The sequence below is a fragment of the Lagenorhynchus albirostris genome, chromosome 10, assembly GCF_949774975.1.
Source record: "Lagenorhynchus albirostris chromosome 10, mLagAlb1.1, whole genome shotgun sequence".
NCBI classification, from domain to species: domain Eukaryota; kingdom Metazoa; phylum Chordata; class Mammalia; order Artiodactyla; family Delphinidae; genus Lagenorhynchus; species Lagenorhynchus albirostris.
This window is the reverse complement of record NC_083104.1, coordinates 4,664,792-4,725,466: the sequence shown is the minus strand read 5'-3', so window position 1 is coordinate 4,725,466 and position 60,675 is coordinate 4,664,792. Positions and strand designations below refer to the sequence as shown.

General features: G+C 58.3%; 2 protein-coding genes across 4 annotated transcripts; one reads left to right on the top strand and one right to left on the bottom strand.

Moving 5' to 3' along the window:
* The first annotated feature begins 683 nt into the window (after positions 1 to 683).
* Positions 684 to 4,688, top strand: LOC132527668 (histone H1.8). Its single transcript, XM_060163590.1, has 4 exons — positions 684 to 965; positions 2,658 to 3,000; positions 4,049 to 4,113; positions 4,437 to 4,688. Exons 1-4 carry the CDS (start codon positions 684 to 686, stop codon positions 4,686 to 4,688), a joined length of 942 nt encoding a protein of 313 aa, XP_060019573.1.
* Positions 4,689 to 8,318: 3,630 nt separating this feature from the next.
* On the bottom strand, positions 8,319 to 60,163 carry PLXND1 (plexin D1). Of its 3 annotated transcripts, none has more exons than XM_060161093.1 (37): positions 58,844 to 60,163; positions 42,588 to 42,764; positions 39,537 to 39,668; positions 39,143 to 39,243; positions 38,925 to 39,054; positions 37,438 to 37,615; positions 37,172 to 37,280; positions 36,629 to 36,731; positions 31,971 to 32,075; positions 29,561 to 29,650; positions 29,254 to 29,347; positions 29,023 to 29,109; positions 28,152 to 28,306; positions 27,207 to 27,358; positions 26,249 to 26,348; positions 26,019 to 26,158; positions 25,077 to 25,244; positions 24,906 to 24,996; positions 24,468 to 24,731; positions 24,233 to 24,382; positions 23,254 to 23,368; positions 18,400 to 18,507; positions 18,208 to 18,320; positions 17,210 to 17,314; positions 16,541 to 16,671; positions 15,937 to 16,135; positions 15,129 to 15,275; positions 14,830 to 14,986; positions 14,301 to 14,404; positions 14,155 to 14,218; positions 13,427 to 13,461; positions 13,090 to 13,194; positions 12,392 to 12,555; positions 11,150 to 11,297; positions 9,923 to 10,063; positions 9,708 to 9,782; positions 8,319 to 9,453 (listed from the first exon to the last, which is right to left on the bottom strand). In XM_060161093.1, the coding sequence occupies exons 1-37, from the start codon at positions 60,161 to 60,163 to the stop codon at positions 9,337 to 9,339; spliced, it is 5,874 nt and encodes a 1,957-aa protein (XP_060017076.1). In that variant the 3' UTR covers positions 8,319 to 9,336. The 3 variants fall into 3 exon arrangements, with proteins under 3 accessions (XP_060017076.1, XP_060017078.1, XP_060017077.1); XM_060161095.1 differs by having other exon boundaries at positions 8,319 to 9,520; positions 58,844 to 59,768; XM_060161094.1 differs by lacking the exon at positions 29,023 to 29,109.
* Between the last annotated feature and the right edge of the window lie 512 nt (positions 60,164 to 60,675).

Sequence of the window (60,675 nt, the reverse complement as noted above, 5' to 3'; positions counted from 1 at the left end):
AGTCCCAGTTCAGTATTTATCTTTAAAAGATAAGAACCTCTTAAAATAATTGCAATACCATCAGCACACTGGAAACAGTATCATCCTGAATATCATGAAATATCCCAGTGTTCACATTTGTCTAGTTGCCTTTTTTTTTTTTCCAGTTGGATTGTCCAAATCCTATTCTGAGTCTGAGCAAGGCCCCCATATTGCATTTGGTTAAAGGGGTTCTTAGGATCTTTCCTCTCTGGGGCCCTTCCCACATTGTCTTTTCCTCCTTGCTTGTTTGTAGGAGAAACCGGGCCGTGTGTTCTGGAGCGTTCCTCACAGTCTGGGTTTTACTGATTTCATGCCCGTGGCCCTTGCATTTCCTGTAAACTGGTAGTTAGAGCTAGACAACTGACCTGGTGTAGGTTTGTTTGTTAAAGAACGCTTTAATGCTTTTATTGAGCCTTCGTGGAGGGCTGCTGCGTGCCCAGCCCCACGGCGGGCACCAGGAGACCCCGGGTGGCCAAGCAGTGCCCCCACGTCTGCTCCCAGGCCAGGGGGCAGTGGCCCTGACCTGGGGTGGGGGTGAGGGGTGTGTACTTGATCCCCCGGCCGCTTGCTCACACACAGTGGGGCCTGGCCAGCGCTTAGTGGGTGTTTCACTAGGCATGTTTGTCCTCAGCGGGGTCTGAGGGAGGTCTGGGCCCCGGGTGATGTCCTGCTGTCTGTCCGTAGGCCTGATCCGGAGCGGCGTCCGAGAGCCCCGCCGCCACCCTCCGGTGCTGCGCATGGTGCTGGAGGCGCTGCAGGCGGGGGAGCAGCGCCGGGGTACCTCGGTGGCGGCCATCAAGGTTTACATCCTGCAGAAGTACCCGACAGTGAACGTCCTCCGGTTCAAGTACCTGCTGAAGCAGGCCTTGGCCACAGGCATGCACCGCGGCCTCCTTGTCAGGCCCGTCAACTCCAAGGCCCGGGGAGCCACTGGCAGCTTCAAAGTCAGGCACTGGGAATGGGGTGGGGGGTGGCGAGAGGCCCCAGGGTGCAGGTGGCCTTGCCCGAGGGCTTGAACCCCAATTCCAGCTCTTTCTTCCCAGCCTCTGGGTGCTGGTTCCCTGCCCTGTTCCCTCTCTCCTTCTTTCTCTCTCGTTCTTCCTCTGTCTTTGCCGAGACCCCCCCGTCTCCCCGGGAAAGCTGAGCACCCACACGGCCCCAGTCACCCTGCTGCTTCCGCCTCCATCCCTGTCGGGTGTGTTGAGTGACCAGAGACCGTCTCAGCTGTTCCACTTCTGGGTCCTTGGCGCCTGTGACCCCTTCCTGGAATTCCTTACCACGGGCGGCACAGACCCAACCTTGGCCTCTACGGGGTTACAGAAATGGGGTTTGTTCCCCGTGCTGTCTGGCTCCAGACCCGTGGTCTCCAGACCAGGGCTGACACCTCCCTGAGCCCCTACATCCTCCTCTTTCAAAGGGGAGGGTCACCCAGAGCTAAGGGCAAATTTGGCCACAGAATTAAGCCCCAGCATCATGACTGCCAGCTGCCACCAGGGAAATCTCAGCGACACAGACATGGGGTCTGTCTTGTCACTGCTGTGCCCCAGCAAGTAGCAGTTCCTCTGACAGGCTCCATGGAACACGGTGGAACGTTCTCAACCTCCACGTTCCAATCCCTGTGGGAATAGGGTGGCTGAGCACAGGGGATCCCCCCTCCTGGAACTCTGGGTGTGTGGGTCAGAGATTGGACACCAGCCATGGCAAGGCCAGGGGCACAGGGTGGGGTGAAGGGAAGCAAGAGAGGGCACTGGGAGTGCGTGTGACTGGGAGACGGTCAGGAAAGTGGGCCAACGAGCTGGGAGGCAGGGAAGGGGGTCTTGGGTACCACGGAGTCAGGAATGTGTGTGTGCAGAGAGTGGGAGTTGATTCTGGTCTTGGTGGGTAACGGGGAGCCGTGAGGGTCCAGGGATGCTGGGAGCAGCGTCATCAGCTGGGCTCTAGAGGGGCAGGGACCACCTGTTTGCCAGGGACGCTTGCATCCTCCTGCCACTTGTACCCTCCCTGTTGGCCCCATTGTAAAGATGAGGAGACCGAGGCCAGAGGGGGAGGAGAAGACTTGGGTGAGTCGCCCTTGGGCTGGGGTTGAGGCCCCAGGAAGCCACGAACTCTCAGCCATCTGACTTCCATGTCCGTGTCCAACTACACAGAAGCGAAGCGGCAGGGAGACTTGGGGACACAGTGGTGTGAGGCGGGGAGGTGGGGAGTCCGAGCCACAGTCTGTGGATGGTGTTGGGGGGTCAAGGGAGATTATAGGTTAGCATCTCAGAGATACCGCTAGGGCTCAGTGTGCACGATGTGCTCCCAGAAGCCTGGCTCTGAGGCTTCCGGGCGCGGGGGTGGGAGGCGCGTGCCCGCCACCTGTGCAGGGAGGGTAGGAGAAGCTTGGGCGAGTTTTGGAGACTCGGGTTCCTTAGCTCCTAATGGCAGCACCGTTCCTCACAGTGCATGAACGGGTGGAATGCATTACTGGCAGCCGGCATTTAGGAGGTGGTTTTGCGTGCTCTCCGCAAGCCCTTGGCCGCCTTCCTCTCCCCCTCCTTTGGGATGGGGTCTTCTCTGAGCCTCATGTAGGGTATAGGGGCGTAAGACATCCAGAACCTCTGCTCTCAATCCCACCCCGTTCTCTCCTCCTCCAGTTAGTTCCCAAAGACAAAAGGAAAATCCAGCCCAGGAAGACGTCCACCATGACGGCCCCCAGGAGGCCTGGTCAAGCTGAGGGAAAGGACTCCAAGAAACCAACTGAGTCAAAGAAGAACCCACCCAACCCAGGCGATGTGAAAAAAGGATCCAGGAAGCCGGGAGAGGGGAGGACAGCTCCCCCCAAACCAGGTGCAGCCAAGAAGGCCCCCAAGAAAGGCCAGCAGACCAAGGACCAAGAGGCAAGACTGGGTGAGGCCAAGAAGTCCTCCCAACAGCCAGACAAGGCCACACAGGCCCCTCCCATTGCCAGTGGGCCCAGCGGGAAGTCAGAGGTCAAAGGTGGAAGGAGCAGCCGAGGTATGGATGTGAATGGGGTGAGAGGAGGGCATGGGAGGGGGTTTCTGGCAGCCACGGGACATGAGCTGGAATGGAGGGGCCAGCTCTGGGAGGAGGGGTTTCTAGCCAGTGTGCCCTGAGCACTTGGCTTGACTCAGAGAGACAGAGAATGCATGGTAGCTGGTGGGGGTGGGTATGGGGGAGAAGAGCGCAGAGAGAGGAGGAGGGGTCATCTCTGAGAAGGATCAGGGGAGGCTTCCTGGAGGAGGTGTCCCAGGCAGAACAGCTTGTGCAGAGGCCTGGAAGCATGAAGAAGGTGGAAGAAGTACAAATAGTTGTGTCTGTGTGCACTGGGGGAGGGGGAGGGGAGGTTGTGAAGGGCAGCAGGAGGCTGGACTTTATCTGGAGGACGATGAGGAGCCACAGAAAGACTCTGAACAGGGGAGAGCTAGGGCCCAAGGTGTTCTTAAAAATGTATCCTGGGGCTTCCCTGGTGGTGCAGTGGTTGAGAGTCCGCCTGCCGATGCAGGGGACACGGGTTCGTGCCCCGGTCCGGGAAGATCCCACATGCCGCGGAGCGGCTGGGCCCGTGAGCCACGGCCGCTGAGCCTGCGCGTCCGGAGCCTGTGCTCCGCAACGGGGGAGGCCACAGCAGTGAGAGGCCCACGTATTGCAAAAAAATAATAATAATAAAAGAAAAATGTATCCTGGCTGCCATGTGGAAGATGGGTTAGAGGCTAGAGGCAGATACACCTGTCGGGGGCATTTGGTGTGGGCAGGCGTGGAGCTGTGAACGGAGTGAGGAGTGGTCATCCACTGTCCAGTTAATCCTCCAACTGTCCGTGGGAGAGAGGCTGCTACCTTCAGTTGGCAGACTAGGGCACCCAGACTCAGAGAGGCTAAACTACTTGCTCCAGGTCACACAGCCTGCAAGTGTCAGAGTGAGGACTGGGCCCTGGGCAGGACGAGGGCTGTGGGACACCTGAACCTTCCTGCCCAGCAGCAGCTCCTCCTGAAAGGGGTGTTTCTCACATGCCATCCCCTCTTCCAGCAGATACCAAGGCCCACAGGAAAACAAAGCCTGGGAGTCAGAGTTCCAAACCCACGGTCACCAAGGTAGGTGCCTGGGTGACTTCCTGCTCCGGGTCTCCAGCGACCAGAGCTTGGGCATCCCCACCCGGCCCCAGAGGGGTCAGCCGAGGAAGGGGGCAACTTATTTTCCTACGAAGTACAGAGCACTTTCCTCCCCTCCCCGGCCCTTCAGCGCCGTGAGGATCACCATCCCCATTTTATAGATAAGAGGCTGAGACTTAGAGAGGTGAGGTCACTTGTCGAAAGTGACCCAGCGCTGGGATTTCACCCCTAAGTTCGTGGGCTCTGAGCTGTGCACCCAGCCCTGCCCAGCTCTGTCCCCTTGCTCCTGGTTTGCTTTCTTATAGGGCGAGGATGCTGCTGCTTCCCCAGCCAAAAAGAAGATGGGCAGCAAGGTCCCTAAAAAGGCTGCTGCGCAGGGGGCCGGGGAGGGGCCTAAAGCCAAGGCCCCTGTTCCTCCCAAGGGCAGTGGGTCCAAGATGGAGCCTGTACCACTGGCCAGGAAGGCAGAGGCCCCTAAAGGCCCGAGAAAGCCTGGCATTCCCACCAAGTCCTCTGCGTCTAAAGCGGCCAGTAAGAAGGCAGAAGCCGAGAACTAGAGGCGGGGTGGAGACAGACTGAGATTCTACTTTTTTATTCCCCTAAAAACTATCACTCTATTTCACTGTAACCTATTTATCAATAAAGACTTTTCCCCCCACAAATTGGTGTGGAAGGAGGCTGAGGTCTAAGGATTTGGCCATCCAGGGCTAGGACCCAGATAGAAGCTTCTGCCCTGGGGAGATGCAGACCGCTGCAGGGATCCAAAGTCACCTAGGCACCCGTGGAGGCACTGGAAAGGTGTTTAATGCAGCCTGAGATCTGGGACTGCTTCCTGGAGGGGGCAGCTTTTGGTTTTAAAGGATGAGTAGGAATTGCCAGATAGATGAGGGGAAGGGCCTTGCAGGCAGAGGGCCCAGAATGTGGGGTGGAGCTGGGAGGATGGGGATTTGTGGTTTTGAGAGGAGAACAGGTAGGGGAGGGGTGGCATGAGCCCCGGGCCATGGAGATGGGGCAGGAAGGTGTGGAAGGGTGGACCAAGGAGGGCAGACATCGTCTTGGGGGCATTGGGGAGCCAGGGTGGGTTATAGGCAGGGAAGAGGCTGACGTGGTGTGTGTTGAGAAGGATCCCTGTGGCTGCGGAGAGGAGGGGTTAGAGGAGCTGAGAGGAGGTGTGGACTGTCCGACTAGTCACTGAGTAGGACTGTGGGCCCCTCGGGAATCCTCAGAAGGAAGAGAAAGCGCAAAGGCCGTGGGGTGGGAATGCTCTTGACAGGCATGTGTGGCGAAAGCCCAGATGGAGACAGAGGTGAGGTCTGGGGTGTTTTAAAAACGTATGTGACACTGTTCCCATGGAGAGCTGGAGGCTGTGCCCCTGCCCCTTGAACCTGGGCTCGTTGATTGCTTGACCAATAGACTACAGTGGAATTCACGTTAGGACAGTTGCTGGGCTCAGGCCTTAAGAGACTGGCAGCTTCTACTTCCTGTGTGGGGGTTGTTTCTTGTTGTTTTTTCGCTTTTTAATAGTTGCTCTTAGAACTCAGCCACCATGCTGTGTGGAAACCCAAACAGCCGGTGGAGAAGAATTGAGGCACCCCAGTTGTCAGCCCCAGCTGGGCTCCCTGACAGCCAGCACCAGTTTGCCAGCCATGGGAGTGCACCATCTTGGAAATGGATCGCCTATCCCAGTTGAGTGGCCCCCCTGACACCACGTAGAACAGGGACGGGCCTTCCCTGCCGAGCCCTGCCCCAGGCAGACACATAAGCACCACAAATGTATTGGGGTGGTTTGTTACGCAGCAGTAGATACCATAACAAGGGCTGCAGGGTAGACTAGGGCAAGATCCTGAAGGGCCTTGTAAGCCAGGGTAGGAATTTTGGGTTCTGTTTAATTGTGATGAACAGCCATTAGAGGCCAGTGAGCAGCGGAGTGCCTGCAGGGGGGACACGGGAAGCAGCAGGGGGCTAAGGAGGCGACCCCTGCAATGGTCCAGCTGAGGGGTGGGCCGCCATGGAGGGAGGGGTTAGAAGTAGTGGATTCTGGGTAGAGGTTTAAGCAGGGTGGATGGGATATGCTGAGGGAGTGGATGTAGAAAGGGGTCCACAGTTTGGGATCCACACAAGTGCTTGTGTGGCGATCACCTCCTGGGGCGAGAACAGCTCGTTCAGGGGGCTGCCAAGAGGTGGTCCAGATGAGGGGTGACTGCTGAGCCAGGGAGTGCGCAGAGACGGAAGGGGTGGATTTGAAGGGAGTCAGAGGTAAGCTAGATGGCACTTGGGAAGGGGAAGATGGGACACAAAGGGAAACTGAGGCAGCCCAGCATGGAGCATCAGACTGTCCCCTTTCTGCCGCTGCTCCCTCAGCCCTGCTCTCGCGTCCCCGAATCCCACGTAAGGCTTTGTCTCACTGCCGATGGCTTCCTGGCTTCCCTGGGGCATCTGTAACGTGGCTGCCAGCAGAGCCCCGAGGGGCACAGTGAGCAGACGGTAGTGAGCTGGGTTGGCGCTTCCCCCTTAGGGGTTCTGGTTGGGGGAGGCACCCTGGGCAGCTTCTGGGGGGGGCAGTTGGGCATCACCGGGCATCCCACCCCCACGAGCTGGCAGCAGGCCAGTAGCCCTGACCTGGCAGAGGCCGGACAGCACCCAGCACCCACGAGACTTGGGAGGGCCTCCTCCCCTGCTTGAGGACAGACATTACGCCAAAGTTTCCACCTCCTGTGACCCTCAGACGGAGCTAAGGGACACCTGTAGCTGCAAGGCAAGTCTTCAGGGCCCCAGACAAGGACTGGGGGTGGTTCACAGTGGTTGGCCACCTTCTGTGCCGAGAAATGACCCTAGAAACTAGAGATGTCCTCCCTGTGCAAATGCGTTTTTAAGCTTCAAGAAGGAATTTCATGTTAATCAGGCATTAAAACAGGCCGTGGAATAGTTAATGGCATAGGAAGATGTTGCATGGGGGACGAGGCAGCTGCGAAATGGTGAGTACATCCTGATCTCGATTATCACTCCTCAGCCTCCGACCCAGGCAGGCACACGATTTGGAGTTTGGAATGGCATGCTCTCAGATTTTAACCATGGGTGGGTTAGGGTAGCTTTTATTTTCTTCAGGCTTTTCGTACTTCCTGACAGTTCTGCAGAAAACATGTATTCATTCTAGCATCACACCCCCCCAAAAAATTCTTATCAAATTGTGTAAATAACTTAGACTAGAAAGTCTGCTGCTTAATAAAAAGGCATCAGTGATCAGAATAGAGAATTTGAAAAGATAAAGAATCTCCGCCCAGAAGGCACTACAGGAAGAGGCTATTTTTAAAGCTAAAAATTGTTTACTTTTCTCATTTTTCTGTTCTCAATTCTAGAACTGGTATTTTTGGGATTTTGTTTAAATTGTACGAATTTTTCTGTCCTGGCTCTTACTCCTGATTAATGTGTGTGTGGGGGGGGATTATTTTTCCTTCATAAAAAGAAAAAACTAACTTAAGCCGCTTCTGATTTGGAGGTGGTCCTTTAGTGACCTTTCCTGGGGGTCAGTGAACCTCAGCCCCAGCTCAGGCCTAGAGCCAGCTGGGTGGGCTGGGGGTCTCTGTGGTATTTGCTGATCCCAAGTCATGTGCTGAGGTGAGAAATAGTGCAGGGTTATACCAGCCTGGGAGAAACTGTCTCTTGTTTCCTCATCTGAATAATGGAGTTAATGGTATATATTTATGACAAATTCAGGGCGAGTGTGTAAACGGCAGTTCTCTTTCCAGGGTGGTCACCTTGGAGCTCCCCACACGCTTTGGGGGCCGCTGTGGGAACTCCAGCCTGGAGGAAGCATGGAACAGAGGAATGAGGGGCCCACGCAAGCTGGTTTTTGGCTTCCCTGTGCCGTGACATGGGAAATTCCTCGACTGTGCTGAGAGTCAGTTTCTACATCTGTAAAATGGGGATGATATTCTGTTCCTCACGGCTTATTACATAGGTAAGTAGGTTAGGAGCAGGGCCTACCCAGGGGTAGATGGCACACAGCAGCTGTGACATATTCCTGGCGGTCAGTGGATGCCCGCGTTTCCCCACTGAACCTTCTTGGAAGCGGAGTTGGTATCTGCCCACCCCTCACGAGGGGAGCCGGGCAGGGTCCTAAGCCAGGCCCCCCTCCCTCCTTTCTGCTACAAGTACAGCCATCTCAGGATAAAGGCTGGAGCCCACGGCAGGTTTTCCCATCAGGCTTTTATTATAAAGAAGGTTCCAGAGCATCCCAGCCTCCCCCTCCAGCCCAGCCCCAAGGTCTGCGACCTGTCCCAGCACTGGCTGGGTCGGCCCCGGCCAGCCGCTTCTGGCAGAACAGAAAGGACGGTGTTCTCAGGGCGCGGGGGGTCTCTGCCAGGTCTGCCTGTCCCCTGGAACAGTCATTTCCAGTGTTGCGCTGGGAGCCCCTCGGGACCCCTCCCCGGGTCCTCTGCACTAGTGGCAGCTATTCACAGTTGGCGCGCGATAAGTTTTTTAATATATAAAAGCTTTTTTTAAAAAAAACAACAACAAAAAGTGGTGCTCTCTTTAGAAACACTTCCAGCAAGATCAAGTAGCCCAGCTACAGCCTCGGTGCAACTCAGCCCCCTCCCCTCCCTCGAGACCAGGATCGCCCAGCACCTGTCCCCTCGGCCCCTGCCCGCCCGGCTCCCAGGGCAGCACAGAGCCTCCCGCGGGCGGTGGATGCTGCCCACTCAGCCAGCGGCCGCTCAAGAACAGAAACCTGACACTGCTGGATGGCGTGTGGCCAGGGTCCTCTGCAGGTGAGTAGAGAAGGGGACAACATTTTGGTGGTTGAAGAAGTGGAAACCAGCTGAGGGCTGGTTCAAGGGGCCTCCCCTCCACCGGGTAGGATGAGGTAGTGTTCCCGGCTGCGACCTCAGGGCCGGGTGGCCTGTTCGCCCATCGGTGGGTTCGTTAGCACTGGGCCGTGCAGGGCAGAGCAAGTGGGGTGCCGTCCAGGCTGTGCTGGGTGGACGGTGGGAGCCTTACCGGGGAACGGCTGCAGCATTTGAGCCCCCAGCCCAGAGCCGGGTCTGGGGGCAGGTGGGAGGGGATGGTGCCCAAGGGGCCAGGGCTGGGGGCTCCGCTGGCTGGCTCAGAGAGGCCCCTCGTGCTGCGTTGTTTCCCAGCCGGAGTCCGAGGCACTGGGGACAAAGCGAACTCGAGGGAGGGCGCCCGTCCTGCCATCCCCCAGGCTCAGGCCTCGCTGTAGCACTCGTAGATGTTGTCCTCCATCAGGGCCACCACCTGCTCAAACTTGTGCTGCAGCTGCGTCCTCCGGGCTGTGGGGTTTGCCTCCAGGGCGCTCATGATCTGAGGGGGAAGCGGAGGGAGCTGGGCCAAAGCCCGGGCCCAGGACCCCCGGGTCCCACTGCACATCCTGGGGGAGAACACACCGCCTGGATTTCCACTGCTGGTGGCCACCCCAAAGCGGAAACGTCCTGGGGATATGAATGCCTGAGAGGGACCCTCACCCTGGGTTTGTTTCCCTGAGCAGGTGGCAGTGAGCAAGGCTGACATGGGGGCATCGGAGCTCCGAGGGGGGCCTCGCACTGGGGGCTACTCACCTGTGGGCGATACCTCTTGGCGTATTTATAAATCTCTGCCATGGCCACGTTGGTGTTGAACTCATTCTGGTATTTCTGTGAGGAAAGACAAGGCGGAAGTCGGAGGGAGGTTGACTCCATGGTCAAAACCAGGCCCAGCCCAGCCAAGACTCGCTGCTTAAACACAGCTCCTCGCTGACGGTCAAGTCCCGCCCGGCAAGGTCCCCGCGGCACACCCGTGACTCCTCCGCCAGGTGCGCGTTCATTTCCTGCTCGCTGAGCGGAGTCATGTCATGGATCTGTTTGTAGTAGCGCTGCACGATTTTCCGGTACTCGGGAATCTCCTTGGCGTAGAGGAGCTTGTTGGTTGGTGAGTCCTGGGCAGAGAGGAGTGAGGGATTCAGACACAGACTCGTTTTCTCCTGGATGAGCCCTCGTCTCTCCTGCCACACAAACGAGCCCATCACTGAACGTCCCCGCCCTGCGGGCTTTGGACCAGGGACCCCCCACCCCGCCCCTCTCCGCCCTTGTACTTGGAACCCCTGCCCTATTTTCTACGGAAGTGTCAGGGTGATGACCTCAAGGGGGGACCGACTTCTGGGGGGAAGGTGCATGGGCTTGTGCCAGCTCTCTGACACGCAGGCTGTTTTGTTTGTATCCTTGCTTAGGGATATGGGCCTTGGTGGCTAAGATTTCTGGAAGCCTGACTGCTGTCTCAGTGGAATATTTCCCACCACATGTTTCCTACGCCTGAAAGCAAAACGTGCCAAGTATGTTCCCAGTTCTCTGTCATGGGCGTCCTGCTTTCCGAGATAGTGTGTGAGAGGTGACGGCATTTTCTGCCTCTCGTGGCCTCTCTCTGAAAGTCATGGGCTAAACACAGGGCCGGGGCACCGGCCCTCCTGCAGGGGCAGGTCTAACTCTACCATTTCATTAACGCTCACAGCCTCCCTGCCCGGCCCAGGCCCTTCCCTCGGCCTGGAATGCCGCTCTCTCTCCTCCGGGCCTGCTAAAGCCAGCTGGGTCCTCTCCCTGCAGACGGATGCCTCAGGGGTCTCCCTCCTGCATGTATTCAAAGGTCTTGGTCACTTGTGCCCCCCTCTGCCCACCCCTTCACTCAGTGCCCACTGGATGGCTCTTGACCGTCAGGGCTGCCGTCCGGAGCCCACGGGTCTCCGAGGGTGTGCCAGACCACACAGGCTTCCCACGTCCACTCTGGCTTCTCCCGGCCTGGCTCCACGGCCTCGGCGTTGGGAACTGGTGCGGGGCACACCTGAGGCAGCTGCAGCCAGTCTGCAGCCACGTAGTTTGACTGTGGGTGGCGGTTTCTGGGAGTCCCCCCCCCCGGCTTCTGATGACCGCGTTCATTCCCACGTTCCCCCAGATCTGAGCTCTTTTGTTTCCCCTCCCAGGAAGATCTCCGTCCCCATCAGCACCAGACGGCCTGCCCAGGAGCAGCTGACCTTGCCCAGCTGCAGGTCCGAGATGGAACAGGCGTCGATGAAGGCCTGCGCGATGACTGAGAGGCAGGCATCGATGTGGTCCGTCTTCTCGATGTCAAAGACAAACTGTGGGTTTTTTAGGATGTTCACCCAGAACCGGAGAGGAAGGCTGTGGGACAGAGAGTGACAGGGGCAGCGGCGTGAGCCCCCCCCGGGGGTGGGCAGCAGAGGCAGTGGTTGCCGAGGGGGCTTGGGACAGGCTGGCTTTGCCCCTCGAGGCCAGCGGAGACTAGTCACAGGACGGAACCTCTGGAAACCTCGGTTTGCTCCCCCACAAATGCGGCTGATGGCCATCCCCGGCCGGCTGGGGCAGCAGAGGGGCTGGGAGCCGGGTTTCCTGTGTGGAGGGGGCCACGGGCGGCGGCAGGAGCTGCAAGGCCTGACTTCACCCTTGCTGCCCGCCCCACCCCTGCAGAGTCGCCCGCTCTCACGCAGCAGCCTGGAGCCAGCGAGACAGTCCTGGTTCCCATTAGAACCCCCGCCCTGCCCCCGCCTCGCAGCCCATGGCTCCTCCTCCAGCCCCTGCATGGCTGCGGGAAGTCCATCATTAACTGGGTCACCAGGCAAAGTGAGGGAGGGAAGAGGCCTGGATCCTTAGCCTCAGGGGGCCAGAGGGTTGGTAACACCCTCCTCCCCAGTGACTGGGCAGCCTGGGACATACAGACCCCCCACCCCACCCCAACCAGAGCTCTGAGCAGCCCCTGCAGCTACACAGAAACTTCTAGGTCTGCGGCATGTTTTTCTGAGCGTTAGGCTAAGGTTTTCAACAACTTCTTGTTGGGGTTTGTGACCATGAAAAGGTAAACCGTGCCTCAAAGGAGGGATGTGATCGGGGGCAGGAACATCTCCACGAGCCTCAGTGTGCTCATCTGTAAAACGGAGCTGACGGTGCCCACCGCAGAGGGGTGGAGGAGAGTGATGGTAAGGGCAAAACTTAGACAATGCTCACTTTTAGTTAATTCTTACAATTAAAGTGGGTTACTTTTACTGCCCTGGTTTTATAGCTAGGAGAAACTAAAGCACAGAGAGGTTAAGTCACTTACCCAAGGTCACACAGCTTGGAATGGCATAAGGGATTGAACCCAGGCCGGTGGGCTGAGAGACCAGGCTCTGAACCCCCGCACCACTGCTGCCCCCAATGATAGAGTGAATCACACAGCCCTCCCCCCCTGGCCTCCCACCCACACCACACTGGCCCACCACCTGTTGGTCTTCCAGATGTGTAGGGTGTCAGGGTCTGAGATCCCCCTCTTCTCTGCTTGCTCTTCCAGGAAGTCAAAGAAGTACTTGACAGCCAGTGGGGGCTTGTCTTCACGGATACTCAGAATGGCCTTGAACAGGTCATCCAGAAACTTCTGCAGCGTGCCCTGCATGGAAGGAGGTGGCCGTCGTCAGCCCAGGACCACACAGAGGGGGGTAAGCAGGCACCTCTGGCAGTTCAGGGGAGCCCGTGGTGCTGGGACTGAGCAGTGCTGGGTGAATGGGGAAGCTACGTGGCATCAGGCTGGTCATCTAACCTCTCTGGGCCTCGGTCTTCCTGTCTGTGAAACGGGTTAGTGCAACCTACCCCACAAGGGTGTTGGAAGGACTGAGACATAGAGCAGGGAATTGCTGGGCTGGAGTGTGAGCTCTCAGGCGCCCACTCTGCTGCCCCAGCAGTGTGGCCTTGGGGGCATCACTGGGCCTCTGCTGCCCTCCATGTCACACGGGCTGATAGAGAAGTTGTCATCGGGCACCCTTCATGCTGGGAGCAAACCCCTCCTCAGCTGGGACCCAAAGCCCTCAGCCTCTCGCCCCAGAGCCTGGCTGGCCCCACAGGGGAAGCACTGTCCCCCTCACTCCAAGTGTGTGCTCACAGCTGACCCACTGGAGTGAGGACACAGAGATGAGGGTGGGCCCACCTTGGTGGACAGCAGGCGGGTCAGGTAGATCTCTGGTAGCACCTTCTTGCGGTGGCTCTGCCGGTGGGACTTCTTGGGCTCTGCCAGCTCATCCGTGGGCAGCACCTGGGAGGCCAGGGCAGTGGTCAGTGCTGGCGCCAGGCACCATCCCCGGCCGCCCGTGGGCACTGGGCTCTCTTTGTGGTGCACGCGAGCTACCCTGGGTCCCGTTCCCGCTCCCCACTCCAGCCTTTCCCAGGGCCTGCAAGCACTGCCCCCAGAGGCCCAGGGTGGCAGGAAGCCAAGCCGACACCCAGTGGAGGGCGGGCACGCCCAGGGCCGGAGGCAGGGCACTCACCAAATGGAAATACTTCTCTGTGTCCAAGTCTTTCACTGCGAGAGGGAAAACACACACAATAAACGAGAGAGGAGTGGGGAGAGAGAGAAACAGAAATGGAGACCAAAAGATGGAGAAAGAAACTGAGCTCCATGGACAGAGCGAAACGGACATGTGGAGAGAACAAGGCACAGAGAGAGAAATGCAAAGTAAGAGAGCTGAGGGCGAGATCCAGAGACACACGCAGAGAATGAGGTAGAGAGAGAAAGACAGAGGCGTTGACAGACGGAAACATCCACCAGGTGACGGCAGCAGCAGGGAGACGGTCACGGCCCCTCGAGTAGGGCAGGGCGGCGGCCCTCACCCCCCAGCCCAGACCTCACTGGGAGAGACCCGAGAGCCTGCTCCTTGCCTCAGGAGGGAACCCCAAGACCCAGAGGAGCCTAGGACCCCAGGCCTGGGGCATCTGAAGGTATGAATGGGATGTTTGAGGCGGGGACACAGGCCAAAGCCCACATGGCCTCTTGGAATCACATCCCACCCTCCTGGGGCCTCTCTCTGCTGCCTGCAGGAATCCAGCGCTGAGAGGCCTGGCCACAGGCCCTGCCAAGCAGCCCTGCGGCAGGGGGGCCCGGCCCCGCCCCGCCCCCAGCAGGGAGCCTCAGCCCGGCCCAGCCCCGTCCCTCCAAGCCTCAGCTTCCCCACTGGGGCCGCTCAGAAGGGGCCCTCCCCACGTCCACCAGCACTACCTCGGCCCAGGGTGTTGTCCTTCTTGTCTGTGAGGCTCATGGCCAGGGAGGCACCTTCAGGGATCTGAGGGGGAGAGAGGCCGAGGTCAGAGGTCGGAGGTCAGGGAGGTTGGGAGTGGTGGGAGGTGGGTGGAGCCGGGGCCCACCTTGTAGTGGGCCAGCGTGTTGAGCTTCTTGCGGCCGTCCTCGACCACCGAGGTGTCGTCCAGGTCCCGCAGGATGTAGCTCTGCGTGCTCGAGGCGAACCACTCTGCGGGCAGGGGGAAGGGCATCAGGGCTGGGAGCAGGGGCCACGGGGAGGCAGGCTCCCAGCGGGCCACACGGGGAGAGAACCGGGGGCACCCACACCTGTCTCTGAGCCTCTACTCGTCCATCTGGGAGACGGGGAGGGGAGAGGGTGCCGGGCGCAGAGCAGGAGCTCTGGAAAGGCCTCATCCTCGGGGCTATCACTGGGATCTCGGAGCTGCTGGGGCAGCAGCCTGCATCGGCCTCCCACCGCAGGCCCCGTCTCCCCTCCCCGCCCCACACAGAGCTCCCGGCAGCTGATCTGTCTGCACGTCCCCAGAGCCACAGCTAGCGCACATCCAATGAGCGGCGGGAGTGTGTGCGCCCAAGGCAGGAGCCTGCGCTGCTGAAGCAGCCCCACGCCTGCCGCCCCTGCCCTACCCTGCCCACCTAGGTCGACGTCCTCGGCACGCGGCCACTGGGAGTAGGGCACGTTCTTGCAGAAGGCTTCCAGGATCTTCTCCTTCACCTGCGTCAGCGTGTCTGTGTCCATGGCCCGCACGCTCAGCGAGTCCATACCGCAGCCCTGGAAGGACACGTTCAGATTCTGCAGGAGAGAGGGGGAGGGTCAGCGGGCGACCACCGGGCCCTGGAGGGGAGACAGCCTGTGGGGAGTGGGGGCGCGGGCAGCAGTGGAGCCGGGACTCTCGGGGGGGCGGGACCCCTCCCTGCCCGCCCGCCCGGCTCACCCGGGGCTTGGCCTCGATGTTCTCCCGCAGCAGCCACTCCTCGTTGAGCGTGTAGCGGGCCTTGCCTGTGATGGCGTCGATGGAGCCCTTGTTGATCTGCTGCTTGATGGCGCACAGGAGCAGGAAGAACGGCTCCCCCACCGTCTCCTGCGGAAGGTGCGCGCCTGTCAGAGGCTGAGGCCAGACTGCCTGGCCCAGCCCCTGGCCTCCAGCCCACACTCCAGAGTCCGGCCCCAACCTGGAATGCCTTCGCTACCCGCTTCTGCCAATACCTCCGTGGCTGCCTGCTCATACCCTCCTTTTGATCCTGGTGCCACTGCCTCCCATCCCCCACCCAGAGGTGTCTCTGTGGACTCCAAGCTCGAACATCGCCTAATGTGGGTGGCCACATTCATTTCATCCTGCCAGCAACCCTTCCAGGTATGGGGTGTCATTCTCATTGCTGAGACGCCGAGACTCAGAAAGGGCAAGCAACCTGCTCAGGGTCACCCAGCAGGGAAGTGGCAGAGCTGGACTCAAAGGCACATCAGGGGGCATATGAGGACTGAGAAAACAATCTTCTGAAACGATGCCACTGACAGAGCCTCTGTTCCGTCCTGGGCTGGCTCTGAGCCCTTGCAGGAAGTCAGGCCTTCTCTGAGCCTCAGTTTCCCCATCTGTATAATGGATCCTATGGGGCTGTCCCTGTGCCCTCTGAGCCCCCCATTCCACATCTGCACAAAGAACATGATAATCCCTTCGGCAGAGTTGGCATGAGAATAAAATGAAATCAGGTCCAGGCGGCGGCACAGCTGCCCGGCACCCTCACCCTCAGGCAGCTGTACATGCAGATGGACATCCAGTTGGTGAGCATCTTCTCGACCACGGACTCCGTGCGCCTCAGCATGAGCTTGGGGTTCTTGGCGGCCGAGGCGTCGATGAGGTCCACCAGCAGCTCCTTCATGATGCCCGTATAGTACTCGAGCTTGCCGTGGAGCGCAATGGTCATCAGGGAGGCCAGGCTGCACCTGTGGGTGGGCATGGGCTGGGGGCGTCAGCACCACCCGCACCGCAAGGCCCTGGGCTCCGAGGACCACGCAGTGGGGGTTCTGCTGCTACCTTGTCGCTGGATGGACGGGTGAGTGTGACTAAAATCTCGCTGGAGAAAGGGCTACCTTCCCTACCATGCACAGCAACCGCCATGCCCACGAGCCCTATCCTGGCAAGCAGACCAGGAAGGGGAAGAATGGGGAGGGGGTCTCAGGACCTCCAACGCCCCAGCACCCAGGGTCTGACGCTGGGGAGATGCCAGCTGCCCCAAGGACATGGTGATTTGGAAACTGGCCCAGGCTTGGATCCAGCCAGGCAGACCCAGGACCGGCTGGGTGGCCTCCAGCAGGCCCCTGGCCTCCCCCAGAGCCTCGCAGCCTGACCTGTCCCGCACTGCGAAGTCCTTCTGTTGCTCCAGTGCGTGGACGAAGACGATGAGGAAGTGCTTGTTGTTGAGCAGCGAGGAGAACAGGCTGATGCCCTCTTCCATGTTGGGCCGGCAGCTCTCGGGGATCTGCAGAAGCATTCAGTGAGGGGGTGTCCACAGAGGTCCAGTGTCTCTGCCTGGCCTAGGAGTCAGCACTTAGGATGCCCTGAATGGCTCCTCAAGTGCTTCCTGGGAGGGGGAGCTCATTACCTTTAGTGGTAGACGCCTCCTACCTCCCTGTGAATGGGAACAGTGGCTCAGTTGAATTGAAAAGTGAGGCTCAGGCAAGGGTGCCTGAAGGCAACCCAGTATCCCTGTGTGAGGTCGGGGGGGGGACCCTCTCACCTTCCCTTCTCTAAGCAGCAGGGGGAGTGGGATGTCCAGGGGGACCCAATCCTCTCCCATCTCTACCTGGCCTGGGGGTCAGCACGTAGAACACCCTGAATGGCCCCCTGAATACCTCCTGTGATGGAGGGCTCACTACCATACAATGGCAGGTTCCTCCCAACTTCCCATGATGAGGATCAATGGGTCAGATGAGCTGGAAAGTGGGGCCCAGAGAGAGATGGGGTTGCCCTGAGGCAGCCCAATGTGTGTGTGTGTGTACGGGTGGAGGGCTACTCACCTTCCACTCTCCCAGCAGTGGGTGGGTCTCCTGCACCAGGGAGCTTCCCGGGGAATTGAGGGTCTGGGAGGGCAGGACGTAACGCTCTTCATAGAGGGAGGAGCACTGTGGAGGCAGACCCCCAGCCCTTCAGCAGGGCCGCAGACCCCCAGCATCTCGGCAGGGCTGCACCTTCCCCTGACGCATGCAGGGGCCACTCGACAAATGCCAAAGCCCACTTTACAAAGGAAGAAGAGGCAGTGGGCCACACCCAGGTGCCATAGGACTCCAGAGGAGAGGGGAGGGGAGTCCTCGGGGGCTTCCTGAAGGAAAAGGAGCAGAAGCAGCATGAGCCCAGGTGTGGCAAAGCTCGAGTGCACGAGGCTGAAGGGGAAGCCACAGCAGCTCCGTGCAGAATGAGGGAAACTGAGGCAGAAATGCCTGCAGGGACCACAACATGGGCTCTCTGCGGCTGCTGCATGGAGAACAGTGTGGACAGGGCCAGCGGAGGCTGCTGGCCACTGGCATAAACACTCCTGACAGGCCAGGGAAGGTGGGGACAAGGCAGCGGCCCCTGGAGCAGCACAAGGAGGCATGGAAGGGATGGGACAGAGTCCAGTGGCCAGAAGGAGGAGATGTGGAGACCCAGAGAAGCCTCCCTGGGAAGGGGCACAGAAAGGAGAGGGGCTGGCAGTGAACTGGTGCCTCTACTCACCCCCTGAGAGGGGAGGCATGCCCAGCACGCCAGGAGAAAAGTGGGCCTGGCCGCCAGCTTCTGTATAGACAATTAAAACATCAGTGGGCAGAGAAGGAAAGTGGGGGAAACTGGGCCCTCTCCCTCGGCAGGCCAGGGCAGGGGCCCAGGCTGCCACAGGCAGGCGTGCAGGTTTCGTACTGCTCAAGGGGCCCAGGCTGCACTTGTCAAGTTCGCCCATCAGCACAGAAGTGCCCTCTAGGTTCTCAGGGCCCAGGGAGGGGTCGAGGAGCTCCTGAAGTAGCCGGCAGGGGCCCGAACTGACCTTAGGGAAGAAGGTGCGGGTCACAAAGTGCTTGTACTCCAGGAAGGGGATGCCCTGGCTGCGGTTCAGCTCCTTGGTGAGATCCGTCATGTCCGTCTGCAGCTCAGCAAAGCCTGGTAAACAGGCAGTGGCTGTGAGTGGATCAGATGGTGAAGCCGAGGCCCAAGGTCCCGCATGGTCGCCACCCGCTACCTTTACGAATTTCCTCTCGGATCTGGGATTCCATCTCCTCCATCTGCAGCAGTGTCTTCTGCCAGTAGCGCTCAGCGCGGCGGCTCTTGGTGCAGAAGACAAACAGGGCTGTGGGCAGCAGAGAGACGGGTCAGGCCAATGAAAGCCCTTCGGAGAGCATTTGTCGGTACCTGCCCTGTGCAGGGCCTGGGCCTGAAGGGAGAGGTCCTGCCTGCACCCCTCAGCTCCAGCTCCTTGGGGTAGGCGCCTCAGCTCATGCTCCTCTCCTCCCCAGTGGGTTGAAAACTACAGGGCCAAGGGCTTGGGAAACAGCCAGGAAGATAAGGCTCCATGTCCCATTCTTATAATAAGAAATGTGTGTTTGTTTAAAATAGTGATAAACACCTACCCTTCTGAAACTATTCCAAAAAACTGCAGAGGAAAGAACACTCTCAAACTCATTCTATGAGGCCACCATCACCCTGATACCAAAACCAGACAAAGATACTACAAAAAAAGAAAAATACAGGCCAGTATCACTGATGAACATAGACGCAAAGATCCTCAACAAAATACTACAAACCGAATCCAACAACACATTGAAAGGATCATACACCATGCTCAAGTGGGATTTATCCCAGGGATGCAAGGAGTTTTCAATATCTGCAAAAAAAAAAATCAGTGTGATACACCATATTAACAAATTGAGAAATAAAAACCATATGATCATCTCAATAGACGCAGAAAAAGCTTCTGACAAAATTCAACACCCATTTATGATAAAAACTCTCCAGAAAGTGGGCACAGAGGGAACCCACCTCAACATAATAAAGGCCATATATGACAAACCCACAGCAAACATCATTCTCAATGGTGAAAAACTGAAAGCATTTCCTCTAAGATCAGAAACAAGACGAGGATGTCCACTCTCGCCACTATTATTCAACATAGTTTTGGAAGTCCTAGCTGCAGCAATCAGAGAAGAAATGGAAATAAAAGGAATCCAAATTGGAAAAGAAGTAGTAAAACTGTCACTGTTTGCAAAGGGCATGATACTATACATAGAAAATCCTAAAGATGCTGCCAGAAAACTACTAGAGCTAATCAATGAATTTGGTAAAGTAGCAGGATACAAAATTAATACACAGAAATCTCTTGCATTCCTATAGAATAACAATGAAAGATCCGAAAGAGAAATCAAGGAAACAAGCCCACTCACCATTGCATAGAAAAGAATAAAATACCTAGGAATAAACCTACCTAAGGAGGCGAAAGACCTATACCCTGAAACCTATCAGACGCTGATAAAAGAAATTGAAGATAACACAAACAGATGGAAAATATACCATGTTCTGGGACTGGAAGAATCAATATTGTGAAAATAACTATACTACCCAAGGCAATCTACAGATTCAATGCAATCCCTATTAAATTACTGATGGCATTTTTCACAGAACTAGAACAAAAAATTTTACGATTTGTATGGAAACACAAAAGACCCCTGAATAGCCAAAACAATCCTGAGAAACAAAGATGGAGCTGGAGGAATCAGGCTCCCTGACTTCAGACTATACTACAAAGCTACAGTAATCAAAACAGTATGGTACTGGCACAAAAACAGAAATACAGATAAATGGAACCGGATAAAAAGCCCAGAGATAAACCCACGCACCTATGATCAATCTATGACAAAGGAGGCAAGACTATACAGTGGAGAAAAGATGGTCTCTTCAATAAGTGGTGCTGGAAAAACTGGAGAGCTACATGTAAAAGAAAAACTAGAACATTCTGTAACACCATACACAAAAATAAACTCAAAATGGATTACAGATCTAATGTTAGGCTGGAAACTATAAAACTCTTAAAGGAAAACATAGGCAGAACACTCTGACATAAATCACAGCATTATCTTTTGTGATCCACCTCCTAGAGTAATGAAAATAAAAAGAAAAACAAACGGGACCTAATTAAACTTAAAAGCTTTTGCACAGCAAAAACAAAAACCCAAAAGACCATAAACAAAACAGAAACACAACCCACAGAATGGGAGAAAATATTTGCAAATGAAGTGACCGACAAGGGATTAATCTGTAAAATATACCAACAGCTCATGTAGCTCAATATCAAAAAACAAACAACCCAATCAAAAAATGGGTGGAAAATCTAAACAGACATTTCTTTAGGGAAGACAAACACATGGCCAAAAAGCACATGAAAAGATGCTCAACACTGCTAATTATTAGATAAGTGCAAATCAGAACTACAATGAGGTATCACCTCACACTGATCAGAATGGCCATCATCAAAAAGTCTACAAACAATAAATGCTGGAGAGGGTGTGGAGAAAAGGGAACCCTCTTGCACTGTTGGTGGGAATGTAAATTGATACAGCCACTATGGAGAACAGTACGGAAGTTCCTTAAAAAACTAAAAGCAGAATTACCATATAACCCAGCAATCCCACTCCCAGGCATATATCCAGAGAAAACCATGATTCAAAAAGATACATGCACCCCAATGTTCATTGCAGCATTATTTACAATAGCCAAGACATGGGAGCAACCAAAATGTCCATCAACAGAGGAATGGATAAAGAAAATGTGGTACATATATGCCATGGAATATTACTCAGCCATAAAAAATAATGAAATAATGCCACCTGCAACAACATGGATGGACCTAGAGATGATCATACTAAGTGAAGGACATCAGACAGAGAAAGATAAATATCACGATATCACTTATATGTGGAATCTAAAAAAAAATGATACAAATGAACTTATTTACAAAACAAACAGACTCACAGACTTTGAAAACAAACTTACAGTTACCAAAGGGGGAAGGTGGGAGGAGGGATAAATTAGGAGTTTGGGATTAACATACACACACGACTGTATAAAACAGATAACCAACAAGGACCTATTGTATAGCACACGGTACTGCACTCAACACTCTAATAACCTAGATGGGAAAAGAATCTGAAAAAGAATGGATATATGTTTATGTATAACTAAATCACTTTGCTGTACACTTGAAACTAACACAACAATGTAAATCAATTATAATATAAAATAAAAATTAATTCAAAAAAATTACTTGAGTGAAAAAAAATAAAATAGTGGTAAACAGTGGATTTCTCTAGATGAGAGAATTATGGGTGATTTCTGTTCTTCTTCTGCTATTTAGCATTTCAGTTCTTTCTACAACGACGAGGTATTACTTGTGAATTAAGAAACTTTTAAAAGATTACAAAGCAGCATTATATTATAACCCCTTTCTGGGATGTAACACATCTCTATATATCTCATATAACGAGATGCATAAAATATACATGGGGCTTCCCTGGTGGCGCGGTGCTTAAGAATCCGCCTGCCAATGCAGGTGACACGGGTTCGTGCTCTGGTCGGGAAAGATCCCACATGCCGCGGAGCTACTAAGCCCGTGCGCCATAACTACTGAGCCTGAGCTCTAGAGCCCACAAGCCACAACTACTGACCCTGCATGCCACAACTACTGAAGCCTGCGTGCCTAGAGCCTGTGCTCCAAAACAAGAGAAGCCACCGCAATGAGAAGCCCGTGCACCGCAACGAAGAGTAGGCCCCGCTCACCGCAACTAGAGAAAGCCCATGCACAGCAACGAAGACCCAACGCAGCCAAAAAATATGTATAATATTTTTATATATTATATATTCTATCCCAGTTTTCCCTAAATTTTCTACATTGAATATATTACTTTTTTAAAAACAGTTTTATTGAGATATAATGCACATGCCATATAGTCTATCCATGTAAAGCATACAATTGAATGGCTTTTAGTATATTCACAGGGTTGTGTAACCATCACCGCTATCTAATTTTAGCACACTTTCCCTGCCCCTTGAAGACCCATAACCACAAGTAGTCAGTCCCCATCCACTCTCCCCCTGCCCCTGGCAACCACTAATTTGCTTTCTGTCTTTATCGATTTGCCTATTCTGGACATTTCATATAAACGGAATCAAACTATGTGATCTTTTATGTCTGGCATCTTTCACTTATCATGACATCCTCAAGGGGCATCCATGCTGGACCATGTGTCAGAACTTCTAAAAAATTACAAAGCAGTACTTATAACGCCTTTCTGAGATACAATATATCTATATATATATATCATACAATGAGATGTATCAAATATATATATTCCTTTATGGCTTAATACTATCCCATGGTATGGATAAACCATACTTGCTTTATCCATTCATCAGCTGATGGACATCTGGGCTGTTGCCACTTTTGGTGATGAATAATGCTGCTATGAACATTCATGCACAGGTGCTTGTGTGGACATATGTTTTCATTTCTCTCGGGCAGATACCCAGGACGGGGACTGCTGGGTCACACGGTAACTTTATTTAACACGTCGAGGAACTGCCAGAGAGTTTGCCATGGCGATGGCACCATTTAAATTCCCACCAGCAGTGTATGAGGGCTTCAATTTCCATGCTACATTGAATACATTACTTTCATAACCATTATTTTAATAGTGGTATAGCCTACCTAAGAGGAAGGTTAATCTTCCTGAACAGCCCTCTTATAAGTACCTTCAGCAGGCCCTACTGACTGGAGAACAGGATCCGAATCCCTCTGCATGGCACTCAGGGCCCATCGCCTGGGCCCAGCATACTTCTCAACAGCTATTGTCCTCCACCCTTTGTGCTGTGGCCGGGGCACACTCCTCACCACCCTCTGAGCGCCTCACCCATTCCTACCTTCACGCCTTTGTTCAGTCTGCCCCGGCCCACTATGCCTTCTCTCCTACCCACTGGTCTTCAGAGGGGCTGAGGCAAAGTGGGGTAGGTCTGCCCCCCAAAACGACACGAGGGTGGGGCTCCTTACCAACTACGGAGAGCAGCAGCAGGACACTACAGATGACGATGGACACGATGATGGCGGTCTCACTGCCCCCCAGCTGCAGTGTGGCGATGGTCTGGTTGAAGTTCCCTACCTGGATCTGCACAGAGGTGGGGGGAGGGGATTGTATCTTCCCTGGACTTACGCCCTGGCTCTTCTCCTTGCTAGCTGTGCGTTCTTGAGCAAGGCACCTAACCTCTCTGAGCCTCAGATGCCACAACTATAAGACAGAGAGAGCCCCACCCATCTCCTGGGGATGCTATGAGGGCTAAATGAGATGATGCTTGTCAAGCCCTTAGTCCCGAGCCTGGCACAGAAGGGAGACTCAATAAATACAGGCAACTGTGATTATTATTACAGCCTGGGAGGAGCAGCAGAAGAGCCAGTGGCCGGGCAGTTCATAGAGCCTGGCCATGTCCTGAAGTATCTGTGGGGCTGCCCAACGACCAGGGGAGCAGGTGAGTTCTTAGGACTCAAAGGGCAGAGCTGGGACTGGGGTACAGGTGAAAGGGAGCTTTTGCAGTCGGAGCCATCCTGGGTGGCATGTGCCACCCGGAAGGGAGTGAGCACCCCATCTCAGGAGGCATGCAAGCAGGTACAGTGCAGAAGAGATCCCACGTTCTAGGCCCTCTCTCCACTCTTGCTTCCCTCCCTCCATGACTCGGCATGGCAACTGGCGGCCCAGACTCTGGGTAGAGCAACAAGTGGAACGGGGACAACTCGTCATGGCCTCTGAGAGCCAGCTGGGGCCGATCACCGACCCCGAACAGATCACTAAGTTTCTGGGTCTCAGTTTCCTCATCCGCCAAGTGGGGAGGTAAAGCTCCTCTTTGCCATGGTTGTCTAAGCTTCTGAGCACGACAACGCTCAGCTGAGACGTGCCGGACAGGGGGCAGATGCTCGGGCACTTGGGACAAGACTGGAGGCCAAGCCCACCTCTGTCTCTAGTGCCCCGTCCACTCACTGTGATGGGCAGCTGCCCCTTGGCTGTGCCCAGGGACTCGTTGACCGAGCAGTGGATGACTCTCTCGGAGACGATCTGGATGTCACAGGCCACCTGGCCAATCTTGACCCGGTACTCGTGGCTCTCGAGGCCCAGGCCGTCCTGCTCCTTCTGCGGGAGCAGAAGGGCTGCTCGTAAGGCCTGTGGCTAAGGCCGGCCTGCTCACGCCCCCCACCTGGCACCCACTGGCACTCACGTGGATGACCAGGGTGAGGGGCTCCCCGGGGTGGTGCTTGATCCACTTCTCCCTCTTCGCCGTGGAGAACTGTGGGTCAGGGAGGTAGTCCAGGCGGAACCTGCTGCCCCGCTGGGCCTCCTCGGGGTCCAGGAGCTCCTCGTCCACGGCTGCCTCATCTGCGTAGGCCCGGCCGTTGAGGAAGAAGTCCACAGGGGCTGACGCGTTGCTCAGGGCCCCGGGCGATGGGCAGGTGATGAGGGTGGAGTTAAGAACCTTGCAGAGCTGGTTTTGGGGGGGGCCGGGGCCAAGGTGGGGGACGGGAGGGATAATCAGATGTGGGAAAAGAGGGGGAGAGAGGCAAAGAGACAGGAGAGGCAGAGATGAGGAGATGTGGTGGAGGGACGCCTGGTCAGCCGGGGCCACAACCAGCCCTGCCCGCCGGGGCCCCGCCCTCACCGTGGGCTCCCGGCCGATGTGGTGCACGGCCATGGACACCTTCTGCACCATGTGGAAACGCTCGCCGGCCACCGTGATGGTCCTGCCGCCACTGTGGGGGGACAGCAAGCCCCGTGAGCCCAGGTGCAGCCCCAGGGAGTGCCCTGGCCTGGGGTCACGTCCTGGTCTCACCTGACGTGGCTGCGGCGGGGACTGATGGCCGTGATGACCGGGTTCTGCTCGTACCAGAAGGTGAGGTTGCCGCGCACGCAGCCCCGGTGCTCGAAGCGCACACACACGGGCACGGGGGCCGGCAGGGCGCCCCCAGGCACCGTGCAGGTGATGCTGGTGTCTGTGCGCCTGCGGAGGACGCGGGCCTCTTCAGCAGGAACCCGCCTCCGTCACTCCCCAGTGACCAACACCCCGTCACCTGGGGCACGTGGCCTGGGGTCCAGGCCTGCTCACCTGGCCCCCACCTCATACAGAAATCTTGTTTCCACATTCCCACTGCCGCACCTTTGCTTGCGCTGTCTGCCCCACCTTGGATGCCCTGCCTTCTCTTCTCTGACCTGCCCCATCCCACCTCCTCCAAGAAGCTTCCCAGAAACCCTCCCCTGGCTCTCGCCCCGGTGAGGGCCCTGCGCCCACAGCCCTGAGAGCTCTGACTTCTCCCAATCCTGACCCTCCTGGATGTTCCTAGCTCCTGTGAGCTAGGAACACAGAGTGTCTGCTGTACCCTGAGGGCTGAGACTTTTGGGCTCATCTTGGTACCCACAGCAATGCCTATCAATGGCACCTGGTACACATTAAGTGCATAATAAAGACAAGTATTTCACCAAGAGCTTCTGGACCACAACCCTGCCACTAGCCACACCCCTGGGCCAGCGGCAGCTCTCAGAGTGTGTACAATCATCACCATTTTCACTGCAGGTTAAGGTCACTTATGAAGTACCTACTGTATGCTGGGCACAGCACTTCCCACAAGTCACTGGTACTGTTCTTACCGGCTGAGAAAATTGAGGCTCAGAAAGAGGAAGGGGCTTGGCCAAGGGGACACAGCCAGTGAAGTCCCTGGTGATGGCTGGTGCGAGGACATTACCCCCAGCCCCCCAGCCCCCCGGCCTACGGGCTTACACCAGCTCCATGCAGGGCTCCGTGTCATTCACCAGGACCTGGAGCTCGGAGCCCACATGGAGGTCGCTGCCGTGGATGGTGATCCTGGTGCCCCCTGCCTTGGGGCCCACGGCAGGCTCCAGGGAGTGAACCAGGGGCAGCTGTGGGGAGGAAGGCAGGCGGTCAGGCCTCAGGCCAGCCCGGGGCGAGCCTGGCAGGGTGGGCAGGGGATAGGCTGCAGCCTCCCTTACCACGTAGGAGAAGCGCTCCCGTGACCTGCCCTCCTTGGAGGCGTTCACCGTCACCACGTCTGAGAACGCCCCCGGGGCTGGCCCCGTGGCACACACGATCCTGGGGAAGGCAACTCTGGTCAAGGAGCAGCCAGCGGATCCTGGGGGCCCAGGCAGGTGCCATCTGGTTTCTCCCTCAAGCAATGGCCCCTGCTCCACCCCCAGGGTGTGTGAGCGCCCCATCCTTGCACTCAGCCACCCACCCTCCCACTCACACCTGGCGCTGTTATTTGGCCAGGACACCCAATGGCATTACCCATGTCAAGATACTGAGACAATTCCCCATCCGCTGGAAAACAGCCACTGAGTCCCCCAGGAGTCACCCTGGTGCCAAGCTCTTCCCCGGGACCACCCCCGACCTGAGTTTACGACAGTTCTGCAGCTATAAGACGAGGGGATTGGATAAGATGGTCTTTGGGGATATTTGAAAGTTCTCCAACCATGAGAACATTTGCTGGGCTGGTAGACTGATGGCCTTATCTGCAAGCATGACTTACAGCCTTCGGAAAGGAAACCCAGCTCATTCCCTGCCCTCCGGGCCAGGCTCCACCGCTGCAGGCCCAGACCTCTGCGCCACCAGTGGCTCCCACATTTTCCTAACAGCAATGTTTTTCATCGGAGCAAGGCTTCCGTGGAGGTAGGGCTGGTCTAGGGGAACACGGGAGGGCTTCCCAGGGGAGCAGGCGCCTGAGTGGTGTCCCCAGCAGGAAAGGGCAGGACGCACGGTGGAAATGGCCGGGAGACCCAGGCGTGAGTGACTTCTGGGGAGCAGAAGGGTGCCAAGGAGAGTGGGATGGCGGAGGGGGGAGGGGGGAGAAGAAAAGGGAGATGGGAGGGCAGAGATGCAGTTGGCACTTCCGGGGCGTGGGTGGGGCCTGCAGGTCACTCAGAATGGCCCAAGGGACCGCCCTCTACTCACTCCTCTGACACCGTGTATCTGCCGGCCAGCGGCTCACAGGCCACGCTGCCAATCCACACTCCACGGACCACGTCGCTGAGCCGCCGGCCCAGGTTCCTGCCGCGGATGGTCAGCAGGGTCCCGCCATCCAAGGGGCCACTCAGGGGCTCAATCTGCCAGGCGACCGGAGAAAGGGGTGAATGGGGTTCAGAGGCTGGGATGGCGGCAGGCTCCCGGGGAGGCAGGGCCAGGCAGACCCATCACTCAGGGGAGGCTCTGAGAGCGCTGGCACCGCCTGCCACTTGGCAGGTCACTGGGGCTGCCGTTGTGACACTGAGCCGGCTTGGGTCTGGGGACACCAGTGCATAGGGACAGAGTCACTGCTATTTGAGGGGTGTCTCCTGGGGACACCGAGGTCCACTCCCAGTGGCCATGTCTGACCACATGACCCTACATCCCAACCAGAGCTGACTGGGCCTGGAATGGGCACCTGACCCAGGCTAAGCTAAACCGACTCCTTCCCGGAGATTTTTTTCTTAATTAAAACTGAGGCTTCGGAGTTACTGGCAGCCCCCATTTTCACCTTATCAGCAAGGTTTCCCTGACCTCGCTATAAACTTTAGAGACCATCAGCCCCAGCAGACTCCCAATGCCCCCGCCCTGCCCTGCCGTAGCACTTACCACCTTCTCTATGTAAATTATTTCCTTTCTTATTGCTGTCCCCTAACCCCAACTAAAACATTAGCTCTGAGAAGGCAGGTACTCGTTTCCCTGCTGTGTCTCTAGCACCGGGCAGGGCCTGGCACCCAGCAGGTGCTCGGGGGTAATACAGTGCGCATGGGCCTGGGTGTGTGCAAGCACGTGTGCTGCGGGTCCCTGAGCCCACGTGGGGCGCTGTACGTGTGCACATTCAGGCATGTGGGTGCAACGGGCTTCCGAGGGGGGGGGTGGGGGCGGGGTGCTTACCGCTCGGATCTCGGGGGCGGGACAGGTGTCAGGCAGGGGCTGCAGGGTCCCCCGCAGGCGGCAGCCGTCACTCCACACACACAGGTGGCCCAGGTCCTCCCGGCCCAGGCACTGGGAACAGTCAGGGCTGCCCATGGCGCAGTTATAGACCTCCACTGCGGGAGACACGGAGGCAGCACAGGTCAGCAGGGTCCTGGTTCTTAGGATCAGGACCCCATGAAATTCTTAGTCTTCTCCAAACCCCCCGGGGGCTGTGCTAAGCACAGTGCAGCCACAGCCCCATTAACACTCATCCTCACTGTGAATCTATCCAGTGGGAGCTGTTTATTAGCTCCATTTGACAGGTAAGAGATGAGGCTCAGAGAGGTAGAGTGACTTGCCCAAGGTCACACAGCCTGTGAGTAGCAGAGCTGGATTCATACCCAGGCCCGAGTGGGTCTCCTGAGCCCCCACGGAGCTCCAGGATGCTAAGGAACCACTGAGCAATGCGGGTTCTGTGAGCCTCAGACCAGACCCTCAGACTGGTACAAGGAGGAGTGCAGGGCCAGTTCTCCAGGGCCTCAGGATGTGCAGGCTGGTTCTGGGGCTTCTGTCTGGGACCTTCATAGTATGGATGTGGGGGGTGCCCATGTCCACCGAGATGTCTGAGACTCCCCATGAACAGACAGGCCCTTAGAGAGTTGATTCAGTTCATATAATAAGAGCAAGGACACCAACCACCCTATGGGGGCACAGAGTATGTCCCAGACACCCTTGCAAGGCTTTGTGTGCACCATCTCAGCAAATCCTCACCACACCCTCTGTGAAAGGGCCTCTGCCCTTGCTTCATATGAGGACAAAGAGGCTCAGAAAGGGAAAGGTAAGGAAGTACCTGGGGCTGCACAGCCACTGGCCTGGAGATGCCCCGAGGGTGTGGTGCCTGCCCAGAGGAGCTGCTCGATAATCAAGTGCTGAGTAACTGACCAGGCACAGAAAAGCAGGGCTGGGATCTGAGGCAGCGTGTGGGTTAGGGAACACCGGAGCGGGAATGAGTCCCCCAAGGCTGCGTCCCACCCACCGCGCGCGAGGCCGAGTCCCCTGAGGCCGTGTAAGGCGCTCCCACCTGTCATGTGGTCAGGGCTGTCCAGGAATCGGGCAGGCCGCCCCTTTAGTTGGAGGCTGAGTGGAAACACCTGGCTCTTCTGGGTTGTGTGCAGCTGCAGAAAGACAGGAAAAACCATGAGCCGTGTGAGTGGTGTCTGGGTCCTTGTTGGGGGAGGGGGTGTCAGGGAGACAGATGAGGGCAGGGCTACTGGGGGCAGGGGGTCCAAAAAGAGGAGGTAGAAAGGAAGGAGTGTAGGATCTGGACTTGCGCAGGCCTCCCCTTCCCCTCTGCCCCCGCCCCCCGCCATTAAAGCTACACCACTCACCACCACTTGGTTGCAGCATACAGCTGATTCATTCACCCACACAGCCTCAAAGATCTCTTCTCGACCAAAGCTACATTCAAGCGCTGCACCCTGTGGGAGAGGGGGGTTGCGGAGACTCAGGTCAGCACCCACTGCCCTGTACCTCCATCAGGACATCTGACACTGCTGTCCTGAAGAGTGGGCGTGGTCCTACTATCAGGCCTTTGCCTGGGCTGCACCTCCTCCAGGATGTCCTTCCAGGCCTCCATGTCCAATGTTTGATGGAGGCAGGGGGTACATAAACACCTGGAACCTTGGCCTTGTGCTCTCTCCATGCCACTAAAAGTCTCACCAACATCTCCCAATGGCCTAAACCCGGGGCCTTTCACTCCGTGGGTAAAGCCCTGACTCTTCAGCATGACCGACATACAAGGTTCATCCCAGTGAGACTCCACCTGTCCTTTAATGTCAACACCCCCCCGCCCCCGCCTCTGCCCCACAAGGCCTGGGACCAGCCACAGGACGCATGTCGACAGAGCACACAGGCTGTCCTGCCCTCAGCCTTTGCCCAAGCCCATTCTTCCACCCAGCAAAACTCAACACAACCTTCAAAATGCAGCTCAAATGTCCCATGTTCCAAAGCCTTCCCAGACTCCCCCCTCAAATCACAGGGGCACCCCTCACTTGATCATCCATCCATTCAGCAATGAACACTTGGGTGTGCGCCAGGGGCTCCATTAAGCTCCTAAAGCCTGTCCCCGACCCTGTAGGCCAAGGACCACCCTTATCCCCTGTGCAGGCTGTCTACACCTGTCCCCCCACCCATTGGGGAGGGTTGAGGCTGGGTCTCAGCCCCCCTGGCACCTCCAAGGGCAGCAGATGGCAGCTGAAATAGCTCAGCTTCTACCTCACACAGGCCCCCCCAGGTTCGAATCCCACCTCTGCTACCTCCTAGATGTGTGACCCTGTGCAAGTGGCTCCTCCTCTCTGGGTCTCGGGTTTCTAAACTCTGCAACAGAAAGAGGCTGCTCTACTCTGCAGGATTCTAGGAAAACTGGAGATCATGTCGTCTTTAGTGGGTTGCACACTGTGGGTGCCTAATATATGCTGACGGTTATCAGTATGCAAGAGGTGCTCAATAAGTGCTTGCTGAAAGACTAAACAGGGCCAATTCCCCAATCCCGTCTTGCCCTCAGCCCAGCACAGGCCTCCGGAAGCAGCATCAGTAAATATTTGCTGAATGAACAAATCTGGGTTTTGAGTGTGTCAGGCCAGCCGCGTGGCAGGACTTCCTGTTTATGTCCCTGTCGCTGGCAGATGTGACACCCTGAGGAGATAGCAGGTCGGCAACTCCCCTGCCCTGCCCCCTCCCCGCTTCGTTCTGAAACTAACACAGGAAAGTGGCTGTTGACAGGGCTGAGAGCTCACGTGTCCCTGCCACACTGAGCTGGGAGGTGGGTCTGTCGTCCGAGTCCCTGGGCTCAGGGCCACAGGGGAGCGGCACAGCCCTCCACATGGGTCCAGGCCCCTTGCTGCCCCTGGAGGCTCTTCCCAACCATTGCAGGGAAGAGCTTGAGGGCCCAGGGCAGGGCCGCCCTGCCCCTCACGGAGCTGCAGCCCCTGCCACGAGGCTGCCTGACGCATCCCAGATGCCTGGCGTGTGGCCCCCACGTGTGACAGGCGTCACGGGCCTCGGCTCCCCCATAGAAGTGACAGATGGCAAGTCCGCAGAAGCTGGGGAGGGGGTGGCTGGCATGCTTCCAGGACTCATCAACACTTCCCACCCAGGACGCTCCTCCAGGAGGGACCCAGAAAGGGGCTGTGTCCCTTCCCCCAGCCCAGATGGGCAGGGGGAGGGGAAGGCTGGCTGTAGGGAAGAGCACTGAACAAGGAGTCCAGGGCTGGCATGCAAGTGCAGCCCTACGTTGTGTGACCTGGAGGCACCTGCATCCCCTTCCTAGGCCTCATTTTCCCCCCCTGGACAATGGGGAGTCGGGCGGCAAAGGGCTTCTCTGGCCATTCTCCAGGGAAGACATGTCAGCCACGAACTGGGGAGGTGTCCAGGGTCACAACTCAGCCTGGGGTCTAGGGCAGGGCGGGCACGGTATGGACAGCGTCACCCATGGGCTGCGGCACTGGGCGGGCGCTGGGCCTGGATCAGGGGAGCTTTAGAGGGTAGAAGGGTCTGGGGGTCATGGCCAGGCTTTCCTGCGGGCACTGGGGGCGGCCTGCTGTCCCCATGGCCTGGCCCTCCCCGCCCACTTTCCTGTTTCCCCAGCTCCGTGCAACCAGAGCGGGGCTTTCTCAAACATAGCCTGGAAACTCAGAGGAAGGAAACCAAAGCATGGGTGGTGGGCCCAGAGCAGAGTCCCCCCACTGGGGACGGCACTCTCCCAGCCCTCCGCCCCACCCCCACCCAGCCTTCACTTACCTGGAAGAAGGCGGCGTTGGCCAGATGCACCGGGATGCTCTGGGAGCTGCCCGTGGGCATGGGAGCCAGGGCTGAGGGCAGGATCTGCGGGCAGTCCTGAGGGCTCTGCAGTCAAAACCCAAGGAGGTGGGGCTGGCAATGGGGCATTTCGGAAAAGACGGGGTTCACGGCCACCCCAGCCAACCTGCGCAGCCCCGTCTCCCCAGGGAGACACCAGGCAGCCTGGGGAAGTGAGGAAACACTACTAACAAAACGTAGCAGCCGCACGCACCGAGGGCCGCGTGCCCACTGCCTCCCACATACCATCTCACTTGACCCTCACGGCAAGGCCTACAAGCAGGAGAAGGCATTGGCCCCATTTCGCCGACGAGGAAACTGAGGCACAGAGAGATGCAGTACCCTGCCCAGTGGAACTGGGTCCCCATGGCCGCTCCACCGCGTGCCTCTCAGAGGAAACCTCCCCGTCTCTGGGCCTCACCTTTCCCAGCTGTAAAATGAGGGGCTCTACCACTTTCTGAGACTCCACCTAGCTCTGGAGTTCTGGTTTCCAGATTAACTCATGATAAATGATTCAGAAAAGAGAAAGCCCAGACTTCTGAACAGCCCACGGGAAACAGGCTGTGAGCGCCCTGGTGCCGCCAGGCTCCAGACCCTTCCCCATTGCCCGGGCGAGTCAGGCCTCTGGGTGGAGGTGCCAGCGCCCGGCAGGTCCTGCGGAGGGCCTGGGCATCCGCATGCCGCGGAGCCACGGAGGCGACTTCATAAAAGGAAGGAAGTTAGGGAGGGGGGAGGGAGGTATGAACCTGAGGTTCAGAGAGGAGGGGCGCTACCTGAGGGCAGAGGGCAGAGTTGCTCTTTGAATTCCCATCTGTCTGACTCTCGGGCCAGAGACTGAGTCCTGAAACTGAGGGCCAGGGATCAGGGGTCTTTACTCCTTATTGTTAATTAGACAGGGAGCTCCTTCAGGGGACCCTCAGGGGTCCAGCATAAAAACCAGAGCTCGAGGGATGCCAATGCCGTATTTACTATCATCGACCATGGTCATAGTGACAGAAGTAGCGGCCAGCTGACACAGCCCTCCCTGTGCACCGGGATACTTCTGAGCACTTTGCACAGTATTAATTCAACAAATCCTTCTCCCAACAGCCCTACGAGGTAGGTACCACCATTACACCCATTTTACAGACTAGGATATTGAGGCACAGAAAAACCAAGTGGTTTGCCCAAGCACAGCGGGCTCTAGTTGTCCAGGATGGTTGCTGACCTCCAGGCCAGAAACCTCGCCCAGGCCAGTGAGTTTCCCTGGGAGCCGACCACAGGGGCCTTGGCCAAAGAGGCAACATGGCTGGGCCCAGGTGGGGCCTCAGCGGACCACACGGTGGGGCTGGGAGGTAGCAGCTGGTGTCCACTCGCTGTGTGACCCACAAGTCTGTCCCTCTCTGAGCTGCTGTCCTGTGCCATCCATGTGTAACCCCCCGGAGTTTCCGGGAATGGAAGCCACATGTTTCTAATCGGGTCTCACAGCCGCTGCCAGCCTGCTTCACAGCTGGCTGGGGGCCCTGCAGCTCTGTCCTCCCAGCTGCACCCCACCTGAGGGTAGGTGGCCAACAGCGGGGGCTGGAGGGGTGAGGGCTGGGGAAGGGGGAGCTTCCGCAAGAGGAAGTGACGTGGGATCATCCCTGAGGGCCCCTACCCCCCTTGACCCTTATGAGCCACGGCCACCTGGATGCTTGTACCCATTGTACAGAGCGGGAGCAAGGCTGAGTGCGGGCGCATCTTTGCCCTCTTTCAGCACCTCCCCCAGGGTTGGCTAATCCTCCTTGGGGACAGCTGGTACATCTGCTGCCAGCCTCCAGCCCCCGACCATGGCCTCCAAGTCTGCCTTGGCCATAGGGGAATCTCCCCAACCCCCAGGCCTGTGGTTCGGGAGGGCTGACCCTACTCCCTAGCCCCAGGGATGGGCGGGTACCCAGGCCCGTCCTGGACTCAGCAATTGGTATGGGGAGTGAACGTGACCCAGTTCCCCTGGAACTTCCGCAGAATCAATGAGAAAGTCTCCTGGGGCTGCTGGGGGATCAGAAGCCTGCCCGGGGCTGCTGAGGCCATCTTGCTGCCAAGAGGGGAGGGCCTGCCTCAGAGCGGAGGCCACTCAGAGGGGTGGGGAGGCCCTGCTGACAGTGTTGGAGCCCCCGGACCCAGCTGTGCCTGAAGGGGACGCCGCCCCTCGGACTCTGTACTCACACAAGCCACACGATTCTGTTGGGGCTGACGCCAGTTTGAGCTAGGGCTTCCCTGCTCGCAAAGGACTGGGGCCTCCTGGTCCCACCCCAAGCAGAGTCGTCAATGCCTCTGAAAGATGCTAAGCAGCTTCTCCCCTTTGCCAGAGTGTAGCTGCAGGCTCAGGAAACCATGGCCGACTGACCGAACGAACTCTGCGCAGAGCCAAGAAGGCGGGAGACCAGGAGTTGGGGGAACAGATGCCAGGGCGGCAATGCCAGGAGCCGCAGAAAGCCCAGATGTGAGCCCAGCGTGTGCCAGTTCACAGGGGGCCTCACCTGTCCCCACACTGGAGTCCACAGACTCCCCCAAGGTCTTTCTACGTCCAAGAGTTGAGAGCTCGGGTCCCAATCCAGCGGAGCACTGGGTGGCCCTGGGACCCTGAACCCACCTGACCTGTTCCTTCCCTGCCCTTCTGCACCGCTCCCAGCCCCTGTAAACTTCCCCCACATTCCCACCAAACTACCCTCTCCACCGGCTCCTAACCACCTTCATGGACGCGTCTACCCAGGCTCCCCACCAAGAGACCCTGCCCTTCCATCTGCCCAAACCCTCCTTGCTTCTAAGGCCAAAAGTCACACCGCCTTGGGGTGGCCACGCCCTCCCTGGACAACTGAAAGTGGAGGATGCAGCGCCTTCCTTATTCTCCCCCCCTCTGCGGAAAAGCTGGAGCCCTCCTCCTGGCATCCTGCACTCCCCGGTTTCCTTCCTCTGGGGCCCACGAGGGAACAGGAAGTGAGAGAAGACTCAGCCCCTAGCACCTGCCTTCCCAGAGACACCTCTCTGGCTTGGCCCAAGCCCTACCGCCTGCTCCCAGCTCCTGAGGGGTCCAGGGGGATATGCAGACCCCGCTGCCTGCCGCCCAATCAGAGGCGTGGCGCCTCCACGGCTAACTGGCACTTAACTAAACGCCAAATTAAGCATCGGTTCAGAAGCTCCTGCAGGCCCAGCGTGGGAGCTGCCTCCTTTCCCACTGGATTGCCATAATCCTCTAAGACAGACCCTCTCTGCACCCCCCTCAACCCTGACCTGCAGAGCCGCAGACCTGGGAGAGAGTGGTTCACGGGGGCACTGCCACAGATACACCTCCAGGCTGGTGAGCGCCTATGCATCTGTTAGGACCCGGCAGAAGGTTCCCCTCCCAGAGAAGTCCTCCCTGTCCCACCCAGCAGAGTGGCCACCTACTGTGTGTCAAGTATGAAGTTGGTACCTTACAGACAGGTGTAATTCCAGATGCCCGCCCCAGCTTTTGAAATAGGCTCCATTTTACAGATGGGGAAATAGGCACAGAGAGGTCTGGCAGCTTGCCTGGGATCACACAGCTACAACTCACACCTTAGGCTCTGGGTTCACAACGGGGAGGGCGGAACCGTGTCTAACCTGGTGCTTTCCCAGTGCCTAGGACACACCCAGGCATACAACAGGTGCTCAATAAATGAAGAGTGTTGAGGCTGAGTCCTCCTCGCCCCAGTATCCTAGGGCAGAGCACAGGAGGCAGGCTGCCGGCATGAATGCTTCACAATGACATTCATCAAGTCCCTACTGTATACACAGGCCAGGGCTGGGGCCAGAAGGAGATGTTGGCCCCAAACGAGAGCAGGAGTCCTGGCTGGCCTAGACTGGAGTCCCAGCGCCCACTGCAGAGGCTCGGAGCCTCCCCTGGGATTTCGCCACACAGCCTCTACCGGGCCTCTCTCCCAGCACTGGAAACCCCACTTTACTGCATCACTGCTTTGAGTTAAGCATTGCTGCTGCGGTACACCTCTTCCTCAAAGCAGTTCTGACGCCCAGGCAGGAGGGGCTGAGACCACAGGATTCCAGGCTCAGGCCATGAAGTCCCTCCTCAGCATTACTCGTTGGCACCTGCCATGGGCAGACAGGGCTTTGGGGATTCCTGACGAGGTTCCCTGAGCCCAGAGCCAAGAGGCTGGGGCTTCAGTTGCTCTGGGGACTGGTACTCTCTAGGGTTGCTGGAAATGTTGAAGGTAAAATTGAAAAGTAGCACAAAGTGCAAAAGGGGGCCTCCTCCTACAGCTGGAGGCGTAAACTGGCTCGGGCTTTCCTGGGGGTCAGCTGAGCTAAAAGTGAAAAACACGGCCAGGCTTTCACCCCAAAATGCCATTTTGAACAACTGGTCTCCAGGGAATAATCAAGGCCGTGCACAGTGCCCTGGATGTATCAGAATGCGAAAAAGAAACAGGAAGGATCAGCATGTCCAACAAGAGGGGGTTGGTTAAATGCACCGTGATGTGACGAGCCCGGCACAGCTGTTAAATCTGGAGCGAAGGAAGAAAATTTAACGATACGGAAATGTTCTCAACATACTAAATGGGAAAAAACGGACCACTGGAGGCAGGGGGCACGCCTTGGGCCTGGCTTACCGTGGGATTCGGTGAGGCCTCACACCGAGACTGGTTGGAAACACAGGAGTGCTGCTGGGCGCACCAGAAACAGGGCCACTGTGCCGACAGGCAGCTGGTGCAGCTGGAAGACAAGGGGGGCCCTCAGCTACCCGGCTCCCAGCCCCGGTGCTCAGGAACCGGGACCCAGGGATGCAGATCCCAGCACAGGGGAAGGTCTTTCTCAACATCAGAGCTGCCGAGAGGGGCTGGGCACTCTGTTAGGTAGTGAGCTTCCTGCTGCAAGAGGTATGCAAGGAGGAAATAGATAAGCAGGGCCTCTACGACACTAAGTTAAGTGTAATCATAGCACTTCTCTCGGCCTCTACCAGCCTGGGTGCTCACAGATGCCGGGCACTGTGCCATCTTTGCCGGGCAAAGATGCCAGTTTGTTGCACAAACATGCCGGCGAGTGAACAACCAAGAGTCCTGTCTGCCTCTGGGACACCATCATGTCTCTTCCCCGGGCTTCCCCAGGAGCAGAACTTCCTCCCGCCACCTGGAAGCAGGCCCCGCGCCACTCACGCTGTGTGGGGATACACCTGCCCAACACGGCCGCAGTCGTAGATGGTGAAACTGGCCCTGACGATGTTCTGCCCGTTGACCCTCACCGCCATCTCGACGGTTACGTGGTCTGGAACAGAGCAGGGGATCCAGGGAGAGAAGAACAAGGGAGCAGGGGGTCTCCACCGACATCAGAGGCTGTGATATCAGGACCCCCATGCCTGAGATTCCACCACCTGAGAGCCCCCATCTGGCTGTCCCCACAGCCCAGGCAGTGAAGTGCTTACCTTGGTTGGGTGGGAAGGGCGGGAACCGGTTCCTCGGCAGGAGGTTGCAGTAGGCGATCTGGTGGCCAAAGGCAGGGCCCGGAACCCGAGCCACAGTGTGGATGTCGTTTCCATAGTCACAGGCCATCTCCATGCCGCTGAGGCTGGGCAGGCTCCCTGAGATCTGCAGGATCATACCCTGGAGGCCAGGGCCCTTAGCTGGGGGTGTGGGGAACGGGGTGGGGTGGGGGTGGAGGAAGGCCACTCCCTGCACCGCCCCACCCCCGCCCTGTAACCCCAGGAAAAGAGGTGGTGGGTGGTCAGGACTCCACGCCAGAGGGCTGCAGCCTACATGGGCCTCGGTTTCCCTGTTTGCAAAATGAAACTGACCATCTTACAGTAGCCAGAGGCGCTGCATGATGTGGCCCCCGTGACCTCAGACGCCATCCTCTGACACCCTCTCAAATCATGAGTCTTGGTCCCACCTCAGGGCCTTTGCACTGGCGGTTCCCTCTGCCCAGACACTCACCCTGCCTTCCTACCTCTGCTCAGATGTCGCCTTTGCAGTGAGTCCCCCACCTCGACCTGGTCTAAAATGTCAACACTGCCCCGCAACCTACTCGCTCTGCACCCGGTTCTCTGCTCTGCTTTCTTTTTCTCTGTAGTACTTATCACCATCTTGGCATTTTATCTTGCTTCGTCTCTCTCCCTGATGAGCATGTCAACCCCTCAAGGACCAGGCGTTTGTCTATCTTATTCACCGCTGTCTCCCCAAGTCTAGGCCTGTGCGTGGCACAGAGCCAGTTTGCTTGACCAGATGATGTGTGTGCAGGACTGTGACATGTAATGATGGGGAAGAGGGCGCCCAGGAGCCCCAGGGCCTGTCTGGGCCATCAGAGCCATCATCTCCCCCAGGTGACAGAGGAAGATGCCAGCCTCAGAGAAGTCACTGAGGGCAGGGCTGGGTGGGACCCAAGCCTGTCTGTCCCTCAGCCCCTGCCAGGGCCTGGAACACCCCTGCCCAGAGGCTGCCTGCTACAGGTTAAGCAGGAGGCTGCGGCAGCTCTAGGCCCTCCTGGACACAGGTGAGGGGGTAGCTACTTGCCCCCATGCTGCAGATTCATGTTTCCCAGCTCGAGAAACAGCAGTCTGGCACTTGGTGGCCAGGATGTGAGATGGGGGGTGCTGGCTCTCCTCCCATCTTCTAATTTGCCCCCCCTCTTCTGGGACTCTGGAGCCCACCCACTTGAATTCAAATCCCAGCTTTGCCACTCCCTCGCTGTATGACCTTGAACAAGTCACTTCACCGCTCTGGCCTCAGTTTCCTCGCCTGTAAAATGGGGATGTTAAGACCATCCGGTCGTTATCGTTCTCGTCATCTGCCTCCAGGTCCCTGGGATGCTATGCGCAGGAGTCTCCACCTCTCAGGGTTTGGGTGCCAGGTGAAGGGCTGTTCTCCACCCGTACTTCTGAGCCCGGAGCTGGGTCCTGGCTCCCCAGAGACTCACCGGGTACTCTTGGTGCACATCGATCTCGGCCGGCAGGACGGTCATGGCGGGACAGCGGCCGGGGCCCTCGCTGGCACTGGTCCAGAAACGCGGCTGGCTGGAGTTGGCGCAGTCCTGCTGCAGGGTGCACCTGGGGTGGCACGGCGCAGGTCAGGACGCAGGGGGGCTCCCCCGCCCCGACGGCCTCCCTGGCCCAGCCCCCGTCCCAGGGGTCTCACCGCGTCTCCAGGGCACACCAGCCGCAGTAGGCGTCGGCTGCACCCACGCAGTCCCCGCAGGTGGTGTGCACAGCACACGCAGCGACTTTCACCCTGGCCATCTAGAGGCAGAGGCAGGGGCCCAGATCAGAGGGGCTGCCGGCCCCTCCCAGGGGAGTCAGCACGGCGAGGGCTGTGAGAAGCTGGGGAAACTGAGGCTCGATGCTATAATGGGGGACACACAGGGAACAAGGCTGCCCTGCAGAGGTGATGCCTGCGCTGGGAGGTGAGGACGAGCAGGCCGGGGGTAAGGGAGAAGGCGCCCCCAGCAGCAGCAGCAGCACGCGCACAGGCAAGGCAAGCAAGAGAGCTCGGCTCGTCCTGGGACCTCGTCAGACCGAGGCTCGGGCCTTACCTGGTGCGACGTCATCAGATAGAGGTAGCCGGGGTCTGCGGGGTCAAACTGCATGACGTGGTGCACAGGCTCCCCGTAGGCCACCGTCACCACCTTCCTGCTCACCACCTGCATGCTCTCGTTCAGGTTGATCTGGGGTGGGGGGGGAGCCGTCAGGGCACGGTGAGCCACGAAGGTGCCCGGCAGGGGGAGGCCGAATGCGGGGGACCTGCCCTGGGGGTAGGGGCTGACCCGGGCTGGGAGTCTCCACCTCTGCCCCTCTCTCGGGCCCTTCCAGGACTGGCAGAGGGTCACTCTACGCTTTTGCCTCTGCTGTGCCCCCACCAGGGCCTCCCTCGCTGCCCTTCATGGGCACATCCAACCCTGTGAATAGCTTCGGGCTTCACAGTTTACAAAACATTCTCTGGGAGGCTGTTGGGCATCATGCCAAGGAGCTGGGACTTGGGTTTGAATCCTGGCCTTGACATTTACAAGCTGCACAAAGTACAAGTTGTCCAAGTCACTTCCACTCTCTGAGCTAATGGGGCTGATGACGATACCTGCCCCGCGTGCCCACGAAGTGTGCTAAAGAAGATGCGGCGGAAGCGCTGCTAGGGCCAAGCCTGGGAGAAGCTGCAGAGCCACCCGTCTCATCCCTCCCCTCTCACGCCCATCTCACAGGAGGAAACTGAGGCCTAGAGAAGCCAAGGGACTTGGCAAGAGTCCTAAAATGAAGATGCCTCAGGGTCGTGATGCAAGCCTAGGCCTGTCTGACCCCAGAGTCCAAGGCTGGGTGGGGCTGGGGTGTGGGGTCCAATGTCCGGGCAGGAGAAGGACCAGGACTAGCTGGGGCCTGGAAGCTTCTCTGGCTGAGGGCCCGTCTGCATGTCCCCTAGAGGACTGACAGTGCCGATCAGAGACCCATCAAACTGCTCTCTTCCGGCTGGTCTCACAATCTCAACGTGCTGCCCTGTCAGGGTCCTGCCAAGCCCTGAGCTGGGGTCAGGGGTCTAGATGCCTCCCTGGGGCCTCCTACCACCCAGCCCTCCTCGGTGGGCTCCCAAACCTTTAGTGGTTCCTCCTGCGTGTGGCCTCAACTTGCTCTGGCATTCAAGGCCCTGACGATCCATCTCAGCTTACTCCACCAGCCTCATCTCCACCCACTAAACCCGACTCAACATCCCAGCCTCTGAGCCTTTTCCCATGCTGTGCTCCCTTTCTGGAACACTTCCCTCTCCCCCTTGGACCAAGATTTGTCCTCCCAAGGTCTCCAACAAAAAGGAGGGCTTCGCAGATGCCCTCCACACACCCAGTTGGAATTACTCTCTCCCCAGGTTCCCACAGGCTGTCCCCGCCCTTGTGACATCCCTCGTCCCAAGGGGCCTCTTGGCAGAGCCTGTCCCGGGCAGCTTGGCCCCATTCCCACCCCCAGGCATCCAGCAGACATGTTTCCACTCCTTCAACAGTCTACTGATGGGACTTCCCTGGTGGCGCAGTGGTTAAGAATCCGCCTGCCAACACAGGGGACACGGGCTTCAGCCCTGGTCCGGGAAGATCCCACGTGCCGCGGAGCAACTAAGCCCGTGCGCCACAACTACTGAGCCTGCGCTCTAGAGTCCATGCTCTGCAACGGGAGAAGCCACCGCTATGAGAAGCCCGCACACTGCAACGAAGAGTAGCCCCCGCTCACCACAACTAGAGAAAGCCCGCGCACAGCAATGAAGACCCAACGCAGCCAAAAAAAAAACCCCAAAAATAAAACACAGTCTATTGAGCACCTAGTGTGCTCTGGGGCCTGGGCTGGGTGCTTATGATCTAAGCCCCAAGCTGGGCAAGTGGGCGGGAGATGACCCAGCACAGCGCAGCGTGGAGGGTGAAGAGGTCCAGGTTGAGGGGTGGGGTGGCTCTGTGCTGACTGGACCTGAATTCAACCAAGGCTCTCGCTGTGTGACTTTGGGGCAGTCGTTTCCCCTCTCAGAGCCTCAGTGTCCTCATCTGTGAAATGGGGATCATGGCTCTGCCTCCCTTGAAGGGATGTGAGAATTAAACAAGATGATGCCCGTGACACGCCTGTCGAGGCTGGGTAGACAGTGGTGCCTAATAACTGCAGCTTCGTGGGTGGGGGAGACTCCTGGACAGATGGGGAAATTGAGGCTGAGTGAGAAGTAACCACCCCAGGTCACACAGCTGGGAGGGGAGGAGCGAGGATCCCCATCTGAGTACCTGACGCCAAAACACAAGCCCCACTGTCTGCGGACCCTCAACGGAAGCTCTGAAGGTTGAGGAGGACCCCTGCCCCCTCCCTGCTCCCACACCTGGCATCTCCCCCAGAGGGCCAGGCGGGCTGGGACTCTGACCCCCACTGCTCAACCCCAGCCTGGGGCGTCTGCCCAGGGAACTGAGGGAATTGGATTATCGGATCTGAATCAATTAGGCCAGGGCCTGGTGCCGGCTGGAGGCATGCCAGGTGGCTGTCGTTCTGACCAGCAGGGTGTGGTAGGTGCCTGGGGGGCAGGTTCACGCCCTCACCTGGAGGCCGCTAAGTGGGGAAACTCTCACCCCTTCCCAGCTCCAGGCAACTCAGGGCCGGGCATCATTACCTCCAGAAACCAGTCACTTTGGTTTCGGGCTGGGGCATCTGCAGAGGGCGGCCAACAGAGTGGAGGAGGAAACGGGAGGAAGAGTCCCCACTTGCCAGGCTGTGGCCTCCCCCTGCCCCTTGAAAGTCCTACAACAGTCTCAAGAGGCCAGAAGTGCAGCCCTTAACAGATGGGGAAACTGAAGCCAGGAGAGAGAAAGTTCACTGCCCAAGGTCAAACAGCCTGCAAGCGGCAGAGCCCAGAGACCTGAACTCAGATCCACCCGGTTTCAAAACCCCAGTCCTGGAGCCCTGAGAGAAGGGCCCCCTCTCAGCCCTGGTTCCCTCCTCTGCAGGACGGGTACTCACTGCTGTGAGTAAGAGTGGAAAACGCAGACGTGGAAGACGCCGCCTTATAACCCGTGGGCCCCTCCCCCCAACCCCTGCCCCCTCCCCCCCTCCGGCTGCCCCCCCAGCCCCAGCCCTAGCCCTACCTTCAGCAGCCGGCCACTGACTGTGCCCAGGAAGACCACCGTGTAGTTGCCCACGCTGGCCACGGCCACGGAGGAGAGGCCCTGGGCTCGGAACACGGGCGAGGCCTTCAGGGGCTGCAGGATGGATAGGGGGTGCTGCAGGTGGGCGGCCCCGCAGTCCAGCTGTTCCGGCTGCAGCTGGAAGAGAGACACATGTCAGACCTCGGCTCCGGAACCTTCTCCGGCTCCCTGCCCACACAGCCGGCTGTGGTCTCCGGCCTCAGCATCAGTGCTTTCAAAGTCCTGCTCCTGTTCTGTATGCCCAGCGCTGGGCTCAGGCCCCAACATAAGCAGGACCCCGTCTCTGGGCCCAAGTTGACCTCTGCCCTCGGCTTCAGTCACGGAGCTGCCCCAAGGAGATGGGTACGTTCCGGGTGTGCAGGAGCTGGACAGGAGGAGTCATGTGAGGAAGGCAAGAAGGCCCAGGGAGGCCAGCCTCTGCCCCAACTTACCTGCTGACACCCAAGAGGTGTCCCTCCTGTCCCGGCGAGGTCTCCACAGCAATCATGGGGTCTCCTCCCCCCAGGCCCCTGCTCTGACCCCAGCAAGCCCCTCCCAAATTCCCAGCAGCTCGCCAGACCCAGGTTGAGGGCTCCCCAAATTGAGGTCCCTCTCTCCTTTCCCAACACACGTCCCTTCATCTGCCCACATTGCAGATGGGCAAACCGAGGCCAGGTGTGTCCAAACGCACAATCCTGCCATCCACATCAGCTGCACCTCACAGGAGTGGGAAAACCGCGCTGGCATGCCCAGCCCCCGCCATTCCCAGGACTTGCGCCCACCTTTCCCACCTTTCTCTGAGTTTTGTTGGTTCTTTCAAAGGTTTCTCCTGCAGTCTCCACAGAAGTACAACACAGGCCTCTAGGAAGTGCCTTTCAGAAGACAACTGTGCAAACCCACAAGGATGCAGACACAAGGGTGTTTCAGAAGAGTGGGGGGTGGGGGCCACCACCTCAGTGTCCACGAGGATTGAGCACGTCACCCAGGAGAGCCACCCCAGCCCTGGGAGACACCACAAATCTGCACCGATTATGAAGAAAGATGTCTGGCTGAGAAAAGTCTCAGGATGTCGTGGGGCCTTTTTGGTAAAACTGGCACGTAAACATTAAGGTAACAGTCACGGCAGCAAACAATACAGGCCACGTTTACTGGGAACTGACCCTGTCCCGGGCCTGTGCGTCAACTCCCTGAATCCTGGCAGCCCTCTGAGGTCCCATGTCACAGACAGGGAAACTGAGGCTCAGAGGGGATGTGGCCTGCTCCAGGTCACCAGCTGCAATATCACGCCACCAGGACTGAAGCGGCCAGCAGAACTGGCTTTAGGGCATGGCTTTAGAGAGAGGTTTTTTTCCCCTTATCTGTGCTTTTTGCAAGCCAAAGCCGCTGATGATGTGCCCACATGGGTTTTGTACAAAATCTCAACTAGTTTACAAAAGCAAACCATAAATACCAGGTCCTTCATTCTTGGGAAAATAAACAGAGCTGAGCCCTGAGCCCAGCGATGGGGTGGGGATGGGGACTGCCCTGGGCCACAACTCATGACCCGGTGGCCTTCCACAGGATGGCCAGGAGCGACCTGAGCAAGTCACTTCACTCCTCTGAGCCTCAGTTTACTCAACTATAAAATGGGTGCATCTCCAGCACCTCCCTCATAGGCACTGGGATAAGGCAGTTCATCGTAAAGCGCCGGCCCGGAGCGTGGCTCACAGTAAACGCTCCCAAAGTGTCAACTGATACTATCGCTGTTTCAGATACGACAGTCACTGAAATTATTATTATAAAGTGGAATTTGGGGGCAAATCATGCCTACCTCAAAAACTTTCTAAGCTGGACCACCTGGGACCACCTTAAGGCAGCCATCCTCTCACCGAGGAGGCTCTTCCAGGCCCCTCTTCTCTGGGCCAACTCTTGCCCTCAACGTTTCCCCGAACACAGCTGCCAAGTGAGCGCTTTAAAGGTACAAAGGTCTCCTCTGCTTGAAACCTTCAGATGGTTTACACGATACTGAGAATAAACCTTGGATCCTAAACCCTCCCTTCAGGCCCCTGGGATCTTCTGGGCCCAGCCCATCCCATCCTTGCCCTCACTCCTCCACTCCAGCCACACCGGCCTCATTTCTGTCCCTCAAACAGTCCAAGCTGGGTCCTGCCACAGGGCCTTTGCCTGTGCCGGTCCCTCTGCCTGAAATGCCACTGCCCAGACTGTCTTATCACTGGCTCTTCATCTTTCAGCTTCAGACTACCCTGCCTGACCCATCCTCTGTGTTCATCTCTGCGCCCAAGTTGGGGGCCGGCCCTGGAAGGAGGCTGCTGGCCCATCTCCTCAGCGGCCTCTCCTAGCCGTGGTCCCACCCCCCCGCAATCCTGCAGCTGCAGGGAAGAGATGAGGCGGCTCTACCAGCGAGCAGGCAGGAGAGCGGGCACGTGGGCCCAAGACCTGTCATGAGGATGCTTTTCCCGGGGGTTGTCTAACTCTTCTTCACTGAAATCTGTGGATTACTTGTGTCATTTAGTAATACGTTGTTCTAAAATTAAAATAGCAAACCCTTGCCCAGGGGACAGGCGCTTCCTCCCTGAGCTGTGGGAGGGGTGGGAAGGCAGGAAGGGGACACCTGGAGGGCCTTGGTGACAACTTTGGGATTTTCTGCACTGGGCCCTGCGATGGGGGGGTCCCCAGCCAGCCAGAATGGGGGGTCCTGGGAACAGCCGGACCAGGCGCCCAGATCAGGGTGATTTGTGGGCCGGGGGTGCAGAGAGGATGAGGTGGGAATGGCTGGGAATCTAGCTCTCGCCTGCCCGCCCTGACGCTCACAGCCATTAATTCTGCACTGGAGGAATTCTCTAAAAAGCCTTTCCTCTGACTTTTTTTTTCTTATTCTAAAAATAAAATTTTAAAAAAATTTTAAAGGAGAAGTAACCCGTTGGCTGCTCTGCGTGATCTGTGCTCTGAGGGGGAAGCTGGCTCCCCAGCCGCCAGGGGAAATCACAAGGCTACAACTGACTCGAAAACGGAAGCCAGACACACGTCCATTGGGCAGGCGGGAAAGGCCTCTGCTGTTGGGGGATGTGGCCCGGGAAAGGGGGAAAGTGGGCTCGGGGGAACTGGCGGGCCGTCCCGGGTGTGCCCTCAGCCGAACCCGGTCTCCAGGGGCAGTCAGCTCCAAGGCCCAAAATACTGCTTGCCCTGACTGTGTGACACGGCCTGAAATCCCTCCATCAGCACCAGCCCGCCTTCCAGTCTCACTTGGCGTTGGTCTTTCAAAACACAAATTCCTCTGAGAGACGGGGGAGGGCTGGACTCTCACAGTGGCCTCCTCCAACCCAGAAGGGCCACCTTCCCAAGCGCAAGACTGGAGAGCCCCTCCTTGGCTTTTGGCCGTCCTCAGGGTCAAGCCTGACATTCAAGGCCTCTGTGATCTGGCTCCTGCCGGCTGCTCAGGACTGGAGTCTCACTTCTCTCTCTGCCCCGCCCTCAGCTCCGACCACATCAGTCTCTGCAGTTTCTCAAATGCGGCCACACTTTCCTCCTGGGGCGCCTGAACCTTCATGATGTTGTTCCCTCAGTAGCCAACGCCCTTCTCATACCTCTGAGCCCTCTATTTCCCCTCCTCTTGACCCACACTGTTCCCTTTGCCAGGCGTGCCCAGGTGGCAAGTTTTCAGCCAGGTTTCAAGATGCAATTCCAAAAACACCTCTCCAGCCCTCTGTGACAGCACTGTGCTGGTCACCACCTTCATTTCTCATGGTAGCGTATGCACGAGCTTCTCCAGGGTGGAGACTGTGCTCTGGGGTGAGTGTTTACTAAAGAAAGGAAACTAATTTTGACTAAAGTGTGAATGACTGTATTCAGCTTCTTCTTTTCCAAGCAGAAATAATGAGAGGGACTTCCCTGGTGGTGCAGTGATCAAGAATCCACCTGCCAATGCAGGGGACACAGGTTTGAGCCCTGGTCCAGGAAGATCCCACATGCCGTGGAGCAACTAAGCCCGTGCACCACAACTACTGAGCCCGCATGCCACAACTACTGAAGCCCACGCGCCTACAGCCCGTGCTCCGCTGCGAGAAGCCACCACAATGAGAAGCCCGAGCACCACAATGAAGAGCGGCCCCCACTGGCCGCAGCTAGAGAAAGCCCATGCGCAGCAATGAAGACCCAATGCAGCCAAAACTAACTAAATAAATAAATTTATATATATAAAAAACAAGAAACAATGAGAGCAACACTGCACTGCCATGCTGGACACTGGAGAACGGAAGGAAAAGTATGGGTCAATTGTATGTCACTGTGTGTGTGACCACACAGGGGAGCCAGGTGTTCAGTGCCAGGCGGCACCTGGCTGCTACTTTTGGTTCCTCTAAGAACCTCAGTTGATCCTTCTCTGAAATGGGATGAGCCACGGGCGGCTGCTGGTCTCAGCTCTTTTCTAAGAGCAGGACACCTCCTCCTCCTCCTCCGCTGGCTGCCTCCGGGGGCCAAAGCTCAGCGCTGCCCACTCTCCCACTAGAACTCTGACATACTGATTTCACTATCAACTGTAATTGTGTTGACTTTCTCCCCCCGGGAAACCAGTTGGAGCAAGAGCTTCCAGAGCCTGGCTTCTCAGCCTCCCGCCTCCTGCCTGCAGACCCCACCAAACCTCAGCCCCACTGCAGGCGGCACTCCGAGGAGGATGAGGCGTCAGTGGCAGCCAACAAGACCCGCGGTTCCGTCCCAGGTGTAGACTACACCGGCTGTCGGGGTTTCGTGCTTGGGAAGTGAGGGCACTTTCCTGCCTCAAGTTTTTGGTTGTTACCGAACCCCGATCCCGGGAAAGTGAGCTTTCACTGCTGAGGAGCTGAACGCACAGCAATCACCTTGGGGTATTAAGCAGCAGACTGCAGGGCGGCTGCCGCTCACCACACGGGGCTGGGGGCTGCACTGAGCCCCCTCCCACTCACCCTTCCGCAGCAGCCAAAAAGAGCTTTTACAACCGCAAAGCACTAAATGTGACGTGGGATCCCGGAAAAGGAAAAGGACATTCGTGGAGGAAACTCTGGAGTTTAGTTGAGAGTAAAATACTAATGTTGGTTTCTTAGTTTTGACAAATACATGTCGCATCTGTCATAACGTGTGATCTTAGCAGTGGGGAAAACTGAGGGAAGGGTATGCGGGAACTACCTGTACTATCTTTGTAACTTTCTTGTAAATCTAAAGTTATTCCAAACTAAAAAGTTGTTTTTTTCAAAAAAAGAGGGCTTCCCTGGTGGCGCAGTGGTTGGGAGTCCGCCTGCTGATGCAGGGGACATGGGTTCGTGCCCCGGTCCGGGAAGATCCCACATGCCGCGGAGCAGCTGGGCCCGTAGGACATGGCCGCTGAGCCTGCGCGTCCAGAGCCTGTGCTCCGCAATGGGAGAGGCCACAACAGTGAGAGGCCCGCGTACCGCAAAAAAAAAAAAAAAAAAAAGCAAAGTGGCTTGTGTCCCTCCCACAGCTCAACAGCCTTCCATAGATCCCCAGTGCCCTCAGCATAAACCCAAAATTTGCTCCTGGGCCCTCAAGGCCCTGCTCGACCTGGCATGCCCCTCTGTGGCTTCCCCCAACCCCTGTCCTGGCCAGCTCCTTCTCCCTCAGCGTGGACAGCAGAGGAGGGGCCAGGACTGGAGAACGGGGAGCCAGCAGGGCAATAATGGGGGTCTGACAGGCACAGCATCAAAAGCCAGGCCTAGAAACAGGGCACTAAATTCTGCTTCCTGCAGAGCCTGGGTGAGTAAGCCCTCCCCCAACCTTCTCCCGAAGCTCTGAGGTTAAAGGGGGAAGTGTTCTCCAGGTCTCCAAGGGCACAGGTCAGGCCCAGACTTGAAACCACACCTGCGACTCCCAAACCCAAACTCCACCCAACCACTTCAGCCTGTGCGGGCTCTCGAAACACAACGGCTACTGGGCTACGGCTCCAATGAGCTGACCTCTCCACTGAGGGTAAACCAAGGCATGAAAAGAGCCCTGGGCCTACCGCATGCCGGTCCTGGGAGGGGGCAGGACAGACTCGGCTCTGGGGGGCCTCTGCAATGGCCCTCACACCAAGGAGGAAGCTGCCTGTTGCCAAGAAAGGAAATACCAGCACCTCCCAGTTGGTGATCAAGGTGCTCACTTCCTGAAGGGGTGGAGGTGGGGGGCGGTGGGGGAGAGAATGGCCAGCCAGGCCAGAGAACAAGTCAGCAGGCCTGGCTCTGAGTGGGAGGGGAAAAGCAGTGCTTTGGAGAAACCGAGGCACAGAGAGGGGCAGAGGCTTCCTCAGGACACACAGCGCAGTAATTCTCTTCCTGGCCCCAGGCTGCCTGAATCAGGCAGGAAAAACCAACAAGTGGCAATGGGCAGAACAGCTTGCGTGCACCCTTCCACAGCTTCAGAAGGGCCTGCCTTGGCTTCCCTGGCCCACTCTCTGGAGGAGGTGGATCGCCCAGCCCAAGCACTGAGGTCATCCGGGCCAGCTGGGCACCACCTGGAAGGGCCGTGTGGACGAGCCAGCCAGGCCGCCCTGAGCACAATGTGTCCACCCACCCACAACTGGCACTCCCGACCCTGCCGCCAAACAGAACACAGCCTGGAGGGACAGCCCCAGGCTGAGGTCACAGGCCGGGCTACACTGAAGACCTGCTGCGTGCAGGCATGGAGCACACACTCTTGTTGGGTTCCCATTTAACAGACAGAGAAACCAAGGCTCCTGATGTGCCAAGTCTCAGAGCTCTTAACTCACTGTGGGCTGCCCCATCCTCACTGAGCCTCAGTATTCTCACCTATAAAATGGGGGCAATAACTGCGCCCACTACAGAGGCTCAGCTCACAGCAGCCCTCAATACTGAGCACCACAGGTACTCAATACACATTCCCAATTATCTCTGCAGGCCACTGGGCAGAGAGTCGGGGACGCCCCAGGACAGGAGGGCCCCTGGGACCAGCCGCTCCACCACTCCCCGAACGCAAGCATCTGAGGCTGGATGAGCACCGCTGCCTTCACCCGGGCTGGGGTGGCTCTGATCGGGGCCTGCCTGGGAACCGCTGCCGCAGCCGCTGACTCAAGCAGCCATTGTTTTGTTAGCTGGACACGGCCCCCCAGACACTCAGCTCCCTCTTCTCGAAGCTGTTTCTCATTCTGGCCCAGCCTGGCCCCATTTCCAGCCCTCCCCCTGGGTCCCAGGGGAGCACAGTGTGGGATGGGCAGCCAGGACTCTTCCCTGGCTGGGGCGGCGCGGGTAGGGGGGTCATCCCCTCCTGCCAGCTCCAGCGGGGGAGGGGCGGCGGGCAGAACGCGGCAGCTCCGGCCCCTCCTCACCCTGGAAGAGTTTCGGTCCCAGCTTCTTCCCCTGAAGGGACGCAGGCCGGGAGGAGCTGAGAGTGCAGCTGGCTCTCCTGGGGACACAAGGCCTTCCTCCTCTTGGGGCTGAGGGGCCCTGGATACTGAATCCACACCCTCCTCCCGATCCCCTGGGGGTGCTGGCCTCGGTCCCAGAGTCATCAGACAACGGCTTCTGACCGCAGCCGAGGGGCTCCCAGCAAACATCTCTGGGCCGGGTCCCATGTGCTGGAGACATGGAGGTGACATGGGGCCCTCTCTCTAGCTGTCAATGTCCCGGTTCAGAGACCATCCCCACGTGGGGAAGGGACAGCTTTATAATAGTAACAACACAGTGGAATCAGTAACACAAAAATAATAAGCAGCAATGGTTTACTTTGTGCAGAGACCTCTGCCTGTATAACCTCACTGAACCCTCGCCAGATGCTCATTAGTTGCTGCTACTTTATGGCAAAGGAAACTAAGCCACAGAGAGGTAAAGTGACTTGCCCAGGGTCACACAGCCAGAATAGGCAGAGGTGAGCCTCAAACCTAGGCCGGCTGGGGCTCCAGTACCCTTGTCCTAACCCACAGTCTCTCTGCCCCCTGCTCTGTCGGGTGCAGCCAACAGCTGCTGGGAGTTTGGCCACGTGGAGCTGGAAAGGCCCTGGGTTGCAAGCTGGGGCCCATCAAGGAGCTAGCCACTTCCAGAGGGTTCAATCACCTCCAACACAGACGGTGGACGAGCTCTGAGAGGGGGAGGGGGGGCGGAGGTGACCGCCGATCGCTGTTTAGCTCCTTTCCTGGGCCTGGCCTCCACTTCAAGCCCTCTGCCCACGGCCCCCCCCCCCATTATTTACTGATCAGAGCAGAAAGCGCTCCGTGATTAACGCCCCACTGGGGCCTCGCTGGGCCTCGTAATGGAGCTGTGAGCTTCCTCCCTCCTCCAGCGCGTGATTTATCGTGTTTCAGGGTAAAGGATGGTGGACTGGGTGGGGCGAGGCTCACTGGCCCTGCTTATCTCGGTGGCATCGGCATCGAGGATCAGCGGGGCAGTGGGAGAGTGGGCGGTGCAGCGGGGCCCTTCCAGGCAGCCTGCTGGGTTCGGCCCTGGCTCAACACAGGCTTTGGAAAGAAGGAAAACAGGCGAGCCATGGGGGGAGCCGGGATCCAAATCCACGTGGCTGGCGCCAGGAGACTTTCCGGTCCTGTCCCCACTCGGGGACCAGCTGGTTTCCATGGCAATCCCCACACCGCTGGCAGAGCTGGAGGGCCCCTTGGGAGTCACCTGGTCCAGCCCCAGCGGGGGCTCCAGGAGAGAGCGTCCTGCTCCCGCCAGCACCTGGCAGGACGAATGTGGGCCAGCAGCCACGGGGTCTCCTCTAGAACCAGATCAACTGTGTCTCACTCTTCCCCCAGGCCTTACTGGTTCCCTGCATCCCACAGCACAGTGTCCAAACCCTCGGCCTGCACCCCAAACCTCACATGCTCTCAGCTTCATCTCTGCCTGGTACCCAAACCATGTTCTACCACATCTCTGGGCCTCCGCCTCTGCCTGGAAGGCCTCCCCAAGCCCCATCTGTCAAAGTCCTGCTCCAACAGCCCCCTCCTCCAGGAAGCCTTCCCTGAGTCCCTCAGACTCAGCTCTGCTTTGGCATATCTTCTCTCCTGAACTCCTCCCCGACTGTCTGGGGGCTCCTGGGGGATAGGGGCAGGGTCCGATTCATGCCTTTTAACAGGCTGCCATGTAACAGAGCTGAGCCCCTCCCTGCCACACTCCAGGGAACCCTCTACCAGGAGCACAGACAGGCAGGAGATGGTGCCCAGGAGGTCTGGGCTCTGGTGGGCGAAGGTGGAGACAGCTGCAGTTGTGGGAAACAGGAGCCCCGCACCCGGGGAACCTGGCCCCAGCCTGGGACCACGCTGGGCACGGGGCTCGGCAGCTCTGCTGGCCTCACTGGGAAGTTCTCATTACTTCCCACTGCAGCCCCAGCAGGGGAAGAACATCCCTGGGTCTCAATTTCTTCAACTTTAAAAGGGACCCATTCACTCCATCACTGCGACCTTGAGGGCCTCTTTGGCTCACACCCCTCAGGTCAGCGTTTTCACAGGAACCAGGGAGTAAAGGTGATGAGCGCAGGCTCTGACAGTAGACACTCTTCCACCTTTTACCCGCCATGTGACCTCAGGCAAGTCACTTATCCTCTGTGGGCCTCTGTTTCCCCTTCCTGTAGACTTAGCATAACACTCACCCCATTCCCTTGCTGGCAGGATTAAAAGATCCGCATTATACATCAAGTGCTTTTGCAAAGTGCCTGAGACAGAGTAAGTTCCCAGGACACAACAATAAAAGTAATAATAACGATGCCAACGGGAGCAGTTCTGGTGACCCAGTGAGGGCTTTCTTGCCACCCCAGAGCCCAACTCAGACTGGGAAACTGAGGCCCAGAAAGGGGAAGGGATCCCTCAGGCCCTCATGCTTCTTTTCCATACACAGTGTGTCTGTTCTCCACCCTCCAGCAACCAGAACCCGGAAGCCGGCCTGTTTCCTTAATCTCCATGAAAACCGGCAGCCGTGGCAGTCGGCAAATGAGACTCCTGTAGAGGGTGTTTCTGCAGGGGCTGAGCCAACTCACACAGGCCTCCGCTGAGCTCCAGGGATCCCTGTTCTTGTCTCTGCTGAGCCCACTTTACAGATGGGGAAGTGGAGGCCCAGAGAAGGTAAGTGACTTGCTGGAGGCCACAGGGAGGAGGTGCAGAGCCAGGATTTGAAGCCAGGGACTTGGTGCCAGGGTCCAGCACTGACCCGTCCACCACTCTGGGCGTGTGTGGGTGTGGCAGGCTTGACTGTGGGCATGGCCAGGGCCGTGACAGATCCTCCACCCTCCTAGCAAACACTGGACAGTGAGGGGCTGCCCTGGAGGGGAGGCGGCGGCCTGCCCAGCCCCAGTACACAGCACGGTCCAGGGCTGGGGTCAGGGTTGAAAGGGATTTGTCAAGTCATTCAAACGGACCACATCTCTCATTCACGCACCCAAAGGGCCAGGGGGTCACAATCACATTTTCAGAGATGAATGTCACTAAGTGCCTCCCTGCCTCCCTCAGGAGGCCCCCTCAGCCCCAGCCCCCACTTGTGGCGGGGCCTCTGCAGATACCCTAGCCAGCCTCAGCTGGCTCAGGAACTGAGTCACTGCAGCGGCAGCTCCCGGCTTCTACCCCGGCTTCCATCTGGGGCCTGCTGGGAGGTGCTGCCCCAGAGGGGGTTTTGTACAAAGGGCTCCACCCAAATCTCCATGGGATGGGGGGGTAACTGCAAAACCCCCAGCTGAGAGCCCACAGCTAACACCAGCGGTCACCCACGGCAGACTCCAGAGCCAGACAGCCAGCCTGCAGGTCCCTATGCCACTAGCCAGCTGCGTGGGACCCTGGGCCTCAGTTCCCCCATCTGTAAAACTGGGGATAACAGCACTTCCTGCCTCACGGGGTGGGGGTGGGGTGCTGTGAGAGCAAACACACTGGTGCCTGTGAAGGGCCCCGCGCAGCATCCCTGCTCAGAACTGGGAGGGTGGCCGTGGTCATTTTTCAGCCCCAGAGAGCTGAGAGGGCACCCAGCATCTGCACACCCTCAGGCCTACCAGATGCACAGCGTCTCACCATTAACAGAAGCGGCGCCCGGCGGCTCTCTCCTCTGCCTGTGCCTCCCGCAGCTGAGCTCGGGCTGGGAGGCACCTGACACACCTGTGCCTCACCCCTCTGTCTCGCCCACCCCCGCTCACCTTCAGGGCCTGCTTTGGTCCCATCTCCTCCCTCCTCTAAGCGCTCCCTGCCCCAACAGCTGTTCCACACGCTGAGCACACTTCTCTCAGATGTATTTCTCTTCTCCTGGTACTCATACCTCCACCTGCCATTTCCTGGGCACTTCGTGTGAGATTTCAATTCAGAAGGAGACACTGTCCCATTTTACAGTGAGAAAGCATGAGGCCCAGAGAAGGTAAGTGACTCACCCTGGGTCACACAGCTTACGGGCAGGAGAACAGGACTCACCATCAGCTCTACCCTCACGTACCTGGCAGTTGAGACTGATGACACTCCCAGGTCAGGGAGGTATGTTAACCGTCTCCTGGCCCAAGATGTGTCTGTCTCTCTAGGCTAGAAGGTCATCCCAGCCAACCCTGCCAGAGTCCCCTCTCCTAAGTGCCCCCAAGTGTCTCTTTTACCCTCGGCCAGCAGGGAGCTCACTCCCAGCCCCCAGGCCAACTCCAAATGGAAAGCCCATCTTGGAAGCTTATCTCCCTCCACCTCCACCCAGCATTTCAGCCCCTAAATTGGTTCAGAAAATGCCTTCTTGACGACGGGCACCCACCCACTGCATGCCAGTTTAAAATCGCCTGAGGGTTTTTTTTCCACCTTTACTATAAAAAGACACCTTGAAAATGCAACATTGACATTTCCCTGTCCGTCTTCTTTTTTCTTTTAAAATACAAATATTATGGCCATTCATAGGCCAAAGGGAAAGATTCAGGGAAGGGAGTTGGACTCAGTCTGCCCTCGCCTTGCTGGGTGGCCCTGTGCCTCAGTTTCCCCGCCGAGAGCACAGGCAACTTCCCAACTCACTTTCACCACATACGTGAATTGAGAAAAGGGATCCAAGCTACATGCCAGAGGCTAATTTTCTCACTTTCTCTCTCAGAATAGTCCAAAGGCCCCAAATATGCCCAAAGCAATCAGGGACAAAGTTGGGGCCGAAGGCTGGGAGGACAAGGTTCCCTGCCTCTTCACTGCCTTAAAGGTGGTGAGCAGGCGGCAAAGCCTCCCAGGAGGGGAGATGGAATGTCCAAGACCACCCCAACCGAGGCTCTGGAGCTTCAGGCCCGAGGGCCCAAGGGCAACAGCGCGAGGCTGGGTATCCAGAGGCCCGGCTGAGCCACCCTGCTTGGGGGGCAGACACCCCTGGAGAAAAGATGGAAGGGCAGGGTCCTGTCCCCCGTTGTCCAGCCCCACTGAGACCACCTGGTGCTGGAGCAGTCAGGCCAGACGGGGCTGGGAGGAAGAGGGACTCCAGGCCCCTGGTACTCACCCCCGCCCCCCACCAAACCCACCGTCTCCCCCAGAGGCACCCCTGTCGCATCCCCGACTTCCATCCCAATGCCGGGCTGGACTGGGCAAATCCCTTCTCCATCCTGTCCGTCCCCACCTCTGGGGCTACATCCAGGCATCTGAATCCGTCCGGAACACCCCCCCCTTCTTCTCTCTGTGCCCTCAGACCAGGCCTGTCACATCCCCCTAGAACAACACCTGGCCGGCCACCCCTACCTCTGTGCCCAGTGCCCACCACACTGTAGGTGTACACTGTAGGAGCTCAAGAAATATTTGTAAATGAAGAAGAGAACCACTTGCCTGGAAGATGGCGCCAGCCTCCTTCCTACTCTCCCTGCTTCTCCTCTCTCCTCACCAACCACCTAACGACTTTCTAAACTAGCTCCCTTAAAAACCATCACAGCAACTGCAAACACGTGTGCCGAGCACGCTGCTAACTGCTTCACCTGTAGCATCTCATTTAATCCCCACAGAGGTCCTGCGAGGTCGGTGTTTTTATTATCATTCCTGCTCTACAGAGGAAGAAACTGATGTGCTCGTTCAGATCAGATGCTCTGGCTAAAACCCTTCATGGTTCCCCATGTCCCCAGGACACAGTCACGCCTATCCGCACCCGCATGGCAGGCCTGCCCGCCTTTCCCAGCCCTGCTCATAATTCCTGTTTCTCCTCCCCAGCCACAATGACCACCTCTCACTGCTCCAGTCCGTCTTGCTGTTTCCTACCTCCAGGCCTCTGACAGGCGAACAGCCTCTGCCTGGACCCCTCCTCTTCTCCCGCCAGCTTGGTGTGACTAACTCCTGCTCACCCACCCACCTGCGCTTTGACACCACTCTCCCCAGAGGCCTCGATGCCCTTCTCCGGGCTCTGTCTGCCAGGATGGGATCACAGCACCCATCCCTCTGGGCTGGAAGGACCGGCCACATGGTCCACGAGAGCAGACAGTAAGGGAATCACCATTGGTCCCCAGCACACAGCAACACAGTAGGGACTTAGGAAATGTTTACTGAGGCTGCCATGGGGCGCTAGAGGTGGGGTCTTCACTGTTGCAGAACAAGCCAAAATAGGTCACTGGTTGCTGTCCAGGACCAAGCCCAGACCTGTGCTAATAATGCCCCCCCGGGGTAATAATAACAAGAACAGCAGACATCTACTAGGTGCTTGCTACATGCCGGGTACAAAGTGCTTTACGTTAATTAACTCATTTGGTCCTCAGCAATCCTTAGAGATTTACTGTCCCCACTTTACAGATGAGGAAACGGAGGCTCGGAAAGGTTAAGTCACTTGTCAAGGTCACACAGCTGGGAAGTGACAGAGTAGAATTTAACCCTGGGTGCAAGGTCCAAGTTCTTAAGACTGTAACTGGGGAGCTGGCAACAGCCAGGAGCAAGAATAAGCATCACTCTCCCACCCCCGACCCGAGGCTTCAGGCCCAGACCCTGGGGCCTGTGCCCACAGCTGGGCGTGGGGAAGGGGAGAGGGGTGTGGAGGACACAGGGAGAATGGCCAAGGAGGGCCAGGAATCCACCCCACCTTGTGGCGGGGAGAAGGCCCTCGAGCACTCTGCCCCTGGGGCTGTGTCCCTGGAGAGGCCCTGCCCCCGAAGAAAAGGGAAGCCCCAGCTCCCTTCTGCAGTGAGTCACTGCACCAGGCCAGGCTGGGGACGGGACCGTGGGAACGAGGACGGTTCCTGCCAGAGGGGGAGGGAGAGGGGGAGACTGTGGCGGCCTGAGGAATCCCACGGATTGCCTCTCACTGAGTGCCTAGATGGACACACAGGCCTGGAAAGGCTCGAAGAAGGCCCTTCCGACAGGGTCTTCCCTCCGTAGAGCAGCGACTGACTCCCCATTCACCTCCTCAGGCTCTGAGACCCCCGGACACAAAGCTTGTGCCCTCAAACACAGCCCACTGGGGCATGTGGCTCTGGGGAGGGGAAGAGCGCATGTCCCAACTGCAGCGCCGAGTGACCACCCTGACTAAGCTGGCCCCTGCTGGTAGCAGACCGGCTCCCGGGCCAGTCTGCCCTGCTCACCCACCGTGACCTTTACTTTTAGGGCAGCCAGCCAGCCGGGTGGTAGGCAGTGTGAGGGCCCAGCTGCAGGAGAAGGAATCTGCGTTTTCTCAAAGCCCCAGTGTTGGGCACACCCACAGGGGAATAATTAATCTCACAGCTTCTTGCCAGGGCCTGAGGATCACAGAGAAGGGATGGGGCAGAGCCACAGGGAGCCTGGCCCCAAGGAGAGCTCCGTAATCACCAGGAGAAGGCTAAGTTCTGCATTTTGAGAAGTTGAGGCTTCCTAAGGGAGTGGCCAAGTCTCCCCTGATTCAGCTCGGGATGGAGAGTGCAGAAAAGGCACAGGGGTCCACCTCCCAGGGCACTCTAAAGAAGTGACCCCTTGCTGATGCGCTTCCTTGAGTGGAACCACACACAGATCCCTCCTGCACCCCCGTGTCACGTCCACCCAGGAGCAACACACACATCGATCCCCCCCAACCTGGCTCCCTCGCTCCTGCCCTGCCCAGCCCCAGACACCTGGGCCCCATTCCCCCACCCCAGCTGCTGTGGCCCTATACCTGGCCCTCCGCATTCCCTCCAGATCCCCACAGCCCACTCAAGCGCTACATGCAGTCCTGCTCACGTCCCTCCACTCTCCTGGAGCCGGCACCTCCCCACCCCAGTCGCCGGGACTCCTCCAACACACACCCTCTGAGTTCCACATCTGTAAGGCGGCAAAGGCTCTACAGCACTACGAGCACAGATGCTGAGACCGGACAGCCTGGATTCAAATCCTGCCTCTGCTAGTTCTGTGGGACCTTGAGCAAGTTAGTGAATGTCTCTGTGCCTCAGTTTCTTCATCTGTAAAATGGGGACGAGAACAGAGCCTAGCTGAGAGGACTGCTGTTAAAACCTAGAGTTATGCCATGTGATGCGCTTAGTAGGCATTCCACAAGTGTGACTGCCTTCCTCGTAGCCCCCAGGCCTGGTGCATGCTACATGCTCAGTAAATGTGTGTTGGATGAATGAATAAAAAGCTGGCCTCAGGAACACACCCAGTTGCCAACCAGCGGCCTCCCCAGAGTGCCTACTGGTTCCCAAACACCTGTGTCCCCTGCCGCACACATCCCACTGTGCACCCAGGCCTGCCCTGTGGAACCAGTGTGTCCCTGCCACACGCACCGGCCTGCCCGCACGCCTGTGTGACCCAGCTCAGCGACACACAAGTCTGGGGCATACACCTTGCTTCCCCTCACCCCCCATGTGCAGGGCCCTGATGCACGCCTGCGTGCCTCCCTGCACACCTGCCACACTCATGCACACACCTGCCAACTCCCTAAAGCAGCCCTCACGGGCTCACGCAGTCGGCCCAGAACATACCTTTGGTCAGATGCTGCACTCACTTGCTGTGCACACAGCCCACTGCTGCGACCCTCACTTGCACAGCCGGGATGTATATGCACCTTCGTCTCTCTTCAGCACACACCTGGGTACCCATCCACAACCCGACCGCCCCGCACACCTACATATGTGCACCTGTAGCCCAGCACTCATTTGAGTGCCCAACGCGCACACCTAGGCCATATTCACAGCAGTGCCCCCCACCTCTGCTGACACCTGTATCCTTGCGACTACACCTGGGTCCCCGCAAATGCACCTGTGGCTCAGAGTATACACTTGAGTCTCCATACACGCACATCTAGGTAACGACACACTCACACGTGTGACCCGCTCAGCGCACAACCTGCCCAGTTACCCGCACGCTCTCTCTCCAGCCCCCTGGGCTGGTCCCCAGCGCCCCCGCTGCCTGGGCATACCTGGATGTTGCGTTTGCGCTCGCAGGCCGGCCCGGTGCCCTGCACCACGCTGTCGAGCACGGCCACCACGTCGGGTGCGGGCTCCACGAAGCAGGCAGTGCGCGCGGCGCGGATCGCGGCTTGCACGTCGGCGAAGCGGAAGGCACAGAGCGCGGCCGGAGCCGTGCGGGCCGCCGGGGCCCCCTGCGGCCGCTCGAAGACCGCAAAGAGCAGCTCGCGCGCGGGGAAGACGGATACCAGGCGGCTGTAGAGGTCGCCGCGGCCCGCGCCGCCCGCGCACTGCAAGCCCAGCTGGATGTAGGACTCAGTGAGCTTCTTGGCGTCGCCGCCGGCGCCGCGGGGCAGGCAGATGCGCGCCAGCAGGCTCCGCGCCTGGCTCTCCTTGTCGCCCGCGCGTGCCTCGCTGTTGAGCGCCAGGTACGCATAGGTCTGGGCGCCCGGCTGCGGGTCGGGAGGGTGCAGGAAGGCGCGAACGAAGCCCAGCTTGTGCTGCTCCTTGGCGCCCTGCTTGATCTTGAGAATGTTATCGTCGGAGGGGTTGAGGTCGAAGGTGAAGAGCTTGGCCAGGTCGCCGCGCGCATCCAGGGAGCGGATGGCGATCTCGGGCGTGTTCTCGAAGCGGTGGTCCTCCAGGCTGCGGTTGCGTGGGAAGAAGGCGCTGCCGTAGCCCGTGTACGTGGCGCCCACGAGAAGGCGGCTGCCCCCGGTGCCGGCGGCCGGCGGCAGGACCAGTCCCACGGTGGACGCGTTCGGGTGGTTGGCCGCCACGTTCAGCATGCTAGGGAACACCGTGACGGGCTCGGCGGGCGGCGCGGCGGGCGGGAAGTGCACGGCCACCGCCGAGATGTTGCCCCGCCGCCGCAGCTGGCAGAAGCCCTGGTAGATGGAACCGCACACGACCACCAGGCCCTGGCCGGGGTCCAGTTGCAGGATCTTGTTGTAGTTGTCGGTGAGGCGCCGCGGGTGCTCGCAGGAGGCCTGCGGCAGCTGCGGGGCGTGACACAGCGGGCTGTCGGCCACCGGGCCCACGGCCGCCTCGGCCTCCAGGCTCAGGTTAGCGCCCGACAGCTGGTAAAGGCGGTTGACGGCCGCCAGGTACACCGTCCCCGCCGCGCCGTCCAGGGCAAAGTTGTTGGTGGGCGTGGGCGAGGGGAACCGGCGCTGGATCTCCAGGGCGCCTATCCGCGCCGCCCCCAGGAGCAGCAGCAGCAGCAGCAGCGGCGGGCACAGCGGGGCCCAGAATGGCGGGCGCGGCGGCAGGGGGCTGGCCGCGGCGGCCCGGGCGCTATGGGGTGCGCCGCCCGCGCCGCGACGAGCCATCCGGGCGTGCGCGGGCTGCGCGGCACGGCGAGTGCATGGGGCGCGGCGCGGCCGGGAGCCGGGAGCCCGGAGGCGCAGGAGGCGGGGGGCGGGCCCGGGCCGCGAGGCGCTTCCTGCCCGCGCCAGCCGCCCCCGGCCCCGGCGCCCCGGCCGGGCTCAGCCGCTCCGCTCAACCCAGGGGCGGGGCGGAGGCGGCTCCTCTGCGGACACGCCCTCGCGTCCCACCCCCCGCCGCGCCCGGCCCGGCCGCGCCCCGCCTCCGGGGCCCCCGCTCGCCCCGGGCCCACCTCCCCACGCGCCCCGGGCCCCCGCCCCCACTGCCCGCCGGCCCCGCCCTCCGGGCGCCGGGCCCTTGCTGAGCTGTTGTTGGGTCTGGCCGCGCCCTCCAGGACCCTCCCGTGCGGCACCCGCGGCCCGCGGCTCCTTTCCTGGAGCTGCCTCCGCCTCCGTCGCTGGTTGCTTTAGTTCCTTCTCCCTCTTGGCCGCTTGGCCTGTCTCTCGAGCTTGTTTTA

What these genes read in the sequence shown, in the direction of transcription:
- LOC132527668 (XM_060163590.1), top strand. Translation starts at nt 684, where the DNA reads ATGTCCTGCTGTCTGTCCGTAGGCCTGATCCGGAGCGGCGTCCGAGAG. An exon ending in GAGCCACTGGCAGCTTCAAA is followed by an intron (nt 966 to 2,657) that starts GTCAGGCACTGG and finishes CTCCTCCTCCAG; the next exon opens with TTAGTTCCCAAAGACAAAAG. An exon ending in CCAAACCCACGGTCACCAAG is followed by an intron (nt 4,114 to 4,436) that starts GTAGGTGCCTGG and finishes GCTTTCTTATAG; the next exon opens with GGCGAGGATGCTGCTGCTTC.
- PLXND1 (XM_060161093.1), bottom strand. Translation starts at nt 60,163, where the DNA reads ATGGCTCGTCGCGGCGCGGGCGGCGCACCCCATAGCGCCCGGGCCGCC. An exon ending in CCCTCACCCTGGTCATCCAC is followed by an intron (nt 24,383 to 24,467) that starts GTGAGTGCCAGT and finishes CTGCTCCCGCAG; the next exon opens with AAGGAGCAGGACGGCCTGGG. An exon ending in GCATGTACAGCTGCCTGAGG is followed by an intron (nt 15,276 to 15,936) that starts GTGAGGGTGCCG and finishes CACCTTCCGCAG; the next exon opens with GAGACGGTGGGGGAGCCGTT.